Source organism: Microtus pennsylvanicus, chromosome 5 (assembly GCF_037038515.1).
Source record: "Microtus pennsylvanicus isolate mMicPen1 chromosome 5, mMicPen1.hap1, whole genome shotgun sequence".
Classification (NCBI taxonomy): domain Eukaryota; kingdom Metazoa; phylum Chordata; class Mammalia; order Rodentia; family Cricetidae; genus Microtus; species Microtus pennsylvanicus.
Genome location: NC_134583.1, coordinates 80,206,674 through 80,277,445, shown reverse-complemented (window position 1 = coordinate 80,277,445; position 70,772 = coordinate 80,206,674). Strand labels below are relative to the sequence as shown.

The window sequence follows — 70,772 nt, the reverse complement described above, 5'->3', positions numbered from 1 at the left end:
GTCTAGAATGAGGCATATAATTAAACATACAGTCAGTTTCTACCACAGAAAGCACCAGGGGCCAATGAGATGGAAGGGTGCTTGCTATCAAGCCCGACAACCTGAAGTTCACAGAGCCTCGGGGCCATATGTTTCTGGAATGTGGAAATAGTCTTTTGTATAGACTGAAACTGTACTTTGGTTTCTCGGGGGCCCAGACCTGAATAATCACACAGAAACTATATTTAATATAACACTGTCCAATGGCTCAGGAGTATTCTTAGCTAGCTCTTTCTTATATTGTAAATTAACCCATTAATATTCATTTATGTATCACTATGAGGCTGTGGCTTACTGGTAATGTTCTGGTATCTTTCTCCTTTGGCAGCTACATGGTGTCTCTTTGACTCTGCCTACTCTTTCTATACATCTGTTTGGATTTTATGCCTGGCTTTACTCTGCTAAGCCATTGGCCAAAATAGCTTTATTCATCAACCAATAAAGGCAGCACATACAGGACATCCCACAACAAGTCTTTAGTAAGACATGCTGACTCATGACTATAAGCCTAGTTTGCTTTGTCAACCTAAACAAGACTCCCATCTAGGTCTCTGGTAAAGCAACAGGTTTGTAGAACACCTGCACGGAATAAAGGAAGGGCAAAAGATACGGTGCAGTGTCTCATCCTCAGGAACTTTCCCCACTGTCCTAAAGAGAGGCCAGCAGACCAGAAATGCAAATGTCTAATGTGGCATCAAAGTAGGACTAGAGTGATTTGTAATCATGTGCTGCCCTTGGTGTTTCCTGGGAACGAGAGTGGGCAAGTCTTTCTGTCTTTCTGTCTGTCTGTCTGTCTGTCTGTCTGTCTGTCTGTCTGTCTATCTATCTATCTATCTATCTATCTATCTATCTAGTTTTGGAAATTAGGTCTTTGTAAACCTGCTTGGCCTTGAACTCACAGTACTGGGCCTAAAGGCGTACATCAAGCCCTTTGAATGGGAAGTTTTCTAACTGCCCCCTTTTTTGTGTCTCAGGCTCCTGGGTAGAACTACACTTCAGCAATGGGAACGGGAGCAGTGTTCCAGCCTCTGTCTCTATTTATAATGGGGACATGGAAAAAATACTGCTGGATGCTCAGCATGAATCTGGACGAAGTAGCTCCAAGAGTTCTCACTGTGACAGGTAGGTTTGCAGGATGTCTCTTGCAGTGTTGATGGTCTTAGTGGATGGATAATCACAGTTGTGCATGCTTTTATAGGTGGGGCTCTAGGTCTAAGGCCACATTTGGGAGTAACTCGGAAGCAGTCCTGAAAGAAGGAACCCTGGAATCTGCTGGGAGGGAGTGATCTGGGGCTCAGTCTGGCAGGACCAAATTAAACCTAGGCACAAAAAAACAAAGTCCCTTAATATATGCCCCCTTTTTTGAAACTGTTCACTTGGAATGTCAAGTCTGAATCAAGTCATGTCCCCCAGCTGACTTATGTTCCTAGGTAGCACTACTAGGGAACGAATCCAAGGTGCGTGGTTGAGAGTCAGTGATCGAAGGTCAGATGCTTCTGAGGGCTATGCAACAGATTATGTGGGAGGGTGGAGCTTCCCTCAGAACTGTCTAGCTGGTTCCTGAATACTCACTTGAAAAGACTGAGGAGTAGTTTAGCCCTGTCTGGTATTAGTGTGAAGAGGCATGCGGAGAGCCCTCCCCCTTACTGAGGCAGTAGTCTTGCTTGGGATTTATGCTTCTTATGTCAGAATTAACATGCTGCTCTGTTTTGTCCATTTCCTAATCAAGCCCACCTCGCTCCCAGACACCACAAGATACCAACAGATCTGAAATAGACACTCACAGCTTTGGAGAGAAAAACAGCACTCTGGTAAGCCATAGGCAGTAGGGGCATGCTATACGGTACAGCACATCATCAGCCTGGTGACTTTTTCATATCACTTACACACACACACACACACACACACACACACACACACACACACACACACACACCTCACGCATGCACACATGCATGCACACGCGCACCTACCTTTGCTCCCCCTTAGTTTTGAGGAAGGGTCTCTCATTGAACATGGAGCTCACCGATTTAACTAGACTAGCTGGCAAGTGAGCCCTAGTGATCCTCCTACCTCTGCCTATCAGGGTTGAGATCACAGAAGTGTTCCAGCATGCCTCTCGTTTTACATTAGTGCTGGGGACCTGTGTTCTTTTAAGTTTTTATTTATGCATATATGTGCGTCTATGAGAATGCCACATATTTGAAGGAGTTCAGAAGAGGACATTAGATCCTCTTGAGCTGAAGTTACTGGCAGTTATAAACTGCCTGGTGTGGGTGGTGGGAACCAGACTCAGGACCTCTGCATGAATAACAGCATTTTTAACCCCATTTTTTTGGGTTATTTAAAATAGAGACTCCCTATTCATCCTGGCTATCCTGGAACTTGCTATATAGATCAGCCTGATCTTAAACTCACAAATCCACCTGCCTCTGCCTTTTGAGTGCTGTGATTAAAGGTGTGTACCATGGGTGTTGGCGATCTGAATTGAGGGCCTGATGCATGTGCAGTAAGCATTTTATTCCCCTGCCCTTCAATGGAGTTATTTTGTTTGTCTCCAGGCAGAGTTTCTCTCTGTGTAGCTCTGGCTGTCCTGGAACTCACTCTGTATATCAGGTTGGCCTTAAACTAAGAGATTCCCCCTGCCACTGCCTCCTGAGTGCCGGGAGTGTGTGCCACCACTATCCAGCTTTGATAGTTTTTTTTTTTGAATTATTTAAAATTGTGTGTATCTGTGTCTGTATGGTATGTGCACATGACTGCAGGTGTCCAGAAGCCATGGGTATTGGACCCCCCCCCCCCCCCCAGAACTGGAATTATGGGCAGCAGTCAGTCACCTGGTCTGAGTGCTGGAACTGAATTTGGGTCCTTTGGAAGATCAGATTAACCATTCTTTTTTTTTTTTTTTTAATATTTATTTATTATGTATACAATGTTCTGTCTGTATGCCTGCAGGCCAGAAGAGGGCACCAGACCTCATTACAGATGGTTGTGGGCCACCATGTGGTTGCTGGGAATTGAACTCAGTACCTTTGGAAGGGCAGGCAATGCTCTTAACCACTGAGCCATCTCTCCAGCCCCAGATTAACCATTCTTGAGAGCTTGTTTGGAGGTTTAGGCAGGGGAGTGCAGCTGCTCATATACCTTACCTGAGACTGGTTCTCCTGTATTTGGGGAAGGTTTTTCTCCAACCAAGCACACAGCTTCAGGAGGGACATACATACACTGGAACACCTGCCTAGCCAGCCAGATCAGCCAAATCAAAGCTGGTGATCAATGGGGTGACAGATATCACAGCCCTCACATCCTGGGGGCCATTTTTAATCAAACTACCACACAACTGTGGTGAGACATGTAGATGGATTATTGCTTAAGTTGACTGTTATTATCCATACCATTTCTGTATAGTAGTTTGAGGCAGTAGAATCTTGTACAATTTTATCTAGTAGTGCTATACCTTGTGCATGGTATTTAATATGGTAAAGATAAATAATTTCTTCTGTAATAGTTTAGCAGCTGTCTTAGGAAGCAAGGTCTCTACTAAAAAGCGTTGTTTCCACCTGTGCCAGTTTTTATCAGTGTCCCACTCCCAAAAACTAACTGTCTTTACCTCTAGCCTTGGCTTTCTCCAGAGAACTCTGTCTGGCCCCATTTTGGGCATCAAAGACTTGCAATTCACCCAGCCTTCTATACACTTGAGTGCATGTCCACTTTTGGAGCAGTCATATTTTTTAATTTTTTATTATTTGAAATATCTCCCCATCCCCACCTAAGTATGCAGTTCTAGAATTTTAAGAATGCAAGAGAAAATTTCTTATCTCCTATTTTGGAGACCATCTTAATTAGCATTTTGTGCTGTTAATTTTAAAAGTGTAGCTGAAATTGTTTGTGGTCTGCTTTTTCTCAAAAGCACCTTTAAACTAGCTTCTTATATATAATATTCCCCTTACTTAGCCACACCTGTTCTCATTTTCTTCAGTTAGGATAGGTTCTGCTGCTGTTATCTAGGTCCTCATGGCATCAGAACAGTGTTTTGTGTTTTTGAAATAGGGTTTCTCTGTAAAACAGTCCTGGCTATCCTGGAGCTTATTCTGTAGACTAGGCCACTGAACCTTGTTAATGTGCTGTTGGGAATGGAACACCCAGGATTCTTTGTGCTATGCTAGGGAGGTGCTTTGCTAACTCAGTTATTTCTCCAGTCTCTAAACCTGCTACATTAACAGAGTTGAGTGGGACTTGGACAAAATGGATGTATCTGTAAAGGAGGAACACATGCCTTGGCTTGAGTGAAACAAGACTAGGAAACTGTACACTGGGGTAAGGAAACAATCAGACATTCTAGGATCTGTTGGATGCAGGATCAAATTGATGTTGATTCCAGGAGACCTAAAAAAACAAAACAAAAAACCCAAAAAAAACCTATGCCAGTTAAAGTAGGGGTTTATGGAGGCAATTAATTTTTGGCTGAAGTCTGACTCAGGGTAGGTTCTCTGATCCCTGAACTCATCCTGTGGTTATTTACCTAGTCCAAGAATGTTTAACTGAGATAGAAATACTTAGAAATTGGTAGAATTATTTTTTTAAGTTTTATTTATTTAGTGCACATTGGGGTTTTGCGTGCATGTATGCCTTTTTTTAAATATATGTCTTTATGTGGATATCAAATCCCCTGGAACTGGAGTTACAGCTGTAAACTGTTGGCAGAATTCTTACACTGGTTTCTTGACTTGTGATATGAGGGCTATTATGGTTGGAAAGCTAAATGAAAGCCTTTCGCCTTACCTCTGTCAGGGAAAATGGTGACTCAGTAGACAGCTGCAACATTACAACCACTTTCTGAGATAGCCCTGAAAGACACACCTGAGGACAGTCTTCATAGTGGGCAGAACTTTGGGGAGCATACATGGTCATACATTTTGTTTTGAAAGAGAAATGGCCAGATGTGCTCTTGTTCACTGAATTCATAGACTGTGGCCATTGGATTGACTGGATCAAAGGCATTACTTGAAAATTGGTGAAAAGGATATCTCAGGAAGGAGTATGCAATGTATGATCTCTGTATATGTATGGAGTATGATCTCTCCAAATGGGAAAACGAGGTGAAAATACAAGTAAATGCTTATTGAAAAGAGACTTCAACTGAAAAAGAGTTCATTAATCAAGTAGATAGGACAACCCATTCTATGGAGAGTTAGCCTAAAAATGTCTCATTACCCAATGGACCTAGGTGGCAGAGATGAGGGTTATGTGTGGACTTGACAACATGGACTACCACTTTCCAAGGATGATCCGGTTACAGCTCCTGCTGAGCGCCAGTTCTGCAAACAGCAGATACTAACACTGAGCCCCAGACATGGATGGCACTGTGACCGGGGGGGGGGGGGGCTCGGCAGCGATCTGGTGGCACGTTGGCTACATAGAACCACTTTTGGAAAGATCAGTGCTTTGTCCTTACTGGAGTAGGTATTTATTCTGGTTGTGGCTTTGCCTTTCTTGTATGTAATGCTTCTGCCAAAACCACCATCAGTGGATTTATAGAATGCCTTATCCACTGTATTCCACACAGCATTGCTTCTGACCAAAAAACTATCACCAGATGCCGGGCGGTGGTGGCGCACGCCTTTAATCCCAGCACTCGGGAGGCAGAGGCAGGCGGATCTCTGTGAGTTCGAGACCAGCCTGGTCTACAGAGCTAGTTCCAGGACAGGCTCCAAAGCCACAGAGAAACCCTGTCTCGAAAAAAAAAACCAAAAAAAAAAAAAAAAAAAAAAAAAAAAAAAAAAAAAAAAAAAAAAAAAAAACTATCACCAGAGAGTCGGCCCATGATCATGGAATCACAGGTATTACCATGTTCCCCACCATCTGAAGCAGCTGGCCTGATAGAAAGATGGACTAAGCTGTTGTCGACACAAGGCCAGTTAGGTGGCAGCAGCCTCTAGAAGGTGGTATATACCTCAAATCAATGCCCAATTAATGTACATTTTCTTCCATAACCAGGATCCATGGATCCAAGAATCAAGATGTGGAAAAGGGAATAGTTCCAGTCATGATTGCTGCTAGTGAATTTTTTGTTTCTTGTTCCTGTCCCGTGACTTTTTTTTTTTTTTGTGGTTGTTGGTGATGGGCAGTTCTGCCAGGAGACACAGCAAACATTCCAAGGAAGCTAATTTTGTGATCCCATTAAGCTAAGAAAGGCAAAATTCCAAGGCTAAGAAAGTGTTGGGAGGAGTGACTAATCCAGATTACCAGGGGAATATTGAAGTGCTTCTCCACGATAGTGGTAAGAGACATGTATGGAGTGCAGGACATCTCTTGATGCTTCCATGTCTTATGATTAAAGTCGGTGGGAAACAACAACAACCTAATCCACGCAGGATGACAGAGGGCACAAACTCTTCAGGAATGAAGTTATGGATCACTTCCCCAAGAAAAGCGTCAAGACTCACTGAAGTGCTTGCTGGGAGGTGTAAATGGAGGTTCCTCTCCTGCTGGCCAATTCCCAAATAACCACTCAGAGGCTTAAATTAATTACAAACTGCTTGGCTGATGGCTCAGGTTTATTATTAACCAGTCTTTACATTTTAAATTAATACATTTTCATTCTGTATTTTACCACGAGGATTGTGGCTTATTAACGCATATCTTGCTTCTCTGACATCTCTCTGACTCTGCCCCTTTTCTCCCTGTATCTCTATTGGATTTCCCTCCTGGCTCTAGTCTGCCTGGCTATTGGCCAATTCAGCTTCTTTATTAACCACCGATACTAAAACATTCACAGCATACAGAGAGACATCCCACATCAATGAAGATGGAGGAAATACAGAATGGGTAGTAGAGGAAGGTAGTTCTTAAATATCAGCTACTAAGGTCATGTGACCAGTTCTAGAAATGAAGATTATAATACGGGTGTTTCTGTCATATTTTGTTAAAAATGTGTTTACAGGTATTTGCTTCCATTACTTGATTTATTTATCATGTAATGTAACGGTTAAGAGAATGTTAATGATGATTGTTTTAGTTTGAGATACTAAGAATGTCCCTCAAGGACATTACTACTTAAATATTTAAATTTGCAATGCATTTGCAGTTAATACCATGTTGGGTATAATTATGGTCTAGTTACTGTTCATTTGGAAGTTAAGCATGACATAAGGAGATATGATTGTATGTTCAGCAAAAGGTATGGGCTTGTGATAGCTATTCTTGGCTGTCAACTTAACAAATCTATGCCAAATGAGTAGGCATAGCTTGGAGGGATTTTTTTTCTTAATAAAACACTTGAGGTTATAAAACCCACTTTGAGGTTGGAAGATAATAAGCTTTTAATCTGGATCTTTGGAGGTGGGAAGATGATCCACCTTTAATCTGGGCCATACCTTCTACTGACAGCCTATATAAAGGCCTCAACAAGGTCAAAGTCTATGGAGAACTGTGTTGATCTTACTTTATTTCTGATGTGGATGTAGGACACTCACTTGCTTTATCATTTACTTTTTCTTAGTCTGAGGAAGACTATATTGAGAGAAGAAGAGAGGTTGAAAGCATCTTGAAGAAAAACTCGGATTGGATATGGGATTGGTCAAGTCGGCCAGAAAATATCCCCCCCAAGTAAGTGTTTTCAGTATCATGAGCTCTTCCTTTGACAAGAGGACACACTGATTGGTAGTTTCTTTCCACCCCAGGGAGTTCCTTTTTAAACATCCAAAGCGAACAACTACTCTCAGCATGAGAAATACAAGTGTTATGAAGAAAGGGGGCATTTTCTCAGCAGACTTTCTGAAGGTTTTTCTTCCATCTCTGTTGCTGTCTCATCTGCTGGCCATTGGATTGGGGTAAGTGATTTTTTTTGTGAGTACTAGCAGGGTAGGCCTTGGTGATTCTAGGTCCCAGCAATATATGAAGGGGACACTAGGAACTGGGACTCATGTATTTTCAGCTGGCCTCACAAGGATGAAACTGGGCTTTGCTCTTCCTGTGTCTGCCTTCTGAGTGCTGGGATAATGGTGTGTGCCACTACACCCAGTTTATATGGCCCTGGAGTTGAACCTAGGGTTTCATACATGGAGGTCAAACACTCTACCAAATGAGTTACATCACTAGCCTACTTCTTTAGGCCTACCCCTATCCTCTCCTGCCCACATGGGGGTGATCTCACAAGAAGTTTTATTGTGTGTTTTATGGCTTCAATTTGTTGGAATGGCCTGGCTGCTACTGTGGGCTTCTAGGCATTGTTGTCTGCTTATCCCACCCCACCTCCCCGCCACCCAAAAAAGGTGTTCATGTGTTTCAATGCACCTGGTCTGTTTCATGTTTGAGACCTTGGGAGTTTGTGGGTCTCATAGGTACATCAATCCCAGTTTTCACTATCCTTCACTACTGCACTACAGACCTGTTTCTCTTGAGTTTGCTGAGGGGAACCCTACTTGTCTTCATCCCTTCCTTCTCCATGTGTGGTTCTGTCCTAGCGCCTGGTCTCATGGTCAGGTGAATCCCATCACCTGGGACTTTCTTCTTAGAACTAGCAAGCAGGCAGAGGCAGAGGCAGGAGATTTCTGAATTCCAGGTCAGCTAGGGTTACTTACTGAGGCCTGGTCTCAAAAAAAAAAACAGACCAGAAACACCAAGGGGAGGATCTGTGGATAGGGCCTAGTAATCTGCAAGTTCAGAACCTAAGCTGTTTCTCTTCAGGAAATTATTTCTGCATTCAGCTCTTTTTGTTTGTCCTTCATCATCCTTCCCAGTTTCAGAGCTAGATGGTGCCACCCTACCCACTCCTGGCAATCGTCCACTATTGGTACCACTGCTCTTGGCAACTGTCAGTCTTTTGAGATGAAAGCTACCCTCCTTAGTTCCACATAGCTCACTGCCCACAGTCTTTTTTCTCACTACTTCACATAGACCTGGCCAGCTGGAATTCTTCCCTGTCTCTCTTTTTTTGGTTTTTCGAGACAGGGTTTGTCTGTAGCTTGGAGCCTGTCCTGGAACTCCCTTTGTAGACCAGGCTGGCCTCGAACTCACAGAGATCCTCCTGCCTCTGCCCCCCAAGTGCTAGGATTAAAGGCGTGTGCCACCACCGCCTGGCCCTCTGTCTCTTTTCTTAGAGACTTTCAGTCCCCCTCTACTTGACTAGGGAGAAGGGAGGCTTCATTACTTATTCCTTGGTTGGGCTTTGATGTTAGTAGTAATGAACTAACTGGAGGTGAAGAAGCCACCTGTCCTGGAGTGCAGGTGTGTAGCTCATTTGGCACACTGAAGGGAATACGAAGCTCTATAGCGATAGCATTTGGGGTTTTGTACTTTTGGGGGTGGTTATGGGGTTTAAACCTGGGAACTTGTGTACGGTAGATTGATGCTCTGTCATTGAGTTTCAATCACTGCTATTAGTTTCTTCTTTTTTTTTTGTACTTTTCAGTCTTTTGTGCCATTAGAATATAATTGAAAAAACAGAAATATAATTTTAATGGCAATTAAGAAAAATTAGACCAATTTGAAATACATATCTGATGACTAAAACACTTGATAAAGATTACAGACAGTCATACTTTATTAAGTTTAAGGTGGCTAGTTCCCCTCCCTTCCACAGGCTGTAACCATAGTGGTCTGCTCTGTTTGAACTATGCAGAGTCACCTGAGAATTGTGTGAGACCTGATGGCTGTTGTTTTTTTTCTGTCTAGGATCTACATTGGAAGGCGTCTGACAACTTCCACTAGCACCTTTTGATGGAAGAATTGGATCTGACACTCATTCACACAGTGAGGATTCATGTCAGAGCTGTGACAGATAACTGAAGAGCTAGCATGATCCTTGGGTGTCTGCACTACGTGTGTTTATTTGTTCTGTAAATGCGGTGTTCCTGATTTAGTGAGACAGAATAAACTCTAATATCATGACCTATAATTAAACCTACGGGATCAATTAATAAGCATGTAAGACTGATGCCTATTGTAGCATTTATTAGTAAATTTTTTTGAATATTAGATATAAATAGTATGAATAATTTTAATATAGTAGCAATGGTGTATTTAAAAATGATCTGTAATTGTAATCCAGTTAAGACACTTTACACTTCAAAAGAATGAGTAAGTGAAATTAAAATCATTAAAGGGTTTGTCCCAAAGGAATATTGTGGCCTTATAATCCTATTACGTAGTAGAAAATGCTACATGGTTAATTAAACGGGTGTGGGTTATCTGTAAAGACCTCTTACTATGTGAATTAAGTAGCAAGTAGAAGCTAAGGTTACCCACAAACCCCACTGGGTAGTTGTTCCCTCCCCGCTTTCTTGCTTTGTAGGATGATTGCAGCCTCCTTGTTGGCCATCACTGCCTTGGGTGGTCAGTTTTGTTGCAGGCACCTTCATCATTCTGCTGATTTTTAAATCCCATTGTTTGTACTAAAAATTTGTGTGCTTTTAAAATCAGCTGTATTGTAAGCAAATCTGTCTACTTTAAAAGACTGGAAATGAAAATAAATCTTTGCCAAATCCTTTGGAGATTACTGGATTTGCATATGGGTTAATCAGTAGCCAGTGCTTCTGTTAATCCAGATATATTCCCAGTCTTCCTCTTTTCTATAGCATGTTTTTAAAGGCTGCCTCCTTGACATGCTGTATATATCCTGTTGTGTTTGTTTCATTGTCCCACACTTGACTCAGGTGAGTTAAAATAAAAGAAGCATTTTAACGGTCTTTTGTTTATATTTAAATGATTATTCAAAATAGTCCATGTCCCTGTCATCTGGAGAAAGATGGTGGGATGACATCCCATTTTCTTTCGTTTTAGAAACAGTCTTACTGTGTATCTCTGGCTGACCTGCAACTCAGAGATCTGCCTGCCTCTGCCTCCTAAATGCTGGGATTGAAGGCATGCAGCGTCATGCCTGGCTCTGGAATATTTTATTTTTATTTTAAATAGTATACTACTAGCATATGAGTGCAGTGTCCTTTGAGGCCAGAAGAGGGCATTGGATTTCCCTGGAGCTGGCGTTAATCAGTTGTGAGTCACCCTACCAGGATTCTGGAAACTGGACCATCTCTCCTGCAGCATCTTCCCACTGTTCTTTTTTGTTTTTTTAAAACCCATAGTTGTAAAAGGCCAGCTTTCACATGCTTCAGCCTTCAGGCAGAATGACAAAATATATTTCCAAATGGCTGTAGTGAAAACTTTCTTTTAGATAGGATTTCTCTGTGTATTCTAGAACTCTTTATGTGGACCAACCTGGCTTTGAATTTGAGATCTGCTTCCTGAGGGCTGTGATTAAAGGTGTGAGATACCTTGCCGCACAAGCCCTTATGCTTCTAGTCTGGGTATGCATGTTTTCTAAGACAGTTACTATGTAGTCTAGGTTGGCCTGGGGCTCTAGAATCATTCTGCCTCTGGGATCTGGCCTGTCCCACCACACCAAGCCTAACATAAAAAAATGACTGCCTGGGTGATGGACAGATGGCTCTGTGTTTGAGAGCACTGGCTGCTCTTCCTGAGAACCTGGGTTTCATTTCCAGCACCCACATGGGTTCACAGCCATGTGTAACTCCCCCTTCGAGTCCCTTCATGCACGAGACACAGAAGTGGTACATACAGATATGCATGCTGGCAAAACATTCATATATCTAAAAATAACTTACTATTGCTCAGCTATTGAATAATAACAAATTTAAAATGTAGTAAAGTCCAGTAGTTTTGAAAAACTGATTTTGGCCACAAATTAATGCAGTTCATGATGTAGAACTGCAAGGGCCTTAAGGTTTGAGCTAACGTACTGTGGAATGTGACATGGCAGACGTGCTTATGGTTTCAGCTGTGGAGAAGACCTAGAGGGCAGTACCTTAAAACAGGGCAGGCTGGAGGGATGCTCGGTGGTTATTATAAGCATTGGCATATAACTTCAGTTCTAGGAGATCTCACACCTAATCTTTATCTGATCTTCATGCATATGGCATATTTCAAAGATCTGAAAACAACAAGAACCCAACATAAGCACTTTTGTTTCTTGCGTAGCAGGCAGTCTTGGACCTCGACCCCAAATTATGACATGGAGACTTATTACTATCCTATTTTCCTGCATCCTCTGTGCCTGTCTGTCTGGCTCCTGGCGTCTCCCTCTCTCCTTGAGATGCCTCCTATTTATTATCTCTGCCAGCTCCACCTAGCCCTCTAATGTTTAGCTATCGACTGCTCAGCTTTTTATTAGACCAGTCATGTGCCTGAGGTAGACAAGATAACAGCAACACATCTTTACAAACAAACATTTACAAATACATCTTTACAAATTAAATGCAGCATAAGCAAAAGCAGGACATCTTCACATAGTTAAACAAATGCAGCATTACAAATGGAACACATCTTCACATAGTTACAGTAATATTCCACAACAGTCTGGTCTGCATAGGAAAGTGCTCTCTTAACACAGACTCAAACAAGCACAAGAATATGAAACTATTTAACCCTCAGAGGTTCCTGTGTAGGACAAAGAGGCTGGTTCATAAAGCCCTAGCACAAAGGAACATGGTGCTAAAATAGAAGGAACTGATTTATTATTCCTGGGACATAGCAAATAAAACATGAAAAATGCAAGCAAAACACGACTGTTAAAAGGGTGCTGAAGCTGAGTGATGTAGGAAGTCTGATAGTTCTAAAGCAGGTTTACTCTAGTTTCTGATGGGTGTGTATGCTCCCTCTCCTGGGCCTCTGAACAAGTTGATGGATAGGACAAGGAAGAAGTGATGTAGCCTAATTCCTTGGTCCATCAAGTTTTAATGTGGGCAGCTGCTTTCTGTTGGGGACCCCAGACTCTGCTGGGAAGAAGTAAAACTGCCCAATGGAGAGCCTTACCTGCAAGCCAATGGCTGGGAAGCATGCTGGCCAGCTCACCCTGCTGACATCCTGATGGTCTTCTAGCTCTGATGATGCCACCTGCAGTTGAGCCCACATTACTGCTCAAACCATCCTTAGGTGGAAAGAGCCAAAGACAGTTGAGCACATTTCCTCATTTGTGTCCAAATCTGAGGTGAACAAGCCAGAAGTGAATGAGATGTGATGGTAGAGGAGGAAGTGAGTGGCAGGTGGAGTAGACTGATAGGAAGGAGTAGGAGGTCGGGAAGGCAGACATAAGCAGGCAAGGGAACTTCACTGAATGAATGTAAGAGAGTAAGAAATGCATGCTGTGGGGGCTGAAAGACAAAAAGCAGGAGTTCAATAGCAGGCAAGTAGTATCTGGACTAGAGTCTACAAGGACATAATAGTAAATAGGTGTTTTCTTGCTTCAGCAAAGTTTGTTTCTTATAAGGGAATGCATTGTGAAATTAGGTTGTGTATAAATACTGAGTAAATGAGTTAAGGGTATGGGGCTTGAGAGATGGCTCAGCAGTTAAGAACATTTGTCTGATCTTCTACACAATCTAGGTTCAGTTCCCAGCATCCACATGGTGGCTCACAACTATCTAACACTTGTTCCATGAGATCTCTCTCTCTCTCTCTCTCTCTCTCTCTCTCTCTCTCTCTCTCTCTCTCTCTCTCTCTCTCTCTCTCTCTCTCACACACACACACACACACACACACACACACACACACACACACTTAAGGGTAATAAAAGCCCAGTCTTTTACTTGTTTTACAAAGAAATCAGGCTGGAGTAGGCTGCTTCAAGCCTATGGTGGGATCTAACTGGATGTCTGAAAGATGAAATGAGTCCAGCCAACTCTGCTTAGGGCACACAGACACAGTGACACTAAACAGTAGATCGTACATTTAGTGTCATAATCTAAAAAGAAAAGCCTGGCTCACTAGGGAAGTTAATAATTAGGGGAACTTGCCAGAAAGGAAGAGCTCAGATAGTAACCAATGAAGTCCGAGACACCTGTGTGCCCATCCTGAAGGGCTTGCAGCTGCCAAACTGGGACCCTGTGGGCCACGTGAGTTGTGAAATCATGACAACAATGCTTTCTTGCCCACAGCATAAAGCAGGTACCCTTTCAATTCATGCATGTTTGGTCAGATGGGATCATTCTTCCTAACAGAATTCCAAGTTAATACGAAAGGAGAGGATGATGGGAATGGAAAATTACTAAGTAAACTGCAGAACTGCTGACTTTCCAATGGCAAACAATGTTTCCTGGGATAAGAAGAGACATTCTGGGGCCGACAGGATGGTTTAGTGGATAAGGGGGCTTGGTGTTAAGCCTGATGAGTTCTATTCCTGGGCCAGGAGAACAGACACCTACAAGTTGGACTCGGGAGGCAGAGGCAGGTGGATCTCTGTGAGTTCGAGACCAGCCTGGTCTACAGAGCTAGTTCCAGGACAGGCTCCAAAGCCACAGAGAAACCCTGTCTCGAAAAACCAAAAAACCAAAAAAAAAAAAAAAAAGTTGGTCTCTGACCTCCTTGTACCCAGCACCCGTAGGATTTTTAAAAAGTTGTCTTTTTCCCATAAGTTACTCAGAATTGTAGCTTTATGTAAAGAAACTTGATGGTTTGATGCTGAGGCCACATCAAGTTTTTTGTTTTTATGGCTTTTGCCTAAAATACATAATTACAATTTAATCATTAGATAAAAATAGGTCTAAATTAAGGAGAGTTCTATGAAACAGTTGTCTGTACACTTCAAAACTCTCAAGATTGTGAGAGACAGAGACTGGAAGACAAAAAGAGAATGCGCCTAGACAAAGAACATTTAAGGCCCAGTCAAGCCAAAGCTGTGTGGTTGAGTGAGACAGCGCTGCCTGCGCTGACACCAGGGAAGCTGAGTGTCCTGACACATGTTTAATTCTTCACAGCAAAACATAGCAAGCAGTGCCTTTTACTTACGGTGGTCCTGGGCCAGCAGCGTCAGAACATTTATGGGAATGTGGATTCCGGGGTCCACGCCCTCCAGTCAGAGCTGTGTGCTTAAGCTCCTGTGGAGAGAAAGGAGAGGTTCTGTGAAGTGACAGGTGGAGCTACTCGCATATAAAACTGGCTTGTCTGAAAAACCAAAGGCACATTCGAGAAATAATTACAAGGGTCAGGAATAGGGTAAAACCTTAACATACTCCTCTGAGGGCCTCCAAAGTCTATACAGTATTGTATAAAACTTAATTAAGAAAAAGGCCCATCAGCCAGCTGGTGGTGGTACATGCTTTTAAGCCCTGCATGAGGGGTGGGGAAGAGGCAGACTGGTCTCAGAGTTTGAAGCCAGCCTGGTCTACAGAGGGAGTTCTAGGACAGCCAGGGCTACACAGAAATCCTGCTTAAAAAAACAAAAAACAAAAACAAAAACAAAGAGGAGGAAGAGTGGGGGGGGGAGAAGGAAAAAGGAAGAAAAAAAACCACCAGAATCTTTGCTGGGCGTGGTTGCGCACACCTTTAATCCAGTAATCTAGACAGAGGCAGGCGGATCTCTAAGTTTGAGGTCAGCCTGGTCTACAGTGAATTTCAGGACAGCCAGGATTATGTAGAAAGATCCTGTCTCAAAACAAAAACAAACCAAAATCAAAAACAAAAAAAAGTAAAACAAACAAAAAAACCCAAGTCGGGACTATGTAGAGAGACACCGTCTCCAAACAAAACACAACACCAAAAAAAAAAATGCATTTCTAAAACTGGGCAGTGGTGGTGGCACCTGTCTGTAATCCTACTTGGGAGAGAAAAATAATAAGGCTGGAGAATTGGCTCGGCACTTCTAAAAGAACTTGCTACTTTTGCAGAGGACATAGATTTGGTTCCCAGTATTCATGTGGTAGTTCACAACCTTATTTAACTCTAGTTCTAGGGACTGGATTTTCTCTTCTGATCTCCTCATGCACTGGGTATGTATATGCTATATAGTCACACACACTAAAATAACCAAATATTTAAAACATTTCCTGGAGATGGAAGGATCACAAGTTCAAGCCAGTTTAGGAAACAGCAAGATCAAACAAACTCTGGGGGCATGAAGCTCACTCAGCTGGCAGAGTACTCACCTGGCATTCACAAAGCCCTGGGTTTGATCTCTAGCACCACATAAACCAGCTGAGGTGACACTCTGGGGGTTCAGTCATTGTTGGTTTACACAGTGAGTTTGAGGCTGGCCTGAGATAAAGAGACAACTTTAAAAGGGTTGGTTTTGAGACTGGGTCTCTCTTTATAGCCCAGGCTGGCCTCAACCTCATAGATTTCTGCCTGCCTTTGCCTCCCAGAGCGCTGGAATTAAAGGTTTGTGCCACAATGTCCAACCTTTCTATCCCTCCTCCACAGACTCTTTGAGGCATGATTTCATCGTATATCGTGCTGGCATCAAACTGTGAGCCTTTTGCCTCCCGCTCTCAAGCACAGGCATGCTTTACAACACCCAATTCACCTAATAATCTGAGAGTATCACTGTGATGGTGGGATCTGGACAGGCCACTGAACCTCTGCTCTGACAATGCTACAACCTGTCACTCTTCACCCAATAATCTGAGAGTATCACTGTGATGGTGGGATCTGGACAGGCCACTGAACCTCTGCTCTATGACAGTGCTACAACCTGTCACTCTTCACCCAATAATCTGAGAGTATCACTGTGATGGTGGGATCTGGACAGGCCACTGAACCTCTGCTCTATGACAATGCTACAACCTGTCACTCTTCACCTAATAATCTGAGAGTATCACTGTGATGGTGGGATCTGGACAGGCCACTGAACCTCTGCTCTATGACAATGCTACACCTGTCACTCTTGGCTGTGCTCTTCCCAGGGTAGCGTTTGGTACAGGGACTGAACAGTGCCCTCCAGCCACAAGAGCCCGGAGTCATGCTGCTCACGTCTTGGCATGCAGTTTTGTGCCAGACCACAAGCTTTGCAAAAATCAAAAACTTTCAAAAGTATTTTCAAACTGCCACCAAAGTCCCACTCATTTTACTTAATCGCCATCTCAAAAGAGCCACAAAACTGGAGTCAAAAAGCTCTGACCCCATCACTTTGATAGCGCAGGGTCCTGTCTGCTAATGGGTAAATTTAGGTACTAGTCTCCATTTTTAAAATGTTTTGTTTTTTGAGGCAAGGTTTCTCTGTAGCTTTGGAGCCTGTCTTGGCACTTGCTTTGTAGACCAGGCTGACCTTGAACTCACAGAGATCCGCCCCAGTGCTGGGATTAAAGGCCTACACCACCACTACCTGGCCTAGGTAGCAAGTTCTTACAAGTGCTGCCGAGTCCCTAGAAGTGCCTGTGACTGCACCATCCGTGTCCCACTGTCACTTGGCAGACAGCTCCCCAGAATGGAACTTTTGCCCTTCCACTTCTCTAGCCAGCACCCAGCAATGCTGCATGCAGAGAATGACTGGTAGGCAACACCATTGGGTATCTCCTCTATCTGTAATGCCCAAGGACTAGCAGCTAGCAGTCACATTAGCCCACACAAGAACCTTGGCTCTAGACTTCAAAGGCATGGCAGACAGGGCATAACGGCACCGGCACAGAAGAACGCTGGCAGGCACACAGCAGGACCCAACATTCCTCCACTGGGTCTCACTATGTGCTGGCTCCTACTGCAGGCCCTTAGCTGAGGAGAGCAGTGTGTGACATCTGACTAGAAGCCAGTTGCCACACTTAGCTCTGCACAAGACTTTCCAGGTATGGCAGGTGGGACAGGGCCCCAAGAGTAAGGGCAGGCAACAGTGTCAGGCACCCCCTTTCCTCCACATTCAGTAGCTGAGAGGACTGCCCCAGGACCACTGGGATGGTTTCCACTTGGCATGTTTTACTGCGACTTCTGAATGCAACCATCACTGTCCTGTCAACTGACATGACTCATACATAACTGTGCCATAGAAGCACAGCTTTAGAAAAATTTCACTTTTTTTCAAGACAGTTTCTGTGTAGCCCTGGCTTGGCTGGCCTGGAATTTGCTTTGTAGACCAGATTGGCCTCGAAATCAGAGATGCATCTGTCTCTGCCTCCCAAGTCCAAGTGCTGGGATTAAACGTGTGAACTACCACTGCTTGGCAGAGAAAAAAATTTACAATTTTTATTTTTTTTTTGGTTTTTTTTCGAGACAGGGTTTCTCTGTGGCTTTGGAGCCTGTCCTGGAACTAGCTCTATAGACCAGGCTGGTCTTGAACTCAGAGATCCGCCTGCCTCTGCCTCCCGAGTGCTGGGATTAAAGGTGTGCGCCACCACCGCCCGGCTAAAAATTTACAATTTTTAAAGTGAGCTCTTTTATTTTCTTTGTAGGAGGGGTGAGCCTGAGTTTATGCATATGCAGGCCTGGTACTTCCAGGGCACTGAACTGCTGAATCAGTCCCCTGGAACTGGGAGACACAGCAGGTTGTGAGCCACACATGGGTGCTGGGAACTGACTCAGGGTCCTGTGCAAGAGTACCAGGTGCTCTTAACTGCTGAGTCATCTCTTTAGCCTCTTTTAATTAACTAAAAAAATTGAAATAGGGTCTATGTAATCCTGGCTGGTTGGAACTCAGAGATCCACCAGTCTCTGCCTCCTGTGTGCTGTGGTATGTGCCACCACGCTTAGGTATCCCCACCCCACCCCTCAGCGTCTCTTGTAGCCCAGGTTGACTTAACTGAACTCATTATCAGTGGATGACTTTATACTCCTGTTCCTCCTCCATGTATGTGGATTGCATTCCTTTAGTGTACAGGGTGGTTGTGGTGGTGCACTTTTGATCCCAGCACTATGGAGGCAGAGGTAGGAGGATCTCTGAGTTTAAGGTCAACTTGGACTAAACAGAGTTCTAGGCTAGCAAGGGCTAGGCAGTGAGACCCTGTCTCAAAATAAAAACAATCCCACATGTATGCCAAACACAGTGGTGCACTTGGAAGGCAGAGGCACTTAAGACTGCTGTAGTTTGATGTCTGCCTGCTCCACACAGTGATGAGTTCCAGGCCAGTGCCACACAGTAAGACCTGTCTTCACTTCCAAAACAAATCCACCTGCTTTCTCATGTTTAGCTCCTCAGCCCAGAAGCATAGCAATAAAACATTTGACAGAAACTGCTTTCTTAAAGGGAATATTCTAGAAAAATGCTAGCCATTGCAAGTTTGAATATAATAAAGAAAGACCAATTTAAATTTGAGAACTGTAGGATTCTTACCTGGGCATGGTGACATGTGCCTGGGAGACTGACGCAGAGGGATCTCAAGTTTGAGGCCAGTTAAGAATCTTGTATGGAAACAGAACCAGACTTCAGAGAGGGCCTGTATGTCAGAAGTGAGTCCTTTTAGCCAACACTAGAAACTGCATCAAAAGCACCTGATATCCTACACTAGAGCAATGCAGGGTGTCCAGAGATGGGAACAGCCTGGACTCCTTGAGAAAGAGCTTGCAGGCTCAGGCCTCTAACCCAGGGGGACAGCTAAGCTCCCAGAAAGCTGCATGCTCACCGTTCTTCTGCCTCTACAAGAGGATGACATGGAAAGTTTTCTAAATACCCAGGGTAAATTCGGGTCAACATTTAAATGTATTAAACTTTTTGGTAGAACAGATGGCGTATGAACAGTCCTGCTGTATTAGGACTGATGCTGGCATTTATCTCAGACACTCTAAGTTGCCAGTCAAGATTCAGGACAGTTATTTTGTGTGTGTGTGTGAGACTGTCTATGTAGTCATGACTGTCCTGGAACTACGTAGTCCAGGCCTGCCTCTCTAGTTCTGGGATTAAAGGCATTAAACACATAGCTTTTATCCTTTGAGGCTGGGTCTCATTATGTATCTTTGGTTGGCCTGGTACTAGATATGTACACCAGGCTGACCTGGAAACCAGAAATGTCTACTCCTGTCTCCTGCTTGCTGGGATTAGAGACATGTGCCTGTCAAAATGTGATTGCTTTTAAGATAAAGTCCCTTGGAGGTTCTCAGTCTCTAGTGCAATGCGAACGGGAGCAGCATTAACATTATTCCCATGGTGAGGCGTGCTGGCCTTGTACAAATCAGCAGTCATCAGTACACCTTACCTACTTCAGCCGGCCCCGCTGCCAGACATGCAGTAGCTCACTGATCGACTCTTACAGAAACACTACATGCTGATACTTCTTGTTTTTCTGAAAGTTTCTCTGTGTAGCTCCGGCTGTCCTAGAACTCACTCTGTAGACCAGGCTGGCCTTGAACTCAGATTCACCTGCTTCTGCCTCCTGAGTGCTGGGATTAAAGGCCTGTGTCACCACTGCCCAGTAAGAGTTTGTACTTAACTGTTACATTATTTTTTAAAACTTTTGCAACGTTTACATTTTTTTTTTAACTTTTACATTTCTTATCAGGAAATCTTGATCCTGTTTTCTAACATGTTTTAAAATGAATCATAGGTACAGGTGACATCATTTCCCAACTACAGCTGTTGAGTTCTACTGACATAGTATGAAATCCAGCAAGCACATAATCTTAGCAATATTTTAAAAGTATGCTTTCTTCAAAGTACTTAAAAGAAGTCCATAGACACTAACTGTAGTGGCTCTGGGGTCTACTTTAAACAGGGTGTTAGTCTGGTAGCAGCAACTCTGTTGCTCTCTCATCTAATTCTCTCTCTCAGGTAGACCCAACTATGGCTTTCCAAGATGAGGTTTCTACAGAAACCAAGTGGCAATTTAGGATAGTTACATTTAGAATGTGAAGTTCTGTACAAACTCAATCATTCTGCCAAAGTCAAAAAGTTCTCAATTTGTTCCAAAGTACAATATTTGAATAAATTCATTATGTGCAACTGAAACAAATAAAAAGACTGCAATGGCGTTTGGGTTTAAAAACACTTCACAGTGTGTTGTGTTTATTAAGTAGCTCCACAGAGGTGTGATGGCAGATACAGTGGGTGAGTAAAGCTGCCTGAGCCTGCTCGGGCGGATCCACGCACCAGTGGTGATGCAGTCCACTGGGGCTCCAGGGATGGATGGCAGAGACAGAGGGAAGAGCTGGACAGAGATGGGATGAGCTTTTTATCCTCTCAGATGTTAGTTTTTTGGTCTATAAGTAAGTTGGAAAGGAAGGCTCAGACTTAAATAAATACAATTGAGGAACGGCCTTTATTGAACAAAGTCCACCAATTCAGCTTCAGGTTTTCCTTTCAGCAGCGGCACTCATCTCTCCCAAGACTCCAGCTGAGACCCCTTCTTCTCCTGTGTCTATGAGGAAGTGGAAGTGCATCACTATTCTCAATGGAGAGGACAACGCCTTTTCTGTGACAGGAAAACGACTGGCTTAACTATGCAAGACAACACTTGGTCCTCCAGTCAGCTTCCTTAGTTTATTTTGTCCTGGAATATATACAAGTTATTGGTGGCAGCTACAGCAATAATGCTCTCCATGGGGTGCCAGGCTGTGTGAAGGATCTTCTTATTGAAGTCCAAACTGTCCACGCTAATCTCGTCTTTCTTTCTCTTACCCCCTGTACATACTTTCCGGGGTTTCAGGCTGGCTCGGGGTTTGCTGTTCTCTCTCGAGGCTTCCAGTGTAACATCCCTCCGCGTGTTTCTATCAAACATTCTGAAGAAGTTGTTGTAGGACCCCGTCATAATGGCACTGTTCAAGAGAGAAAAGGGGGAACACTGAGTAGCAGTGGAGCAAGGCATGAAGCACAGACCCTCCCTCCATGAGCCCCAATCTCTCCACTGTCAGGAAAGAAATGCACTGCAGATTCTGCAGTGAACTTCATCACATATTTTCATGTCCAAGTAAAGTCATGGATCCGTCATTTTAAATACAAGCTTACGATGGCCAGAAAAGAGTGTAAGATCCCCGCAGTGGGTCTTACAGGAGGTAGTGATCTGTCTGACACGGGGGCTGGGAACAGAATTCCTTCATCTCTCTTAATTAAACTAATGTACTGAAGGGGAGGGGAAGAGGGGGGGAGGATGTGGAAGAGTAGAACATAGGAAGATCAGGGTAGGGGAAGAAAACTTTGTCCAAGTCACTTTTAGTCTTAGCACTGGGGAGGCAGAGGTAGGCATATTTCTGTCAGTTTGAGGCCAGTCTGTTTACACAGTGAGTCCCAGAACACCAAGGTCTACGTAAGAGACCCGGTCTCAAAAAATCCAATTATCCCCGCTCCCCATAAAGACTCTCATGAACTGATATGATAGTTAACTATGAGCCTGGAGCATCTCATCAACAAATTTAAGTTAAAACTAGTCATATGCTGATCACGTTTCCCAGTGGAGATTAACTCAGTTATCAAACAGTGTGGCTAATTTAATTTCTAAGTTTCTTTCACAACCAGGTACAGTGCACATCTGCACCCAGACAGTTGAGGCAGGAGTCAAAGGAGCAATTTGATACATGACTTTGGAAGGGGCCATTTTTACATTTTATATTTTGGAATGTGTATTTGGTTTGCAAGTTGTTTAAACACAGGTATGTCCATGTGTGCATGTAGGCCCAAGGCTGACAGAGTTTCTTCCTTAACTGCTCTCCACTTTACTTACAGGAGGCAGGGTTTCTTGCTGAATCAGACCGCTCTGATTCTGACTAGTCTAGCTGCCAATCTTGCCCCTGAGATCCTGTGTCTGCTGTCCCTGTGGGAATTATGTTCCACTGTTGGGATGACAAGCAGCAGCCATACAGTGAGGCCTTTTCCTCCCTGTTTTAAAGATAAGATCTCACATAGCATCATGCTGTTCTCAAACTTGCTATGTAGTAGAGGATGACCACAAATTCCTGATTTTCCTGTAAATGCAGGGAACACGGCTATGTGCCAACACGCCTACTTATATAGCGAGTTAGAGGCCAGTTTGGGCTACACAATACAGAATACTGTTTCAGATAAAACAAAACAAAACAAAAACAAAATACATTTCACACTGCCCTCTGACTTCCCTGGCAAGTGAAGACCAGTCAATCTTGTCTGTCTTCTCCTTGGAAAACCTCAAGTTCTCCTACTCCCATCCGGACCGCCATGTCTTGTTCTCTTATTACTACATGCCTAGTGGTCTTTACAACGAACGTCTAAGTTCTTCAAGTTATTATATTGCTCAGGACTCTTCTCAGCAGACTGTAAATCTGGCTAACTCTGCCCCAAATTCCACACCAAACAAACTTAGAAAAACCCTACACAGCTATTCTTGTTCATACAAAACTACCGTGTAAACACAGGAATAAGTGGTAACAGAGGGGCTGGAGCTGGGAATTATGGTTTGATACACTCTCGAGAGAGCACCTGAAGTGAGTGTGCAGGATTGAGTTTGTAGAAGAGGACCCGCTGCTACAGTCCTCCCCATTTCTGCATGGAGCCAATGCTTATGAAAGGGCAGGAGTGGAGTCAACAGCAACTGCCACAAGGACAGAAAGCAGAGAGCAACCAGGTGTTCTTCAGGACTAAGTATCTTATCATCAGCATGGGTGCGAACTCTGGTGCTCAATTAGGACAGACAGAGCCTGCATTGAGGTGGGCCTCTACACAAGTTCACGCTGCTGCTGTAGTCCAATAACCGCATGCATGGCCTCTGAACATTTAAACTGGCATGCTAGTTAATCTGTGAGCAGTCCAAGAAAAGGTATGTTCAAGGATGCTCAGCTCTGCCCCCGGGTAAGCATTTAGTTCTTTGGTGTGAGGTCTTCCACATCATGCAGCTAGGACAGACCTCAAACTTCTACATGGGTGGAAATAGAGACACTCTGTAGGGATGAACATTTGGGGCTCAGACAGCAATTCTAGTGTGTGAGCTCAACTATTACTTAGAGAAGTATTTGTATCATAGCTGATGTTTCTAGGTAGTTATACTTTTTAGAATGCATCTTACTATATAGCCCAAGCTAGCCTTGAACTGGTGATTCTCCTGCCTTAGCACCTAAATGCTGTACTTAAGACTGTGTGCCACTATATTCCCAGTCATTTATGTTGAAGGGGTTTTCAGTTGTCTATTCACTTAAATTCTCAACAGAAACTCTAGAAAATGATAACCTACGAGAATCTGATTACAGAATCTGAAACATGACTTCTTTTGGGATGATTTCAAAAACCTCTCAGTAGCACTCAACAGTGTAATCTCTATACAACGTGTAGGAGATGAACGAAGCAGCCTCAGACTGCAATGAGGCAGCATATTCCAGGGAAGTGTACAGGAGTGCTGTAGCCTAAAGGCGTTTCTTAAACCTCTCTGAGGAGAGGCCTTATGGACTAATAAATGACTTCCTGCTTCCTTCCTTTCACTTATCTATGTCTTCATTCACCGAACACTCTACAACTATTATGAACCACGGTGCACTGGCAGTGAGGAAAGGTCTGCTCAAATGACTGGTTTTCTCTGACATACATCTTGAATAGAAGGAGAATACAATCCTATCCGTATTCTGGTAGCACTCAGTCTGAGGGATTTGCTAGAGATCCTGAAGGAACCAGCACTTATGGATGCCAGCCTACGACGCTGGCAGCCTTACCTGTCTGAACCGTTCCAGCAGCACTCGAACTTGTCAAAGATGCAGTCATTCTCATACAAGGAGCAGAGCTTGCTTCGTAGGTACTCATGTACCTGGTGGGTCTCGACAGGCCTGCCCTCCATGTTGAGGTCCCATACCTTCACCGACAGATAGTCTCTGGTCATCATGTACCGACCACTGTGGCTGAACTTGACGTCAGATATAGACGAGATTATTTCTGAGAAAAAGGATCTACTGCTGGGGTCTTCTGGCTCTTCAAAAACTGAAAAACAAAGTGGGCACTTTCAGCTGTGTTAATCACATGACTAATGCGCTAATCAAGCACCACTGGTGCTGCACATTTCATGGCGCCACCCTCCTGAGCGACAGTTGCTTCCCTGTACACTAAAGTGCCTCAGTCTGCGAGTGGGGAGCTCTACTGCTCAGTTGCACATGGTGAATTTCTAAGATGGTATACCAGGACAACACTGACCATGGTATGCTTTAAAGTAGGACCTTTTAAAATATATATATTTTATTTAGTTTAGGGAGAGGGCTTGCATATGTAAGAGAGAGGACAAGTTTCAGGAGTCAGTTTTCTTCTTCTTCCATGTAAGTTCATTTGCTGAGCCATCTCATTGGCCCTAAAGTTTTATTTTTAAAATTTTAGTTACGTGTGTGTTTGTGTGTACAGAAAGTGTGGGGAATCCCCTTGGAAATGGAGAGTTTTTGTTGTTAAGACAGGGTTTTACTATGTAGCCCTGGCTGAACTCCACTAACCCACCCACCCACCCACTCACAGACACAGAGTTTGCCTGGAAATCTGCCTGCCTCTGCCTCCAGAGAGCCAGGATTAAGGGCATGGCTTTGTTTTTGCGATAAAGCTGGAGTTAGAGGCAATTGTGAGCCACTTGAACTGGGTAGTAGAAACCAAAGTCAGGTCCTCTGCAAGAACAGTACATACTTAACAGGTGAGCCATCTTTTCATCCCCAGTCTCCTAAGAGTCTTAAGTCTTTTCCTGGCCCTCAAGTGATTCTGCCTCAGTTTCCTGAGTAGCTGGGACCCCAGTCACACAGCCTTTTATCTCCTGGGTCAGTTCTTTATGGCTACAGAAAACACAGGTAGAATGCACTCTTGTCATACAAAAGAGGCCATGATGATGGTGCTCCACTGGATGGACCTAGGTAAGGGGGAGCTAGGGCAGATGCTGAGCTGAATCAGAGCAGAGGAAAGCTGATGGAGCATCTCTTTATTAGCATGGTCCACGTGGAGCCTCCCCATACTCCAGGCCTGCAAAGGACATGGACGATGTCTATCAGTGCAGACAGCTAGTTTCTGGAAAGCAAGGGTATTCCTAGGAGACTTACACTTGGCATGCCTGTCACACAGGGCAGAGGAGCGCATGTCACACAGCCTGATGGTCCCCTTGCTACTGCTATAGACGAACACATTGCACTGGTGTGGGTGGAACTCAGCGGCAGTGATGACTTCTGTCAGCTCCTCCATGTTAGCTGGCTTGATGTCCACAATGTCTGGAGTGCGAAGTTAAGGCACAATACTTGGCCATCCAAGGGAAATTTGATAGACAGCTGTGCAGTGAGGGAGGAGCTGCGGGAGACTGACCATATATACTGCCACAGAGGAGCGAGCCCACAGCAAGGGGCTTCAGGTGGATGCAGGACAGTATCTGACTATGACAGAGCACACTGAATGATATCTACAAAGGCAAGCAGTGCTATCTACAAATATTTCTGTCTATAACTAATTAAAAACATGCAAACATTATCAAATCACAAATGATTTTGTTTTCCTTATTATTTGACTTTTTAAGAGCTTACTTGGGGTTGTCAGAACAATATTAACAGCAGGAAGTCAACCACAGAGATAAGCCAATGGAAACTAAGAAAAATAATACACAATGTATGAGTCTATATCTGATCATTGGCTGTCACAATTAAGAGACAAGAACCCAGAGAGACTAGAGACAGTACAAACCTCAAGGTGCCCCGTTAGTGTTGTCAGGCTGCCGAAGAGAGGGGACCCAGCCAAGAGTCTGATGATACCCTTAAGTTAAGGAGATGGGAAGCTGCTAGGGTTACAGGGTAAAATGCTAGAGAGGCAGCTAGGAGTCAAGACTCTGAGACCTCACACAAAGTGTGAGTATGACTAATCACAGGGACAGCAAGGCAGCCCGGGGCAAGATGAAGTACTGTGACCTCTATGGTGACAAGAACTACAGTACTTATAGCTACCACAAACTCCTGATGGTCCTGATGGGCAGGACCTGAATGGTTCATCTGAGTGCAAGAGGTGGGAGGCATATGACAGTATCAGGAGCCAGAGGCAAGGCCGAGGCTGATCCAAGGAGACTCAAGGTTTCTCAGGTGAACTTTCAGGCAGAGATATGTATCTTTAAGAACACTCAATCACAAAGACCTTATGTTGCCACTACTCTAAAACACCATGCATTCAAAAGGTCAGTGTTGAGGGACTGGGATATAGCTGCTCATGAGAATTGCACAATGACCACAGAACCAAGCAGAGACAGCACCTGGATAAAGGATACTGAAGCTTCTATTTGTGATTTCTAAATGCCATAGGTTAATTCTCAGATCATCTGCAGAGAGATATGTTTCATGATCACTATTTACTGAAATGGAATTAATGTGATATGTATGAGCATTTGCAAAAATTCGTCGTGGACTTGCTTCTACCATAAGGTCCATGGGCTTCAATATTGGAACCTAAAATGGAATGGAGAAAGGAATTCAAAACAAAGGTCATAGCAGCATAGCATACGGTATTTAGACAAGAAAAGGGACAGAGGTTTTCTATAGCTGTGTAACACCTCAAACCAGGAGAGCTGCTACAGAGCATAGAGTGGAAAGCTGTCTGTTCCCAGCTATATTTCTCTTTGTTCGCATTACAGAGGCAATAGGGTCTTGTTGGAAACAGACAAATCTCTGCTCTCACAGCACTGATGGTCTGCTTCATAGTGTCAACTTCTGGGCCATAGTGGTGGGGTGTATGTCTATGTAGGGATCAATAGACAGACAGCATGCAGGAGGCCCTCTGGGCTGAGAAGGCTCTACCTCCTGATGTAGGCCTAGCCAGAGTCTGAATCCTTCATGTATAGGTCTTGGTGTCACAGTCCCAGACGATACTGGGGGAAGGATGGCCTGGCCAGAGCACTTGTGCCTGATACAGGCATAAGAGTCAGTCTAAAGAACCAGCACAAGAGAGAAGAGGAAAAGGTTCCTCTCTCTATCATTCAGGGAAGGGAAGCCTAAGGTTCCAGTGAAAGCCAAATACTAGAGTAATTTCTATTGATATAACTAGACACCATAAAAACTTGATTGAAGGCTTAGAAGAATCTCTCAATTGAGTCTTCTCTCGCTAAATTCTATAAAAGTGAGCCTGCCTGGACAAATGTGTAGTGATGCTGTTCTCATTTTAACCTAGGTCAGTGCTGACCATACCCTGGGGTTCCCTAGAACAAAAACGACAGTTTCACAGTATGCAGGTCTAAGACACACTGTCATGGTTTTCTACTGTTTCCAGCTAATCAAAGCAGCAACTGCAATCCTAAATGAAAGAGCCCTTTTAACTACAGTCCTTTTTCATAGAACTAAAATAATAGAAAAAAACCAAAATCCTTAAAAGACCTCAGCTCTCACTCAGGGAAAGCCAGATGTTTTTTTTTTTTCTGAGCTCTGAGAAATAGAAACTCCAATACAGACCCAAGAATATCACAGTCGCTGGCCAATGATTCTGTCCTCACACCATGCCAGTGCAATATCACTTCTCTCATATGGTTTACTCCTATCAATCAGACAGGTTTTATTCAGGTTAACTCCATCAAAGAGGCTTAGAATAAAACCAATACTGGGCCTTGTAGGTCCTGAGTTTTCCCAATAAGCACATGCATGAGCTTATAGGATATGCAGGGGTCTGAATGAGAGGATCTCAGAGTTTGGGAAGGGCTGTGTGTGCAAAAGGTGTGGAGCTGGTGGCAGGGGAGGTAAGACCAGAGCAGGAGGTTTCCGAGAACTTGGCACTAGCACCTTACACCATGGGAGATTTAAAACAAAATGTGACCACACTAAGTCAGAGATGCAAACACAACACATTATGCCAAAACCGACCAACAGTATGGAAGAAGGCATCTATCTGGGTTCCTATGACTCAGAAATGAACAAACAATATCTCCTTTTTTCGGCCTGGTATTAGGCTAAATGGTAGAGGAGGAAGACTGTCCTTGGATAATCAGACCTGCTTTGTCCACCATCTTTGTTAAGGGACAGCTCTCACCACTCTCTAGCTTTCTCAAGTACGTGGCTGCTGGGCCTGAGGCAACCTATTAGGAAGCAGGACAGAAAAAAGGCTACCAGATAACAAAGATAGCTACTTTCAACACTACCACACCATCACTTGGTTAACAACAGAACAAAGCCTTAAACTTCACTGAAAAACCTGCTACCCACCTGTTTCTAAAACATAGTTATGCTCTGTTCCTTCCCAGGTGCCATTGTTTGCAGTGAGCCCACCATTAAAAGTATCAATGATCAGGTCCAACAATTGAAGAATTAAAAAACCACCAGTGTCCCATATTAGCTCAGGAAATTTCACCAACTCTGCTGCTAATGTCTCACTGGTTCATCAGTCATCCTACCTACATCGTGCCTCTCCATGAGCAAGTACTCTGGATTCCACCACAGAAGCCCAGCTGGCCTGGGTCCTTCTTAACACAAGCTCTGCCAGGAAAACTAAACATGAGTTTTTCCCCTTAGCACCATCGTATTTCTGAAGACTGTGACCTTGGTGACACGGATGAGTGCCATTTTCAACAAGTACACAACAAGGAGGGACACTGCTATTATTACAGATGATCCAGCAAGGCAGACCTTGTCATACTTCACTAAACAGTAGTCTCAACAACTGATATAACTGTTTTGGATTAATTTTTGAAAAGTGCTGGAAAGGTTAAAGAAAATGCAGCATATACCCGTAGTGCCGTAATTCTAAATGGGTCTCGAAGTCGTCCATCTTCATCTTTCAAGTTATAACCTTCTGCTCTTTTATCCCGTTCACTTATTTTCCATAATTTAATAGTTTTATCTGAAAATAAAAACCTTATTCTTCATATTAAAAGAAAAACCACAAATAACACGTATCACTATTATTTGACTGTTCTAGGAAACTTCTGCCTGCCTAAGTTGGTGTCTAAGCTTGGTAGGCTGGGGAGGTGGCTCACTGGTTAAGAATGGTTGCTTAGCAAGCATGAGACCCCAGGTTCAAATCCCTCACCATGTCCCTATAACCCAGCACTGTTTGGGGTTACTCAATAGAATAATGGGAGAGTAACAGTGCAGGACACCTAATGGTCTTCAGAAGCATATAAGCATTTACCACATATACGCACAAACATCATACACATACAAAAACTAAAGATGCAGACAAATATACAAAGCAACACTTTTTTTGTACAGAATTTGAATTTCCTAGCTATTGTTTTCACCTTAGCTGACAATTCATCCTCTCCAAAGTTTAAAGCAGAAACAACCCTTAGAATTATTTGAAATAAGAATCCATCCACACTAGACTTAAAGATTAAATCAAATAGCCTTTTACAATTCTCACCATTTGTAGAGAGTAGAAAATGAGCAGCATTCTGTTGTGGTAACCACCTGATTTTATTAATTTTCTCTTCAATTTCTAGACTTTTCAAATAGTCAAACTCTGGCTCATGACTCTGAAAGGTACTGTAAACATTGTACTCTCCCCTAGAGTGAGCGCGGCCTTTATTCTGCAAGGAAACATGATAGCTTCTTTAATGAACAAAGCACAATAAGGACACATTTTTGCTACTATCAACATGAGCATTAAATGATCATACATATTTTTAAGATAAAAAAGGTCTCAGTTCAAAACCTGCTGAAGTTTACTTTAATGCACTTGGAAGAAATAAAGAGCACTGTAGCCCTTCACTGCACATCCAGGTGTTCTCTGCAGTGGGCAAGTAGCTTTGTGTGGACATGATTGGCTTGTTCGTAGACCTGCTCCCCTCCTCCACCTTTGTTTGTAATTGTTAAACTGACCCCAAGTCTTGTAAGTTTACAGTGTAAGCAAAGTTTCAGGGCCCAAGTCCTACCTCTGGCAGCCCCTGCCAGCTAGCTTTGGCTACCAGTTCCAGTATGCCAGTACAAAATAAAGCTAGACAAGAAACACGAAGATTTAAATTGGCCACATCAGGGAAAGCAAAAAGGTCTAATGGCTAATGGCTCACTTATAGGGCACTGATATGAGCTTTAAATTTAAATAGAGAAAAGAAAAAAAAAAACCCAGTATCAAAACACAAGAGGTATGTGTAGCCTGGCAGTCTTGGCCAGGGTGATTTTATCTAGTGTCCACTCTGGTTCCAATTATTTGTACTGGCTCTCGGGAGATGTTAGCTTCCGCTCTGCAGTGCAGCCTTGCTCTGTGGATAATTGCTCATGTCTAGGGTGTAGTCCTGTTAGCTCTGCTATTCCTGAAATCCAAGGATAAAGACAATGACCTATCGTGATTTAATGTGCTTATGACACAAGGAAGCAGGTAACCTAAAGGAAAGTAGTCAAATACGAGTGATATGAGATACCACATTTTTATACTCTTTTCAACTGTCTTATGGACCTACATAAGATAGGCACATGTCTTTAACAAAAATGTTTTCTAAATGCCTGTTGCAATAGGATGAAGGCATCAACATCTTAGCGGTACTCACAGTGAGAAGTAGATTTCTTCCTCCTCTGCCAGGGTAGGGTTTGAAAAACTGTTCTATTCTACACAGTTACCGCAACAGGACTGAGTCCAAGAAAACCAGATACCGAAAACTACGCTTCCTTTCTGGTAAGCAGTATATGCAGAGTACAGCGATGCCATTTGATTTGTGGACTGTAAAGCACTGACCTCTTGTTCCCGCTGGAAAATAACAACTCTGCCACCTTTGTCTCCTGTTGCAAGAAGGTCTCCAGAGTAGTTAAACTCAACGGTGGAGATGATGTCGGCTGTCAACAGAAAACACAGTCAATCACAACTGATGTTTTTGTGAGGATCAAAAAACGAACACATACAACCTTCCTCTCTAAATAAAACAAAACATCCCATTATAAATTTAAACACTTCTTGGCTGCTTTTTGGATCTAAGATAAGAGTTCACCAGTACATGTGAACTCTGGAGGTCTGATTTCACTGACTCAATACCTGGTGTCCCAGCATACATAAACTTGTCTAGACTGGAATGCTTTTATTTGAAAAGTAGGATATGATCTTAAAAAATTATTATTACTATTTTGGTTTTTAGAGACAGGGTTTCTCTGTGTAGCCCTAGCTGTCCTTGAACTTGCTCTGTAGAACAGGTTGGCCTCAAACTCAGAGAGATCCACCTGCCTCTACTTCCCAAGTGCTGAGATTAAAGGAGCGTGGCACCACCACTCGGCAGGAAATTTTTATTTTTAAGATGTATGTATGTATGTAATTAATGTACATGAGTTCATGTATACCTTTCTGCCAGAAGAGGGCACCAGGTCCCATTACAGATGGTTATGAGCCACCATGTGGTTTCTGGAAGCTAAACTCAGGACCTCTAGGAGAGGAGCCAGTGCTCTTAACTGCTGAGGCATCTCTCTGGCCCTGGAAAATAACTTTTAAGGATAACAACATAAAGCACCCTGGTTGGTCTTAGAAAAATGGTACCTAATTTTAAAATACTTTATGTAAATAAATGATATTTTTTAATACACATGAACGTTTGCTTGAAGGCATGTATGTGTACCTCATGCATGTAGTACACTCAGATAGCAATAAAGGTAGCATATTCCCTGAGACTTGAGTTACAGTGGTTGTGAGCCTTCATGTGGGTGTTGGAAACTGAGTCCAGGCCCTCTGCAAGAGAAGTCAGTGCTCTTTAAACATTGCATTACCTCTCCAGCTTCCTAAATTTGATTCTTACACAATAATAACAGAAGGCATGGGTATTAAAACAGAAATAAAGAAGTGTAAGTATCAAAACAGTTAATTATATTATTCAGCTAGCCTCTGTACAAACTACAGACAGTTCATGTCAGTGTCCTGTACCATTTATTATCAGTATCATTCATATAATGCGACAGTGAGAATCCTCAAAATTTTTTAAGATATACATACACAAAAATTTTTAGTCTTGAGTAGTTTCACCAGAAGTAAAGATTATGGGTTCAAAGACCAATCAAAATAAGCACTGAAAAAGTTCTTTGGTGATTAGAGACAGTAGGTTGTAGCTGTTTTCTCTCCTCTCATTCTCTCCTTGGCTTGTTTCTAGCCAGCTTCTTATATTATCCTGTCTACCTTATGCATCTGGGTTTTACCTATCTCTATTTCTGTATTTTTCTTTCCTTCTTATTCCATGGCTGGCTGTGTGGCTGGTCCCCAGCATCCTCCTTTCCTTCTCTTCTCAGCTGTTCCCTCCTTTCTCCCCAGATTTCTTCCATTTATTCTCTCTGCCTTTTTCCTGCCTCACTACTGGCCGTTCAGCTCTTTATTAGACCAATCAGGTATTTTAGACAGGCAGAGTAACACAGCTTCACAGAGTTAGAATGCAACACACCTTTGCATCATTAAGCAAATATTCCACATCAGGTCTAGACTTATAATACATTAGGTCAAGAAATATGTTCCAGCGGTGGTGGCGCATGCCTTTAATCCCAGCACTCAGGAGGCAGAGGCAGGCGGATCTCTGTGAGTTCGAGGCCAGCCTGGTCTACAAGAGCTAGTTCCAGGACAGGAACCAAAAAGCTACGGAGAAACCCTGTCTCGAAAATTCAAAAAAAAAAAAGAAAAAAGAAAAAGAAAAAAGAAATATGTTCCATGGCCCAGTGTCTCCTCTGTGTCTTTATGGGTGTCCCTGAAGGCACTAGGTTCACTGCAAGGCCTATATCAGTCATGGGTAGCATTGCTGGCCTGGTAGTGTAGCATCACACTCAACCTTGCAGACTCCGTCCTCTGCTCTTGAAGAGAAAGTGGCCAAGATTGGGCAGCGCACATTCACTGCAGCTGCTGGTGGAGTTTGGCCTTGTCTCTTCTGTGAGAAGCAGGAAGATTCCCTGATAAGGAACTGCAGCTGTGGGCTGGGTAAGCCCAGGCACTATGGCCACCCTGTTCAAGATCAGCAAACTGAAATAGGAGCTCTTCTCCAGCTCTAAGGTGTGGCAAGAGTCTCTGGAGCGAATGAATGGCGTGTGTCCCTGTGGGGGGTGGGAAAGAAATAGGCTCCGTTCCTTGGGGGGGGGGGGGGAGGGAAGCTGTTGTATCGTCCAGAAAAGGATCTAGGGTAGATCTGGAGATATATTTGGAGGATAGTCTTACACATTTCAGCTGTGTCACCTGCTGCCTAAATGACAACAAGGCCGGACACAATCTGAGGCAGTCTGGGCATATCCTGTGGATGGGACTCTGTAGTTCATATGGCGGTAGGATAGCTGATTTACTACAGTTCTACAGTTGCCTTGAGGCCAGTCATGTTGTATATAGATCTTTGTGTTTCTGTCCCCCAAACTATACTAAAGTAGGAAGTTTGCAGAGATAAATACTCTACAGCTTTTCAGGTCAGTAACAGCTGTCAACAAAAAACTAGAATTACATGACGAGAGGGAGTTCAGCTAAGAACTGCCTCAATCGGATTGGCCTGTGGCCAGACTGTAAAGCATTTTCTTTTTTCTAGGTAGTGGTGGCAGGCAGGGTAGGGATGGCAGTTGACAGGGTCTCTTTCTGCTCCCCCGGCCCCCAAGTTTCTGCCCTGGTAACTTTCAATGATAAACTATAACCTATAGGCTGAAATAAGCCCTTTCTTCAAGTTTCTTTTGGTCATAGTGTTTGTCACAACAGAAAGGCAACTAGAACACAGCTGTAAGCACCTTCTCTACAAGTAAGAACAACCAAAGGTTGAAACCACTGCTAAGAACTCCCAAATGAATAGATGCAATTCTTAAGAATTTTAAGATGAGATCAAACTGTGTCCTGCTCTAAGTTACTCCTTACTGTGGAAAAGTGATTTTTGAGAAAGCTTGTTTTCAATAACAAAAACCAAAGACCTGGATCTTTTTAGGCTATGCCCTGTCCCAAGAGACTCCATTTTATAAGCAGTATTTGATTCCATTATGAGAATGTAGGAAAACTCTGTACTTGGGTGGACACTGTAAACAAACACCATCTGCCTGGTACCATCCACAGACTCAAGTTGAGCTGATAAAAAGTAGAAAGGGTGCCATCCTGTAAATTTATCAAAGTAAATGAGGACTACAGAAGCACAAGAGCATATTAAGTCATCACCAGGAAAGCCAAGCCTGGCATTTCCAGACTGGGGAAAAGGTGCAGCTCCCTCAAATGGAACCTATACAGAGGTAGGCAACTTACACTGTGACGCGATGGCCATACCAACCTGTCATCTGACCACCTGGGTGTGCACCAAGGCACCCAAAAGCAGAAAACTCCTGACTGCCTCAGGGATTTCAGGTCAGCCTGGTCTATGATGTAACCTGCTCCAACTGCTGCTGTCTTTCCATTCAACCCAGTACCGTCTGGACCTGCCATCAACCATCTTCCCATATATTTACCTGGATCTGGTTCTATACTTTGCGTCTCCAGCCTCCCCACACCTCACTTTTGCAGCTTAACTCTGATCCTAAGGTGATGGCAGTATCTTCAGCAGGCCCCTGTTTGAGTATGATCTGTTGCTTCTTTGCCTCTCCACCAGCTTCTGCTTCCCAGGCTTCTTTGCAACTCCCTGAATTCTGCTAGGGCCTCTTTATCCTCTGTAGCCTACATGTATGTATAGAGATATTACTAATGATGCGTATGCATGATTTGAGTGTTAATATTAGTAATTACAATGGGAACAAAAGAACCAGTTTATCTCAGCTGTCAAAGAAAACAGGATTATTTGGCAAACTGCAACCAATGAAACTACTACACCTTGTGAATTTATCGTTATTCAAAACACTCTAACACAGTGGAAAGGCAGAAATGCATCTGTCTGTTTCTGACAGAACACTCTTAACACGGCACAGTGTACTAATCAAGTAACTTCCAGTAGTTTTCCTGTAGACATCTCAGAGCTGACTTGACCATATGCTGATCCCACTGTGGGGGCTACATTCCTCAAAATGCTTCAGTTGGTTAAGGACTGGACTATATTTTTCATTTCTTTGAGAGAGGGTCTCACACAGCTCAGGCTGACCTTGAACTCCTAATCCTCATCATAATGGTCTGTCCTGTCCTACTCCCCTCAACCTCCAAGGCAGGCAGACCTGAGTCTCTTTCAGAGGTAGCTTCTGCCTCTCTCTCCTCCCCACTTCTCTCCTTCCCTTTCCCCTCCATAGACCACTAAATAAACATCCAACCTCACTTTGCATGGTGTGCCTATCCATCTGTCTCTCACCCTCCAGGGCTGCAGCTTCTCGTGGGACTGGCTGCTCCTCCGAGTACTCTCACCCACCATGTGGCTCCCTGCCTACCTGGCTGCCGTGGTCTCATGCCCGCTACCCACCACTGCTTGGGGACCTGCGGCATGTTCTCATGGCCTGTGGCCTGCTGCCCACTGCTGCCACTCGGGGATATGCAGCATTTCTGCCACTGCGCCCTTCAGAGAACCTGCAGCATTTTTACTTAAACCATAACAAGGATCGTACATAATTTGTGACTTAATAGAAATTATTTCTCAGCACTGGATAGACTTGGGAGTTCCTCTCTTAAAAGATTTGGTTTGTTTTAATTAAGCTGAAAATGACTGACAGCTAAAACATCATTAATTATGTAAGTGTCTATCCTCTGGGTATAAAAGACACAGATTTAGTCCTTTTTTAGACCAATAGAAAAAGTTTTAATTTCATTCAAGCATACTAAATTATTTTGAGACATTTAAGGGTAATAGGTTAGAGTTGTGGCTAAGTGGTAGATCACTTGTCTGCTATACACAAAACACTGGGTTCAATGCAGAAGTGAAGTGTATGCCGCTAATCAAAGTACCCCAGTCTGGTCATTGGAGGCTCATATCTGTAATCTCAGCTCTTGGGAAGCGGAGGCATGAGTGTAATGGTAAAAATAAAATGGTGCCATTCCCTGAGTGGTGGCAGCGGGCATGGGGCCAAGCGGGCCACCAAGGCAGCCAGATCCCAGGGATGGAGCCGTGTGGCTGGGCAGCCAGTTCCATGAGGACCTGCAGCCATGGCGGGTGAGGTGAGACAGCGGATAGGGACGCCATGCAAAGTGAGGTTGAATTATTTATTTAGTGAGTTATGGAGGGAAAAGGGAAGGGGAGGAGGGAGAAGAGTAGGGAGAAGAGCAGAGCAGAGACAGAGACAGAGACAGAGAGGGGGAGGGGAGAAGGGAGAGAGGTAGAGATGGAAAAGAAAGACTCCAGCTGCAGGCAGGCAGGCAGGCAGGCAGATCTGCCTGCTTAGGTGGTGGACTGGGGTGGGGGGGAAAGGGAGAAGGGGGAGGGATAATTGGGGAAAGGGTGTGGGCGGGGCTTGTCTCTTAAAGGGATAGGAAAGACCATTACAATCCTAAAGATGGAAATGCTCTTTGTAAAGATTAAATAAGCTCTAAAGCTAAAATGCACACATGAAATGTGAACAGATTGTAAAACCAGTAAAATTTAAATAATCAACCTCAATTCATTATGATGAATGCCATTTTACAATAGGAGACCAATGTTAAAATCATAAACATGGTATTAACACAGGGCACCGATCAATTTCTAAATTATATTCTTTGTTGAGGTTTATTCAATTTGCCTATTGCTCACACTGAACTGGTTGCAACTTCACTGTGGTGTCAGAGACCACTGAGGTTCTTAACTGTAAAAGTGGTGGTCCAGCTGCTACAGAAGGCCTTTCTGACCACCCACAGTACTCCACTGAGACAATTTCAGCTATTGTGCTCCAAGGCCAGATAGTCTAGTTAGAGAAGCATTCCCTGGTGCTATTCCCATTTCTTGTTCCTGAGATGCTGGGTGACCTCAATGTAGTACCCCCACCCCAGGATACTACTAAAACGCTAAAGTTCAGAATGCAGACAGCCAGTCCTCCAAGACCACTTGTTCACACTGTCTTCATAGTGGCTCTACTTTTAAAACAAAACACATACCTCAGGATCTTCAGATGTGAGAAAAGACAACCAAACAAAGAAAACATTAAGAACAGAAGTCCACTAATAAGAGACCAAAAGTGACCACCATTCACTAAAAGCACTCACCATGTTAGTGTGTCTTCCTGGGGGCACAGACAACCTGTCACACCTAGGATGAGCTCCAGGGCTGGGAGGCAGCTACTGTCACTCCTGACTGACTAGAAGGCAGTTCTACCTGAAATGTAAGCACCCTAAAAACTGCGAGGCAAAAGGAGATGGGCAACAGAAAGGAAAACACAGCTGGAGGGTGTGTTCCAGTGACTATGGCCCAGTTGACAGTTCTGAGATGAGAGAGAAAGAAGAGTATCAGAGGATCAGGACCAGAGTCTCCTAGGTGCAAAGGTCTGCAGGCTGAAGGGCTGATGAGCCCACAACAACTGAGGCACAGATGCTGGACAAGGCCATCCTCCAGAGTAGGAAACATTCCAAACACACAAGAGGAAGAAGAGTCTGACGGCCACACTTCTGTTGTGGGTAGAGGCATGAATAATAACTAGCCTCAAAACTCAATGAAAAACCAATTTCTACTTAAGATTCTATACCAAGTCATGTTTTAATTAAGGTTGAAGAAGGAATAAAAATATTTTTGAGCATATAAAGTCAAATCCATCCACCAAAAAGTGCTGGATGCTACAAACTAATTGGCCTCGAGATGGTTTGTGGGTTAAGACTGCTTGCTGCTTTTTCAGAGCACTAGAGTGTGATTCCCATGTGGGGTAGCTCACAAATTACCTGTGATTTCAGCTGCAAAGGATCTGACACTCTGAGGGCATGCTCATACATATGCACATACTCATATACACCCAAATAATAAAATCTTAAAAAGTTACAATTTGGCAAAATGAGGGCAGAAAAAAAAATTTGAGATGGGGAACTTTTTCTTTTGACTTTTTTTTTTCCCCCCAAGACAGGGTTTCTCTGTGTAACAGCCCTGGCTGTCCTGGAACTCACTCTGTAGACCAAACTGGCCTTGAATTCAAGAGATTCACCCACCTCTGCCTCCCAAGTATTGGGATTAAAGGCACGTGCCAACACTGCTCAGCTGGGATACCAGTTTTGTATAAAAGTATGAGGTAACCATTAAGTTCAGGAGAAATAAAAATATAAGAAGACATACAAATTAGTTCAATAATAACAAACATTGTAGTAAAACTGATTTTGGGAGCCCACAGGAGTTCCACCTTGACTGGTGGTCAGGGAGTGCAGGCCTACTCTTGATCCTGGAAGGCACTGACAAGGGTTTGACTAAGGTGTGACTACTATCTTGACCTAGGGTGTGGATTATTTTGGGTTTTGGTATTAAGATCATAATCACTTCTTGTGTCCTGGGTTAAAAAAAAGTCTTTTGTTGCTGGAAGGTGGCGGCACAGCAAGAACTTGACTCAAACAAACAAACAAACAAACATCTGAGGTGATAATTTAGCTCAAGACAGGGGCACACACCCATAGTTCCTGCTACTTGGGAGCCAAGAAACAAGGCTGAGGCCAATAAGACAATTCAGCAAGAGCCTTCTCAAAATAAAAACAAAAAGGTCTGAGGGTCTATGTAGCTCAGCATGGAATGTTTGTCTGGTATGTCTGAAGCCTTGGGTTCAACCTCTAGTATCTGAAAAATAAAGTAAAATAAAGTATACAGTGCTTACTTTTTCACCCATTAAAATTTTCCCCACTCGCAGTATTTTACCTAAACCATAGAAACCTGCACACAAACATTCTCATAATGTAAACTGCTTTAAAAAAAACTACTGAATTTTGAATTCCATTCTTTCTGGTACAAATACACAGTGGCACAGAATACACCATGGGGGTCAGAGTTAACAAGAGAGAAGATATATGGGTGCCTGCATTATTCCTATCACTACATCACTACTAGTGTTTTTACTGTCGAGTACATAGGGTACATCAAGATGTGACAAGCGATCAGTACTTCAGCCCAGGTTCCTATATACAAAAGAACCGAGAGATTCCATTTACAAAAGTAACTCAACTTTTTTTGTTTTTTGTTTCAAGACAGGGTCTCTTTGTGTAGCCTAGGTGTTTTGAAACTTGTTCTGTAGACCAGGCTGGCCTCTGCCTCCTAAGTGCTGGGATTAAGGGTGTGTGCTACCACCACCACCCGCCTAAATGAGCTTTTATCAACAATGAGCTTTTTAAACAGCTGTTTTATTGTTCTAGTTACCCAGCCCAGAGCAGGGTAATTAAAAGAGAAAATAAACCTTAATTTCAAACTTGAAAAAGTAGCGGCCTAGAACAATTTACAAATGCTAGTGTGCCTTGGAAAAATGGACTGTCAATCCACAAAGATCTTCACTAACAGTTCACAGGAGACCTGCCACTGCTTAGCTGCTATTTGTAAAATGAAAGGCATCTTGGTGTGCAGCAAAGTAAAAGCAAAGACCTCCTCAATGGCAACCCCCATCTTCATTCACATGTGACATATGTTAACTGCCAGTGCTCCCCTGACCTGGGTATTTACCACAGTTTATACAGGCTCACTGATTGGCAAGTGCTGTCACTCAACGTGCCGTGTTGCTCTCACCAGTTCACTGTTTCCCTGCCTTTAGGCTCTACGACTGCAATGTACTTCTTGGTGAAATGCCAGCACATTTTTGTAGGATTCCTTTACATGGAACCACGGGGTTGCATGTCTTTTATTTGTTTACTTACCTAATTATTATTGGGTTTTCTCCCTACTGAGACAGGGTCTCATTGTATAGCCCTGGTTGGCCTGGAACTCTTCTCCACTCATCAGGTTGACCTTGAACTAACTCAGTGAACTCTGACTGCTTCTGCTCCCACCAAATGCTGGGATTAAAGATGTGTGTTACCGCGCCTCGCTGGGATCTCATCTTTTTACACAGATGCCAACTGTCCTCTAAACATAAGCAAAGAGCGATTCTATAATGCAAAGCAAATGAATTCTTACCATTTCACATAGTTACTGATATGTGCCTACTTCTCAGTGGGTTGATGTCTAAAGGTACAATCTTGTATGAACAAGATATACAAGATTGTACTATGGTAAAACTTGTAAGTACCGAGTACAGTTTGATGAATGAGGTCACCTACTGTAGTAGTCTCAATGTAATTGGTCCCCATAGGAAGTGGCACTATTAGGAGGTAGGGGTAGGCTTTGAGGTTTCCTACACTGAGGATACCACCCAGAGTCTCAGTTGACTTTCTGTTGCCTGCATGATATACGACTGTTATGTCTGCCTGCATGCTGCCATACTCCCTGCCATGAAAATGGACTGAAGCTCTGAAACTATAAGCAAGTCACCCCAACTAAATGTTTTCTTTATAAGAGTTGCTGTGGTTATGGTGTCTTTTCACAATAATAGAAATGCTAACTTAGACATCTATATACAAAATACAATGCAGCTAGCTACCATGAAGAATGACTGGAGCCACAGATAAAGGTGGTCTAGCATATCTGAGCACAAACAGTGGGTAAACACATCTGGACAGATGTGTTCCTGACTGGAACACCTGCAGCTCTGCAGCAGCCAAAAGTGACCTGCCCACTCTTCCTGGGAATCAATTTCTTTACATGTGAAATGACACTAATGAAGCAATTATAGCTAAGGGCTGTGGCCAGGATTTCAGGAGTCAAACACAAAACTACCTGCCAAGGGAAACTCGAGTTACACACGAATAAGAAAGTCACAAACAGAATTTAGGAGTCCACGAGGAAGCTGCTGCTCATAAATAAATTAATCATAAAATATAAACAGATAGATAAGTACAAAGGATGGCTAAGAATATCTACACTGTTAATTACAGGTGGTGACCTAGGAGGGATTCCAAGGACAGTGGGAGGACCAAGAGAGGCTTCATTTAGCCTTTCTGCAGCTCTACCATTTGGTTTTCCATAAATAACACTGTATTTTTGTGTTTTGGAACAAAAACAATAAAATCTAGCCAGACAAGAAGATGCGATTTCTTCAAACCTGCCTTGCTCTGGTCATTCCACTGTTAATAGCTTCCTCCACGGCATTGGGACTCAAGCTTGGTCTGTGAAACCTTTAGGAACCCTTGGAGGCCCCAAGGGTCAAAGCTCTGTTGACAATTCCACAGATCTGTGATCTGCTGAACCACTGCTGTGTAGACGAGTAGAGGCCACAGGCATGCAGCCCAGCACCACGCTGCAGTAGCACTCCTCAAGCTCTGCAGGACATCCATGTGACCAAAGAAAAGGAAAGGAGCCAGTTTTCCTTAGGACTGTCCCCCATCAACACTGCAACTTCTGACTTGACTTGCTTCCCACACTGTAGCCAGCCTTTTCTGTGTTTTCACAAAGCCTGTTTGCTACTTCTTCATAAACAACTGTCTCCAGGAAAGGCACCTCATTGCCATTGTTTCCACGGAATGCTATCTTCATTTAGAACCACTTACCAATGTTGGTTATTCAGACTTTGACGTGTGGTAGATTTTTTGAAAATGAGAACTGAGCCTTTTACTTCAGAGAAAAGTATGAATAAAATCTGTCATCAGTAATAAAACCAGGTTTTCAAAAATACATTAAACTTTGGAGAGCTTCTATCTACTGCTGCTGGTCCCAAGCCCCACTTCCACAAGAGCAAGAACTATGGACCCTGACCCGACAAGAGTATAACAGTTCCCTTATGGCCAGGTGGCAGAGGCAGGAGTATCTCTGTGAGTTCAATGCTAGCCTGGTCTAGAGAGAGAGTTTCAGGACAGCAAGGGTTACACAAAGAAACCTCGACTCAAAAACAAACAAACACAAACCAAACCCTGATGGTCCAGATACCAAGGTACAGCTAAAGAACAAAACCCAAACTAAGGAGTAGAACAACCACCATTCCCTAGAAAGAGTAATCGCGTCTCCATTTGCTAACTACACTTTGAAGTCAAATTTTCTTCATGAACTTCAACAACCAACTGTGACAGACCCAACCTGGTAACAGATCTGAGGACCAGTTGTCTCTTAATAAGCATTTAAAGGAATTGCTAAGTGTAAGACAATAAATAGCATTCTTTTCATTAAACCTACTTCATAAAATTTTTTTTTCATTAACAGTAAATTTTTTTTTTAAAAAATTAAGCTGTTCTAGTTTCAGATATAGTAAATATTGACAGGTCTAATTCACACAGGCTTTTCTGGGTCTCCAGTAAGATGCCTGAGAATCAGGATTTATAGTGAAGTCAGCAAGGTAGACCTTTACCTGGGCAGCAGCAGGCCTGGTCCTTTTGATGAGCTGCAGCTACTTTCCTTCTGTAAGAAGGTTTGAGGTCAGCAAGTAAAGGTTTGTCCCCACATTGATGCACAATGCCTTTCTATGTGTCCTGCCTTTCTGTACTCTGACTGGCATCAAGCTGAAGAGACAAGTCTAACACATGACACAGGACACTGTCAAACAAAGTCAGACCAAGTGAAAGGACAGAGTGCAAAGCCTGAACTATTACCATCTGGCTCTTTGTGGAAACCTGTACAAATTCCCGAGTTTGATTTTCTCCCTAGAACTTGTGCTCCTCCACCCACAGCCAGTCTCACCTTCATATAGTTACTGTGTTATTAGCATTTCTGCTTGCCAAAGGCCCAAATCGGATTCTCTTACTTCTCAGAAAGCCATGCTTCTTATACCTCTCCACAAAACTTTTTTTTAAAAAAAAATTTATTCATTTATTAATTATGTAGACAGTGTTCTGGCATGTATTCCTACACACCAGAAGAGGGCACCAAATATCAATATAGATCATTATGAGCCACCATGTGGTTGCTGGGACTTGAACTCAGGGCCTCTGGAAGAGTAGCCTGTGCTATTAACCTCTGAGCCCACCTCCCCGCCAGCCTTTTAAAGATATTTATTTATTTATTTATTTATTTATTTATTTATTTATTTATTTATTTATTTATTTATTTATGTGTGAGTGCTCTGTCTGTATGTTCACCTGAATGCTGGAAGAGGGCTTTGGATCCCATTTTAAATGGCTGTGAGCCACCATGTGGGTGCTGGGAACTGAACTCAGTACCTCTTGAAGAGCAACCAGCACTCTTAACGACTGAGGGATCTCTCCAGCCTCTCCACAAAGCACTCTTTACCTCACATAATTTTCTTCTTCTCATGCCCTGATTTCCTCCCCTCCACCTCTACCTTCCTCTGTGCAGTGCTCACCCTCTCTGGTTCTCTACATATCCTGGATCTAGCAAGGATGCAATGCCCTACCCACTGACTAAACTTCATTTCTGCACTTCCCAGGCCAACCATGGGCAGCCCTTCAGTGCACTGTGCTGACTTCTTTAGCCTTATACCACTATTCCTTCCCTATGCCTCCCACAGCAGCACAGGGTCAGCTCCTCTATGGTAAACCCTAGGAACCTGCTTGCCAAAGTTTTCTGATTTCTCAGGAATTTCATCGACTCCGTAACGGTCATGGGTAAAGTCCCCACTTTTTGGATGGGGAAATAGAAGTATTCTGCTAAGCTGACACAGAGCTAGTAAGAGGATGGAAACAGGGTTTGTACCCACATCTATGCACAATGCCTTTCCATGCATCCTGCCTTTCTGTACTGAGTGGCATCAAGTTGAAGACATAAACCCAACATGACATCAAGTAAAAGGACAGGCCACAGTCCACAGGCAGGTTTGAAGAGCAGCTAGAGCAGGGATCTACCAACAAGGTGCAATGTGATGGACTAAGAAGGATCAGTGGCCTGTTGAGAATAGACAGGAAAAGAATAATCCTGAACAGGAAGAAGGAGGAGCAATGACGCAAGGAGGGCAACACCATAGGGTTAACAGCGAAAAAAGGTCAAGATGATAGTCCAGAAGACAGGACTCAATAGACTGCAGAGGGGAAAAGGAATCCCTGCTTAAAAACAGTTACATCCAAATATTTCAAGTTGGTTATTTAACATCCAGATTACTACTGTAACCACTAACAAAAATACTGCACTTTTCTGATGATAAATCTTTTGGTGTGGTTTCTAGACAATCAAGGCTCAGCAGGGTCCTCACAACTGGTAACTGCTGAACACACTCCGAACCCCGGATCTCCCTTTAAAAAGAAAATTTCACATCAAGGACTAAAAACAGTGTTCATTTAATGGTAAACACAGTCTTGGAAACTACACCTGATTATGTAACTGTGACCAGGCCAACTCTTTGATCATAGAGTTAACTTTGAAGATTCAAGTGGCTGACCCAGTAAGGAAGAAGAACTGCAGGGATCTTGGGGAGAGGAGGTGTCTGATTTCTTTTTCCCCCTTGCTGAGTTCCACTGCAAACTTACTACTACTGGATCACTCGCTTCACTGATGCTTTCCCTGACACACTTTCCTACAGGCAGAATGAAAACGCTGCAACAGTGTGCAGAACTCAGACAGGAAATAATTCAACTTCCCAAACACCTGTGCCACTGAAAAAGAAAGGGAAAAAGTACACAGACCATGATAACCACCAATTTCCATTTTCTGCATGCAGAATCAATCCTAATACATAAAGACTGTGATTAAATATCTCCACATTTAATTATCTATGAATTTTTTTTTTTTTTTTTGGTTTTGAGACAGGGTTTCTCTGTGTAACTTAACTGCCCTAGCTGGCTTGGAAGTCAGAGATCTACCTGCCTCTGCCTCCTGAGTGCTGGGATTAACCAGCAGCGCACAACTGCAGGGCTGAGATATTTTACATTCAATGAAACATAGTTACTTTCTGACTTTAGCCCAATTTCCCTTCATTTGTTACATTCCAGGTTTCTTTCAAAACACCACATGATCACTAAGGAGGGCCTCTCTCTCTCTCTCTTTATGCGGGATCACCCAGTTTGCCAAGTCACTTATAATCAGTCACCAGGGTTCACCCTGGAGTTAAGCACATAGACCTTTACCTTAACTTAGGTTAAAAGCAAAACAAAACAACAACAACAAAAAAGCTAACATTGAAGTTAAAGCAATACCTCATGGATTAATTAAGAAATGACAGGGCTGGTAAGATAGCTCAGTGGACAGGTACTTGCTACTAAAACTGATGAACCAAGTTTAATTCCTGGAACCCATATGAACCACTCCCCTAAATTGTCTTCTGGCATCTGCTCTCCAAATGTAAAAGTTTAAAAAGAAACAGGTTATCCAACCCCAAGTGGCCAGTCCTAAACACACCCATAAAAGCAACACTACTAAATAGATTCTATAGGTTGTATTTATTCTTCCTTATGTATGTGGGTGTGTTTGTAACAGTTATAAAGAAAGAGGTCAAGTATTTGAGAGGTAGTGGGGGATATAGGAGGAAATGGAAGAGGCTGAGGAAGGTGTAGAAATGACAAAAATGAAGAAAAATAAATTATTACAACAAAGTTATTAAACAAAGACAAGACATTTAAAATTTCAAGTTCTGAAATGAAACTAGTTGTTATCCCACTGGTTGATCTTGTCATACGAAGCTCAAAACCACCAAATTCAATGTAAGACTCTCCTCTCCATCAGTTTCTTCTGAAAAAGCAACAAACACAAAAAAGGAGAGGCCCTCAGGTTCCCTGTGAGGTGACTGAAAACTTGTTTTAAAAGGAGTAGTCAGGCACCAGGCAGTGGTGGCACACGCCTTTAATCCCAGCACTTGGGAGGTAGAGGGAGGTGGATCTTTGTGAGGCCAGCCTGGTCTACAAGAACTAGTTCTAGGACAGGCTCCAAAGCTATAGAGAAACCGTGTCTCAAAAAAACCAAAAAAGTAGTCTGTCTTATAGGGCTCCAGTTACTACTTGTCTGTAAGGCTTTTGATGTTAAGCTTGAGAAAATGAGGAGACACTTGAACTTTTTACTACTGACCTTGTTTTATCTGATAAGCATCTCCCCACCCCTCCAAGAAGAGGTTTCTCGGCGTGGTCTGGACTAACCTGGAACTCACTAGGCTGGCCTTGAATTCAGAGATCTTGCCCTCGCGTCTCACAGAGTGCTCAGATATAAGGTGTGTGCACCACACCAGGCTATAAGCATTCCTTTTTAAAGCGTGACGTTTCCCCGTGTTTTCAACTGCTAGTGGTACAATGTCTGCTAAATGGACAGTTAGATTCCACAAGGGGCTTCCCCAGGGCTAGCTAATACTGGTTCCCAGAACAGCAAGGCACTAGCTAAAACTGGTTCCCAGAACAGCAAGGCACACACAGGCTTTGGAAACAGGGAGCATAATTCCACACCCTCACTCTGTTCTGAAACTGGGAAGAGCAGCATTTCAGATGGGTAAAGGTAAAGTTAACTGGCACAGGTAGTGCCTCTGCACAATTTCTGGCACACAAACCACTCATTAATGTTAGCTATCACTGCATTTTGACTAGATCCTGTGCAAGGCCTAGGAAAGGGGAGCTAGCAGCCAGTCTCTAGTCTTGAGGACTCAGTATACCAAGTCCAAACACACAAAAGATTGTAATGTCATGTAATATTCACCATGTTTAGGGATAGAGTAGGAGCTAATTGTGAGTCACTGCACATCACAAAATCTGCCCAAATAACCAACCCCAAAGCAGTAACTAAAGCCTAGTACTTGTAAGTCCCCAGAGTTTGCCATTTTGATTCTTCCTTTCTAGTCTATTCTCCAACACGGGAAGAAAAGCCAATCACTATTGTCAGCCACGCTCCCATCTGGCCAACAGTAGGACAATTACTAATTTTCCTGCGCGCCCAGCTTGCTTCCATTTGCGGGTCTATGAAACTCACAGACCACACAATGAAACCATGACTTTGAGCAGAAATGGTGACCTGACTCACAGAAAATTCTGTTTTTTTATTGTATTTGTATTTATTTATGTATTATTAGTGCTCTGTCTGCATATATGCCCGTGTGCCAGAACAGGGAATCAGATCCCATTATAGATGGTTGTGAAACACCATTATATTTGCTGGGAACTAAACTTAGAACCTCTGGAAGGTTCTACGTGCTCTTAACCACTGAGCAATCTCTCCAGCCTGCTCTAATTCTTATACACATAAAAATAAAGTGTATGCAGTTCAATATTGTATCAGAGGTTATTAGGTTAAAAACAGAACAAAAACAAAAAGAAAGACAAGCCCTTTTTATCTTGCCCTGCCTCTCTTGCCTATTTACACCCTGCCCTCTGTCCCTCATGCTCTCTGGGTATCGCCTGCCAGGTCAGAAGACCTCAGACTTAATCTCTAGGACACATCTGACTGTCTGTGGCCAGGACCGCAGAAAGACAAGTCAGGAGCAGGGCTACATGGAATTTTGCAGAGCTGAACAAAAAGCCTCATAGGCTACAGGTTTCAACAGATAAATCTGGCCATACCTTAGGTTCTCAAATCCAGGCATCAGCACATGAAATAAACCCCTTGAAATGCCACCTTCTAATTATCTCTCACTAACATTTCTTCTTCAAGCTTGAGTTTGGATAGGACTGAGGTAGTGATTCTTGTTGCTACAAGTCCTAGTTGCCAATACCTTTGCCTTTTTAAACCATCACTGATAACTCAAGCAACACCAAAGTTCCGTCTGATAAAAACAATGATATTATAAATGATGGACTAAGAAGTATTTGGATTAAAACACAGAACATACAATTAAAAAGAAAAATACAGGTAATTACCACAGTATTATACACACATTCAAAAGACGTGCCAACTAAAATTCAAGTTTTACTTAAAATAGGGGTTAAAAAAAATACAAAACAAAACAACAACAAAAAGTCAGGCAGAGGTGGTACAAGAACACAGTCTTTAATCTGGGGAGGCGGAGGCAGGCTGATCTCTGAGCTCAAGGCCACTCAGGAACAGAGTTCCAGGACAGCAAGGGCTACAGAGAAACCCTTGTCAGGAAACAAACAAACAACAAAAAAACACAAAACTTAAAACACAACACAAAATCTAATCAGTTTTAACATAAGCAACAAAATATTTCTGCCAAGATTTCTATAGGAAAGAATGCCATTTTCTCTCCCGCTCTCTTTCTTTTTTCTTTTTCTTTTTTTTTTTTTCGTTTTTCGAGATGGGATTTCTCTGTAGCTTTGGAGCCTGTCCTGAAACTACTTCTTGTAGGCCAGGCTGGTCTTGAACTCACAGAGATCCGCCTGCCTCTGCCTCCCTCTGCTGGGATTTAAGGGTGTGTGTTACTGCCAAAGATTGCCATTTTCTATAAATTTAAACTTTCTATAAAGTCAGTATAAATTCATTTAACCTATCAGTTAAAAAAAATAAAACCACACAGAAACCAGAAATTAAGGCTGACTCACCATTATTACCACAGTTACAATAAATCACAGGAGAAAGGCTGACCTATCACCTACTTGGCACATGCAAAATGAAACACAGTAATATAGTTTATGCCAATAGAGAAGAAACAAAATCAATAAACTACTTCACATAAAAGTCATCTGGCTTCAATCTCAAACCATGTACCTCTGCAACTTTCGGAGAGCAGTTATGGGCCAAGACAACTTGGTTTGGTCTTGTCCCCTGGGACCATAGGCCTCCAGAAGTTTAAGAGTCAAGAGTCAAGCGAGACACTGAGGTAGGGAAACAAGAAGCAGGACAGGACACCCGAGTAGAGGCTGCTGGTGACAAGGAAGATGGGTGGATGAACAGACTCCTTTTAAAACAACGTGAAAGGTCCATGTTTATTAGATGGCTGAACAAGTTGCAAGGACTGACATAAAACATTAATGCTCAGGTCTCTAAGGTTTTATTCCACAACCCTCAAGCTCCCTCAGTTCAGCTCCCTCAGTTCCCTGCCTACTGACCCACAACAAAGGTTCATTAAAGTTGTGATTAGGGGAAAGATAAAGCAACTGGGTGCGCCAAAGAATTCAAGGCCAAAGCCGGGTGTGGCAGGGCACGCCTTCAATCCTAGCACTCAGGTAGCTGACACCTTCAATTTCCGGCAGAGGCAGGCAGATCTCGGTGAGTTTGAGGACAACCTGGTGTACAAACCTGGCTTCAGAACCGCCAAGGCTGTCGCACGGAGAGAGAATTCAAGGCCAGCCTCAGTTACACAGGGAGTGTGAGGCTAATTTGGGCTACTTGAAACCCTGTCTCAAAAAACAAACAAAAACAAAAAGGAAAACAAGTAAATTTGAAGGAGTAAGTGGGGAGGAGGGGATGGTATGACGGCTGAGCAGGTAAAGTCACCTGGGACTCACCTGGTTATGAATCAACTCTTGACAAGTTGTCCTTTAACCTCGACCTGTGTAGGGTCACGAACACACCCACAAACACACAATATAAACAAATAATATCGCAGAGGAGAAAAGTATGTGCTTGAGAAATCCCAGCACTTGGGCAGGATGGGGGCAGACAGGATTGCCTTGGAGTTCAAGGCCTGGGCTATAGCACCAAGAACTTTTTTCTCAACCAAACAAACTCAAACCAAACTAAAACAAAAATTAGAACGCAGTCTGGGGAAGTGACTTTGAAAGAGCAGCGGAGGAAGAGAAAACACTGAGCAGTGGAACGCCACTACTGCAGAGTTTCAGGAGACCTCATGGCCAAGTAAGTCCCTCTTGCTCAAGACCAGTGTCTATCTGGCCCGAGACAGGATCGGGCAGCCTGGCACACCTAGGCCACCGGGGAGAGCACCGGAGCAGCCAGTGTTTCAGAGTCCAGGCTCACACCAAAGGGGCCCAGAGACCAATAACCCTGCATGGATCTCCTTTTCCCTGTACAAGCGTCAAGGAGAACAGAGTCCATGGTCCCCTTTTATACTACATGGGCCCCTACATCAGTGTCTGAGACCTGATTCACTCCACAGGGCATCAAGACTAAGGACCATTACCGGCTCCCCCCCTCCCCCCAATGGGCCTCATCTCATCCTATAGTACCAGCTCCCAGCTCAATCTCAGCGTCTACAGCCCTGTCTCCCTACAGTCTCTGGGGGCCTGCAATCAAGACAGTTGTACACCCTAGACTCCAGAGACCTGTGGCCACAAGCCTACCTTACCCCGCATGCCTTGATCTGTGTCTCCCGCCTTACCTCCTCGGATTCCCCACAGCCTCCCGAGGCTGGCCTCCACGGCCATCTGCCCACTGACCCCCGAGGCCGGCGTCCACGGCCATCTCCCCAACAGACCCGCGAGGCGGGCCTCCACTGCAGTTTCTCCCCCACGCAGGCGTCCCCAGCCGGCTCCCCCACGGCCGCCCCTCCCTCTCTTCAGCCGCCGGCCGGCCGAGGGTCTCCCAGGACAGCGCCGGCCAGGCGGGCAAAGGCCGCCGCATCCGGGCCGGCGGCCGAGAGTGACCTTGCGCCCGGGTCTCGGTCGGACCTCACCTTCCGCCACGTCCTCGTCGACAGCGCCCTTCACTTGCGAGAAGCACCACTGGAAGTCGTTGCCGCCCGCCGGGCAGCCGCCTCCTCCGGCTCCTGCAACAGAGCGCGCCCGTCAGGCCGGCCCCGCCCCGTCCCACCACCGTCCGTCCACCCGCCCGCTCGCGCACGGCCCTTACCTGCCATGGAGCGGGCGGGACGCGCCCAGCCGAGCGCGGCCGACCGAGGCGCTCCGAGCGCTCAGCCCCGGCCGCCGCCGCCGCTGCCGCCGCCGCTCCCGCCGCCGCCGGGGAGGGAATTTTTTCCCTTTTCAAAATGGCGCCCAATGCCCGTCGCCCCGCTGGATGACGTCATCCCCCTCCGCCTCCTCCGACGGCCAGTGCCGCGGGGGCTGCCGGGGGCGCACCGTGCGCCGACTGCGTCTGCGCGAGCCGTCTCGAGGCTGGAACCTTGTAGCCGCTGCGGGCCGTGGAAAGAGTGTCTTGGAATAGTCCGCCGACAGGTACAGGTGGCCTTCTCGAATTGTGTTAAGGGCCAGGACGCGACACCCCTGTGTCTTTAAGGGCTTCAGACTTGGCTTCTGCGGCCGGCTGGACTCGCTGCTCGTAGGCCCGGACCCTTCCCACTGCTGAACCAACGGGAACGCAGTACCTCCGTGAATCTGCCAATAGAGAGCGCTCGGCCGTGGGCAGGCGGGGCCTCTGAGTCTTCAGCATCTGGAGCCCAGCACCTGAGTGCGTAATTTTGCCCATCTCCCACGCTCTCTTGCCCCAGGATCTTTCTTAGCTTTTGCGCACCGTTAGCATGAGAGTGCACCTTCAGAGGTTCCTTGATCTCGCAGTATAGCCCTATGGAGCCGTTGTCGTCTTTTGCTTTATTTGTGGGTGTGTTTTTCTAGCATACAGAAGGGTTATTCGCTGGTGGGCTTGACGTATTCGAAATCAATTTTCATAGATACTGTGAGGTTGGCAGTGGGCGTATTGCACCACTAGAGGGCAGTTGTTCCAAATCAGAGCATTCTCCACTTCACAAATGCTGATCTGCCTTTTTAGCAGGCTCTTCTTGCCTGTTCTCTCGGTCTTGCCTGGAATGCTGCTTGTGTAGAGTTGATTCGTCCGTCCTGGTGAAGCTTACTCCTCAGTGGAGAAGAGACAATACGAAAAACATGGGGACAGTCAGGTAGAGCACAGAGAAATACAGCAGCGAAGGAGGGAAAGGATATAGGAACAGGAGAGCTGGCGTCTTAAGAGAGCAATTGGAGGAGACAAGAGTGCTAGCCCTGCAAAGTCTTAGGCAGCTGCCAAAAGTGGGAACAGCCAGTGCACACGCAGGTCCACCCTGACCTTTTCTTCTTTCGTTCTTTGAATTTATCCTTATGCAATCTCAGTCTCTCTCCCTCCCTCCCTCCCTCCCCTCCTCCTTCTCCCGCCCTCTCACCCCCCCCCCCCATGCACATTGGTTGGGGTCTTGTCATGTAACCTGAGGCTGGCCTCCACCACACCTAGCTTCTGATATGTTTAAGGAGCAGCAAGAAACGGTAAAATGGCCGAGGAAGGCTAGTCATAGTAGTGGAGGCAAGGAGGTAGGGGCAGGGGGACAGAACAGGAAGCCATTTTCAGGAGTTGGATTCTGATGAAATGGCTGACTCTGGCTGTGAGTTAGGGAGAGTCATGATGGAACAGAGCCTACTGTCAGCAACACCTAGGGTTGCTTCTGAAAGAAACTCTGCGGTAAGTAGGAGGATGAAATGAGCTGCAGGTGTCTGGGTGTGTGAGACAATTGGAGAAGAAAGAATAAGAGGGGAGATGTGGGCATTGACGGTGTGGGAATAGTGGCAGGTGACACCCCAGAACTTCAGGATTGTTAAGAGCACACGTATAACCCTGGGAGGACATGCTGGGGAGGAGCTGACCCTGGGCAGCCAAAGGGAATGAGGAAGGAATCCCAAGCCTTGGAAGGAGACTGCTTGTGGATTTGGGGCCTAAGTTAAATGTATTCGGACTCCATGTAGAGCATGGATATTTCAAGTAACACCAGGGTTGTGAAACATTCCATTCTACCAAATTGTAGCTGCATGTTTAAAACATGCAAAAGTTAAAATGGCTCCCACTGTCAGATGTGTGTCCATGTGCCCTGGGCTGCATCTTTTGTTCTGATTTTGTTTGTTTGTTTGTTTGTTTTTTTATTTTTATTTATTTATCTTTTTTCCTGAGACAAGATTTCTCTCTTTAACAGCCCTGGCTGTCCTGGAACTCACTCTGTAGTCCAGGCTGGCCTCGAACTCTGAGATCCACCTGCCTCTACCTTCCCAGTGCTGGGATTAAAGGAATGCACCACCACTGTCGGGCCTGGCCAGCATCTTTATGAAGAATGGTAGACAGAATGTCCAGACTTGTAGGTAGCTGCCCTCATAATTAGTGATGGGCAGTGTGTATTGTGAAATGAACTCTTGAGTATAAAGAAGAGGGAGGAGAAGGCTCAAGGGGCGGGCGAGTATCAGGAGGAGATACCCATCACTACCACCCTCATTGCTACCAGCCTGACATCACTGAAGTACAGTAGGGAAGAGTGGGTGTCACTCCGTTTCTGCAGCTGGCACACACAGCTTCTGCACATTCTATCTGAAGAATCTGGAGAGCAGGCTCTTGCTGCTCTGTGCATCCCTCCCCAGCTCAAGCTCTATCTTGGATGCAGCACTGTGACAGTGAGCGGAGATTTAGATACCAGACAGACTCTGTGAAGATCACATCCCAGAACCTCAGCTTCCTCCCCTCTTAAATGGACTGTCCTTACCCAGATCTCAGAGTCCCCTCTGCATAGCTGCACTCAGAGTCCCCTCTGCATAGCTGCACTCTGACCACAGATCACTAGATGTTGAAGAGCAGATTTTAGTGCTGAACTAGCTCTTGTGGTTTGTTTTGAAGTATTGGGTCACAGTTTGACCTCTGTGTTGCTGCTGTCAATGGGGTTAGACTCCTTACAGTGATTTTGGATGGGTTTGACTTTGATCGTTTTATTTTCTTTTTTAAAAGGCAAATTAAGCCAGGCGATGGTGGCGCAGGCCTTAAATCCCAGCACTCGGGGAAGCGGAGGCAGGCGGATCTCTGTGAGTTCGAGACCAGCCTGGTCTACAGAGCTAGTTCCAGGACAGGCTCCAAAGCCACAGAGAAACCCTGTCTCGAAAAACCAAAATAAATAAATAAATAAATAAATGGCAAATTAATTGAAATTTTTTCTTTGTTTGAGACAGGGCCTTACCAGGTTGTCCTGGAACTCTCTAGACAAGGTTGGCCTCAAACTCAAGAGACTCCTCTGCCTTTGCCTCCTGGGTGTTGGGTTTAAAGACTTGAACCACTATCTTAGGGTTACTATTGCTGTGATGAAACACCATGACCAAAAGCAAGTTCGGGTGGGGTTACTTGACTTAACTTCCACATTATAGCCCATCATTAAAGGAAGTCATGGCAGAAACTCAAACATGTAGGAACTTGAAAGCAAGAGCTGATGTAGAGGTCATGGAGGGATGTTGCGCATTGACTTGCTCATCATGGCTTGCTCAGCCTGCTTCCTTGTAGAACCCAGTATCACCAACCCAGAGGTGGCCCCACCCACAACGTGCTGGACCCTTCTCCATCAATCACTAATTAAGAAAATATCCAACAGGCTTGCCTACAGCCGGATCTTCTGGAGGCATTTTCTCAGTTGAGGCTCCCTCCTCTACCCTGTGTCTCAACATAAAAGGCCAAATTTAATTATTTTTTTGTTTTTGTTTTTTGAGACAGGGCTTCTGTGTGTAACAGTCCTGACTGTCCTGAAACTGACTCTATAGACCAGGCTGGCCTCGAACTCCCAGAGATCCTCCTGCCTCTGCCTCCTGAGTGCTGGGATTAAAGGCTTGCACCAGCACCGCCCAGCCTCAAATATAATTTTTTTTTAAGATTTATGTATGTCTGTGCTAAGGCCAGAAGAGTTGGATCCTCGGTTTTGGAGTTACAGGAAGTTATGATTTGCCTGATGTGGGTGCTGGGAACCAAATCAGGAACTATGGAAGAGCAGCAAGTGCTCTTAACCCCTGAGCCATCTCTAGCCTCATCATTTTTGACTGCTTACTTTAATATGGAGTAGGATGGTACCTGCCTTTGTTCCTCACCCCCATTCTATCCCCACTTCCTTCTCTTGTCTCTGTTGTTCTCCTCTCTCAGTTGGTCCTGTCCTCATGAGAACTGTGGGTCATACCTTAGAGACTTTAAGTTACTGTGCTCTAGCCCCTGCCTTCTCTGGTCTTAATGTCTCCACAGCAGCTGTAAGTAGTGAATGGAACAAATACTTTGTTGAGTGAGACTGATGCAGTTCTGTGCACAGGAGCTCAGAGTCCATCAGGAGCAGGCCATCTTTGAGCTGTATCTGTCTCGTGTAAGGAGTGGGACAGGAGGGAGTCCGCGGGAGCTCAGCAAAGAGTGGAGATATGGGCTTTAGCCAGAAAGGTAGGTGCTGAGGCTGTGGATGGGGGGGGGGGGGGCGACACATCAGTGAGCTTGATGGGTGATAGGGGTTGAGGAAGGAATGAGAGGACAGAGGGGGTGCATGTATCTAACTTTAGGCATGGAAAGTTCCGTGTCTGAAGTAGGAGTGGAGTAGGTGTCATTCAGATGAGACTGCCTCCCTTGGGGAACAGCATGGAGACATAAGGAACTGGCTCCACCCACACACGCACACGCAGGGGAACACCCTCCAAGAGGCTTCCGCTGCAGGAAATGGAACCTGGAGGAGGAAGTTCAGGCCCCTGCAGCACACCTGTCTTGTAGAGGATGAAACACCCGGGCTGCTGCTACCTTGGTCTGAGCCCTTGTTCTGGGTAGTCAGTAGTCAGGTAGCCAGAGCAGGTCAGCAGGGAGGATCATGGTTAGCAGGAGTCTCCAGTTTCTTAAAGGGTTCTGTTTCCAAGGCTTTTTGATAACCCTGATAATAGGATTTCAGTGGGAGAAGTAGTACTGTCAATCACGGCCTAATCACGGCTGTAGAAACTTGCTTGACTCACACAGCTGTATGCCTACATCAGCTTCAGTCTAAGCTACCATCCTGATTCAGACTTTGGAGCTCATTGGGGCTGGTCAGGAACCTGGAGAAGAGAAAGGGTGAGCATAGAGAAGCCTTGGGGACAGGGAGAGGCAGGAACCCTGGGACAATTATACTCTGCTGGGGTTGTTAACCCAGTTGCCAGTCTGCTTGCCTGGAATCCCTGAGATTGCTTTTGGCCAAAGTCCAGTGACACTTCTGGAATCTCTAGGTGTCACCCAAGGAATCAGAAGCGGGTACATTACCTAATCTGTACTCATTGGATTTTCAAGATGTTCTGGTATCTATACATGTATGTCATTGGCAAGTTAGAGGCCATTGAAGACCTTGGAGTGTGAATCAGGCACTAACTGCTAACCTCTCCCCACACCCTAGCTTCCTACCTAGGAATGGAGACTCAGCACAAAGTTCCGTAAGTCCTGGTGTCAGTAGAAAGCTCTTGCCTTACCTCTTACCTGCATTAACTCAGCAACTCCCAAGGCCATGGTGTTAACCTATGGCAGTGCACCAGTCCCCTCTGCTGCCCTCCATGGTGCTGTTCCTGCCATATCTGAAAGGGAAGCAACGTGCTGAGATCTCCTGTCCTTGCTGATATAGTAGGGTGCAGCTTGGTTTGTTCACCCTGAGTTGATATACGGGTATTCAGGTACATCTCTGTTCATATTTTGGAGCAACAGAACAGGCCCTGAATTAGGAGCAGAGCTCACACTTGATGGAATCCATGCACAGCAGGTCTCTGGGAGGCTGGCCTAGAGGCTTGGGAAAACTTTTCCTCTCTAAATTTGATAGATACCTGCGTTTTTTGTTGTTGTTGTTTTTTTTTTTTTTTAAAAACTGACAGCTATTTGATGCATTTTTTTTTTCGAGACAGGGTTTTTGTGTAGCTTTGGAGCCTGTCCTGGAACTAGTTCTTGTAGACCAGGCTGGCCTCAAACTCACAGAGATCCGCTTGCCTCTGCCTCCCGAGTGCTGGGATTAAAGGCATGTGCCACCAACGCCGGTATGATGCATTTTTTTTAAAAAAAAAAATTGAATTCCGTATTTTTTTTTTTTGAATTCCGTATTTTAAAGTGAGAGGAAAACACTTGCTCATTTTAAGTGCTTTTCTGAAAAAAAAAATTCACAGACGGGGATAAGTTAATTTCAAAAATAAAAATACAGCTTCCCAATATTCTGCAATATGGCTTTGTTCTCTGAATTATAAGATCAAGGCAGCTTGAGCGCAGTGCAGACCTGGCATGGCAGCAGAAGGCATGGAGCTGAAGGCACAGACCCAGCTCAGCAACTTGCAATTTTTCTTCACTGGGAACCTATTTGAATTTAAATTATGCACAATAAATGTCAAATCTTCCCCCATTTATCTTAGTAACTTAGGAATCCTGTATATTGGGAAAAGCTCTTTGTACATCAGAGCTCCTTAACAATGTGCGTTGTCTCATCTTCTCGTGGGAGGAAATGTCAGCTTGATTGATGTGATGTGGGGAGTGAGGGCTGCTCTGAGGAGAGCCCCAGTGCACAGGCTTGTCTCTTCTGCCTCAGCTCTGATTGCTTGCTCTGTGAAAAGCCCTTTTAGGGCACCCTCTTCATATAAGCACCTGCCATCTACCCCATGAGTCACCTTGAGAAACATGCCACCATCAGGAACAGAACCCACACCAAGCCTAGTGACTCAGAGTCTTCCACCCATCCAGAACAAGGAAGAGACAGGTATGCAAGAATGTGTTCTTCAAAACTTAACCCCACGGTGGCCCCATGCCCTTTCTTCTGAGCCTTTAGAACTAACACAGTGGATGTCCAGGAGACTTGGTCTTGTGAACGTGACAGAAGCTCCTGGGATTTACCCTAATCTGACTGTCCAGCTGAAGCAGCAATCCCCACCACCACACTCCCATGCAAGAACTAGGTGAATATAGAGAGTGTCTCCCGCGTGGGCAAGGCCAGGATCCCAACAAAGTCGGGAATTGAAGCTTCTGTTCCACCAGACTCACGCTTCTCCCCCCACCCCCTTGTTACTCTCACATGGGCCAGTCTGACCTTGGACTCTGTAGTCCTGGACGCTATTGAACTCCCAACCCTTCCTGCCTTTCTCTTTCCAATGCTGGGATTGCAGGTGTGTACCACCACACAGGTATATGCTAACACACAAGTGTGTGCCACCAGTGCCTCTCTAGCATCTCTGAACTAGCTTCTCCATCATCAGTAGTTAGGAGTAACAGGTCTAGCCTAGCAGAAGGCGGTAGGAGGGCACCAGAAAGTAAACTAAAATTCTACGTAAACCTTATTTGTGGTCTCATTGGGAGATATTTTGTTATTGAGCTTCAGAGAGGTGGGAATCATTTATGGGTCCCCAGTCCATGTATGTATGTATATGTGTATGTATCTCCATAGAAGTACCAGATGCCTGATCCAGCCCTTGGAGGAGCTTCCCTAAGCACAAAGCTGGCAGCTGGTGCTTTCCTCATCAGGGAACTTCTGCCCTCTGCTGGTCGAGAGAGGGGAAACAGCTCAGTGCCACCTTGAAATCCTGGAAGAGACCAAGGTAATGGATGGGTGGATGATTGGAATTCTGTTTTCACAAAAAACATCCTGGGAACAGAAATTCCTCAAGATCAGAAACTGAGCCCTACCCCTGTAAGCTGGCAGAATCTGAACACACTAGCAAACCCACTGAAAGATCCTGGACAGAAACCTTTTATCAGCCTTTGAGGGGGCAGTGAGGTCATTAGGATGCATCTAAGCTATAGACATACCCTGACCCTGACCTTTGGCCTTGGCCCTCACCTGCTGCTGGAGATGGGGGAGGGGGAGGAGGGAAAAGGGAGAGAAAAGTGAGTGGAAGGAGGGCAGGTGTGTGTGTGTGTCATCCTTGACAGATGACCTGGCCCAGTCATCCTCACAAAGCAGAGCGTGTCTCTGCCCTTTGGGGTTCCGGGGAAAATGCCGCGACTGCCTCTGAGGCATGGCTGATTGTTCTGTGTCTGGTTCAAGGATGAGACTTTTGGGCTTAGGTCTTCACAAGGAGACCCAGCTGTCCTTGAGCCAGGCGTCTTGTTTGTGACTGGTTTTGATAAGCGTAACCCCTTGTACTCCTTGTGATTTATTACTATTTTAATGTGGAAATCAAGTCTCAACTTAGAGGGGAAGGCATAGTGTTCCCTGTACTGCTGAAGCAGGAAAATTAGGTTGGCTAAGCCTCTTGGTCTGAGCACATAGCTGTTCCTGCTCTCAGGTCTGAGCTGAGAAGCAGAAGCCAAGCCCACTGGTTCTCTGGGGAGACAGAGCCTATCTGGCAGCTTCTGCCCTAGCTTCTCTCTGAGTTAGAATGTCTGACTGACCTTTCTTTAGTGATCCCTGTCTCCCCTCAGCCTTTCTGTCAACCATCTGCAAGAGTCACTGTAAGAACCCAGCATCAAGCTGGGAAGTGGTGGCACACATCTTTCCTCCCAGCAGAGGTAGGCAGATTTCTGAGTTTGAGGCCAGCCTGGTCTACAGAGTGAGTTCCAGGACAGCCAGGTTACACTGGGAAACCAAAACAACAACAACACAACCCCAGTATCTGTCTGATACTACTGTTAGTGAAACTTCCCATGATTCCTCATGAAATGTGAGAGCACCTCTAAACCTTACCTAGACACTGAAGCCAGCCAGGGAGCCTTAGGCCCCGTTATGCCTCCTTGTGATCTGATATGCCATTTCTTCATAGGCTAATCCTTTTCCCATGCTGTCTGTTGAAGCTGATGTATCAATGCTTCCATTCCCTGAACTGTGAGTGCGACCTCATTGGCACATGAGGTTTTGGATATAATCAAGCTGAGAGATTTTTAAAAATTATTTATTTATTATGCATATGGGTATTTTGTTTGCATTATATCTGTGTATCACATCTGTCTAGTTCCTGAGCAGCCAGGGTTCAGTTAACTGCTGAGCCATCTCTCCAGTCCAAGTTGATGGTCTTGAGATGATGACCTGGTTATCTGTAACCCCGGGTACCCTGGAAAGTGATCTTATTGTAGAGGCAAAGGGAGAAAAACAGCGGAGCAGGTGAGATGGAGACTCCCGGTGCTACCACAGTGATGTAGTCTAGTTGTCTCTGTGGCTAGAAGGCCGAAGGAAGGACTTTAGAACTTCCTGGAAGAAGGCTAGCCAAGCCCACAGTGAGACTGCTTGTGAACGTCTGATATCCTGAGCTGAGGAAGAGCACACTTCTGTTGCTGAAAGTCATGAAAGTCATGGGCAATTTGTTAGAGTAGCTGAATAAGCCAGTATACCAACCACCCTCCTTTCTCTGGGCTCCTTGTGGTTGTTGACACTAACTCTTTATCAGGGATATTATTTTATTTAATTTTTGAGATTATAATTGCAACTCTTCTCCCTCAAACCCTCCCATGTACCCTTTCCCACTCTCCCTCAAGTTTATGACCTCCTTTTAAACTAATTGCTATTGTATGTATATATGTGTATAGATATATGTTCCTAATATAATATGATGCTACCTGCATATATGTTTTCAGGGCTGATGGTTTGGCGCTAGACAACCAGTTAGTGTGCCCTTCCCTAGGGAAGACAACCTCTCCCATTGCCAGCTTTCCTCAGTTGCCTCTAGTTCTTTGTGTAGGGTTGGGGCTTTGTGGGCTTTTCCCTGTCCACTTTGGCATGTCCATTGGTGCTGTCCTTTTTCAACTCATGTTTGGGAAGTCATGTTGGTGAAACGTTATGGATGTAGCTTCTGATATTGCCAGAAGACACACTCTTACAGCCAACTAACTTCCTGATCATCTGGTTCTTACAGTCTTTCTGCCCCCTCTTCTACAATGTTCTCTGAGCCTTAGGTGCAGGAGTGTTTTGTACATGTATTCACTGGGACTGGGCTCTACAACTGCATTTTGATTGGTTGTGCTTTTCTGTAGTGGACTCTGTTGCAAACAGAAGTTTCCTTGATGATGGTTGAAGACTACACTTATCTTTGGGTATAAAAACAGACAAATGTTTAGATTATTGTTAGGGATTATGGTGGTTTAGTAAATTTGTGGTTGTAGATTCTCCTCAAATATCTATAACTTCACAGGTACTTGAGTAGTTGGCTAGGTCTCCGGTACTAGGCCTCATTTCTTTCTCTTTGAATGAGTCCAGTTAGAGAGATACTGGTTACTGCCAAGGTTTGTGCGCCACTATTGTACCCATAGGGTTATTGTGACCTGCTGGTCATCGATGTGGTTCATAAGTGTCACAGCTGGGTAGGACTGTTGGTTAACTCCCTCCTTTGGAAGCTTGCACAGTGTCTTCTTGTACCATGAAAGCTAGCCCTCAACGAGGGGGCATTTAGGTCAGTTCTAGGTCAGGGATCTCTGGGCCTATTTTCTGAACAGCTATCTTCAGTGCATGGTAACTTTATCAATAGGGGCTTACCTTCCCCTCCTGGGGAGTGGTGATAATCACGGACAATGGCAATACACTGTATATTTTGTCTCTTGGACAGCCTGACCATTTCTTTCTGTCTTTGACAGGTTTTCACATAGTGGAAGCTTTACATTTTAGAGAACTCCAGCTTAGTTTTCTTCCACAATTGTGGTTTTGGTATTGTGTCTAAAAAACTCATTGCCAAACCTGAGGTCACAAAGGTCTTGTCTATTTTTTTTTTTAAATATTCTGTGTTTATTATGCCTGGCCTTTAGGTCTGTAATCTGTTTGATCTACTTTTGTGAGAAGAGTCCATATTTGGCTGAGTTACTTGTTTTGGTCTATGGACATCTGGGGATTTCAGCACCTTTTGTGAAATAGGCTTTCTTTGTACCATTGCTATGTCTTAGCTCCTTCATCAAAGGATCTTGTATGATCCTAATTCTGGACTAGCTATTCTATCCCATTGTTTTTATTCACTTAGTATAATGCTGTCTTACCTTTTGTCACTATATAGCCTTATTTGAAGTTAGGTAGTGTCGATCCTCTGATTTTGCTCTGTCTTTATGATTCTGGAATTCTGTTGTTAACCCTTTTGGTGCTTTGCACTCTTGTAGGACTGGGACACAGGAAGGCATGGGATTTTGTGTGGTGACTCATGCAGCCTGGCTGGGATCACTTATATCTATATCTTCCAGGAGGTGTTTCTGTTGTCCATTCGTTGCAACTTTCCACACAGACAGCTGAATAATTGGAATAGAGACTGTTTCCTTTGTTCATCTCCCTACATTTTCTTTCCCTTCAGTATTCTTTTAGCTCCTATCAGCTGGGACTTCTATGATGCCAAGTAGGAGTGGTGACATTGGCTCCCAGTCTTGTACTTCCTGATCGCAAGTGGAAATAATTTACTGTCTCACCAGTCAGGAAGAAGCCAACATTAGTTTTTTTGTAAATGTTCTTCTTTCTTAATTTGGGGATTTCCACTCTACTAGAATTTTACTAGGTTACGTCTTTAAAATCAGTTTACAAGACTATTTTCCAGAATTAAGAGTGGAGACATTTCTAGAACCATCTCTCTCCATACCTGCTCTGTAGATGTTGTCCTTACCCCATTCCCTACAGCCTGGCCCCTCCTTTCTCTGTCCCAGCCATCCAGTCTCCACCACTTGAGCCTTTCCCAGGCCTTTTCTTCATTTTGAAAAAGTAGCCAGACAACTAAAGGTTCAAAATGGGATCTAACCAACCAGTTGTTTTGTTTTGTTTTGTTTTGTTTTGTTTAGGACAAAGTTTCCTTTATGAAGCAGATTTAAGCGTCAGCTTGCTCAGGTCGTTTCTCCATTGCCTGTCTCTTCGGATTCATCGCCACCATGCGTCATGCTTCAGGTTTAGGTCCTGCTGGGAGAATGTCAGATGAATTTTTGTTGGCATATGTGAGCAACATAAAAGCTGGCCCTGCTCCTCAAGGCTGGCTAGGCTCTGGCCCTCGGAGTAACCTAAGTGCTCCACCAGCTGTGCTGTCTGGACTCCCACTAAGTGCAGCACCCTCTGCTTTGCCTTTTCGACCAGCACCAACAGGAATATATCCCTCCATTCCTCCAACTGGACCACCACCAGGAACCCCAGCATCCTTTCTTCCTCCTGGACCCTCATGTCCCCAACCTTATCCAGCCCCTGCTATACGGGGCCCTGGTCCCACAGGGCCATATGCTACACCAAATATGCCCTTTCCAGAGCTACCTAAGCCATATGGTGCACCCCCAGATCCAGCTGCAGCTGGTTCTTTAGGTCCACGGGGATCTGTGTCTTCTGGACTTTGGGCATCAGGAATGGGAGGGCAGCATCCCACAGCTCTTCCTCCAGTGTCAGGAGCACTGCCTGTTCCATGGGGTACTGTGCCACCGGAAGCCTGGGGACCACCAGCACCATATACTGCCCCTGCAGGATCATATCCCACACCAGGACCCTGTTCTACTCCAAATATTCCATACCAAGTACCTTCAGGACCTTCTGATACTCCGCCAGTGCCTGGTGGCCCCGATAAAACGAGCGAAGTGCCAGGCGGCTCTTCGCGTCCTGAGGCATCCAACCAGGAGAGCACCCCAGAGACCACTGGACAAACGAAGCAACCGAAGGTAGATGACAAACTCATCAAGAGGAGGCGTCCTAAGAAGAAGAGTAAGCCAGTAACTTGGGGAGACATCAAGACTTTAACTCATGAAGCTGAGACCTTGGGGAAACAACAAGGGCACAATACTACTGACCCCAAAATGATGCTGTTATGTTTAATGACTATATTACATGTTAATTCTCAGCGTAGCAATGCAGAATCAAAGTGATTTTTGTCAGTGGGGATAAAAGGCACACCTGTAATACCTGTAATAAACAGTATGATGTTGTTTTGCCAAAACAAAAAGACCAAAAAAAAAAAACCCACTACCACCAGTCAACTTTTTTGTTCTGGACTTTGTCCATCTTTGTGGGCTTGGTTGTTAGTGGGGTGGGTACCTTCGAGGGACAGCTAGGCACTCAGGTTTCACCAGTATATCAACCAGCATCAAGTTCTGGCCTGCTCTATTGCAGAGGACACAGAAGCAGCAAGAGCTCAGGGCTTCCCAGTAGCCCTTGCTCTCCATTAGAATCTGTCCCTATTCTTCCAGGTCAGTGACCAGCGATCAGGGCCACAGCATTTCCAGGGTTCCTGGTGAAGACCAGGCCTAAACCAGGAAGAAGCTGTCCCTGAAGCTTGGCACCTGCCTCTTCTGAGGACTGTGTGTGGGATCACCCTCTCTGAGACCCCTTACCCTGGACCTTCCAGTTAGGCACCCCTCCACCTTCACCAAGTTTCCTTGGTTGGGGTGTCAGGATTGCCTCAGAGAGGCTCCCCTTTTCAGATGTCACATGCACTTTCTGGATGTGCTGCCACAGGTGTTCATACATGTGACCTTGTTAGAAGGAAAATACTGACCGTGGTGGGAAACATAGACAGAGATGATGAAAGAGAATCACCACAGGGTGGCGCTCTTGTATCTCATTTTAAGAGGATTTTTTTTTTTCCCAAGGTAACTTTTTTTTATTTAAACTAATTTATCTGCAAGATGAACAGGAGGAGGCCGGAAGTGAGATGCAGTACTGCTGTGACTTCGGGCTTGCCTTCATATTCCTCCTCCTTAGCATCCGTTGTTTCAGGTGTGGGTCATTTGGCTGTCCCCTGCAAGAAAAAAAGGAATAAGATGCTCACTGTTTATTGGATTTGTTGGATTCTGAGGCGTCTGATGAGCTGGGGAAAGGGCACACAGTTCTGCACTGGGAACTGGACTGGGGATCCTGAGCACTGAGCTACATGTCCCCACTGCTGTGGCCTCTAAAGAAACACTAAAATATTCCATCTGGGTTTCATTTGCTAAGAGGAATCTGGTTTCCTCTAGAATTCCTAGATAGACAGAAATGTGCCATTAGTGAGTTTTCCAAAAGGCTCTGTAACAAAAGGTTTAGAAGTTTTCTTTCGCCTTGACACTAGAGAATCTGTCAAAGAGGAAAGAAGCTGTGGGCCGCTCACAGTGCCCTGAAACTCCAGCTCCGGGGGACCTAATGCCTCTGACTTCCACGGACATCTGGACTCATGTGCGTATTCACACACAGAGACTTGCGCATATACACATGAGTATAAATAATAAACACTTAAAAAGAAACTATGGGCTAGGCTCTAGCTCAGTTAGTAATATGCTTGTTTGGCATGCATGAGGCCCTTTGATCTCCACATCACATAAACCGGGCATGATGTTGCACATCTGTAATCCCAGCACTTAGGTGGAAGCAGGAGGATCAGGAGCTCAAAACTACCCTCGTTGCATAGTGAGTTTGAGGCCCTTGGGTTACACCAGACTGTCTCAAAGCTGATTTACCAAATTGCAGGTGAAATTGATAGAATTATAGTTCTCAAGGCCCCACCTGTGCAGAGCTGCAGTGCAGGATTGGATCCTTCACTAAGGCCAAGGCCAAGCATGAGGAGTCCTGAAGATGGGACATCTTGTGGTCTGAGGTAGCACGAGATGACCAATTCCAGGGCAAGGCCACAGTGAGCAAGCACTATCTAGATTGTAGCAACCAAGAGACACTGAAGGAACATCTTCCTTTTGGGTAGGGTGGTGGGGACCCTCTGCTCCCTGCAGGATTGGATTGTGCCCTGGGTCTCCTAGCACTGAGCCTGGGTTCCTGGATTTTCCAGCCATGCTCCTGGCCTCTAGGAAGCTCTGCTTGGATAACAGGCTTCTTGCCTCTGGCCTCAGACTGAGTGTTTCCAAACCTTGAACAATCTCCTACTTCATAGTGGACATTGGGGGTATAGGAGCCCTGAGTACCAGCCTTAATACCCCCTCAGGGCTCAGAATTGAATGTCTATGGCAGGCGAGGATCTGAGGGTTCTTTTTGCTTAACTCAAATATGTTACCTCTGTGTTCCTTATTTTTTATGCGAGGGGAGAAAGTGAAGTGAAAGGGCGTGGAGAAGAATAAGAAGAAAGAAGAGTAAGGGCTAATCTCCACGAGGTTTCTAGTTTTTTACATACTTAGTTGGAAAATTCCATAGGCAAGGACAATGACAGTATCAAAATCACAAAGAGGGCCGGTAGAACCTGACAAAGTTGTACCCCAGAACAGGAACAGGTGACCCAACCCAGGAAAAGCCAGAGTTCAAGAGGAAGCATCTGGCAATCCAAACAACTAGATAAAGTTACTAAATACCCACGGATCCTGGCTTCACCCATTCTCCTCATCTAATCTCTTTGGTGATAACCAGCTTTGGGGACGCCCAGATTTGTTTGTTAGCAAAGGTGGGGCATGCTGTCTTCCCACTCAGTGCAAGTCTTCAGTTTTATGGGATTGACTCTATGTAAATTTTACTGCTAGAACAAAGAGTGACCGTCTAGTGGTAGAGGGGAAACGGAGCAAGGTCACTCTGTACAGAAGTCAACTCCCCTTTCAAAGGGAAGAATCACGGCTTCGCAAGGTTTCCACAGAGATGGCGGTGACTTTTCCAAGAGAAGTGTTCCCGCAGCTCTGCAAAACGAGTTATTCCTTGTGGACGTGTACGTATACACTTCCCGTGGATCTGCCTGCTGGTCTGTCAGCTGTTCATTCCCTGTATACTCTGGTGGACCAACTTTAGGGGAGTGCCTGCGGAGTGTAGACAAGGAGACGGTGTGGCTGCAGCACAATATGTTACCCTTGGTTCAGAATGAGTCCCAGTCCCTTAGGGATCTGTTCAGTACTGACAGGGACCTGGGCTGGATGGTGCTGGAGCAAAGTCATTGCTCAGAGTCCTGCAGCACTAGACTCCTGTTGTCTGTCTGCCGTGTGTAACACCATCATTTGCTTGGGAAATTATTTTGAGAAAGCCTTGTATGAGGGAGCCTTGAGGGGACCTGAACACATCAGGGACTGGCCAGTGGCCCTGACTGCTTGGAAAAGCCACACATATTCTGTCCCTCAGGGCAACAGGACCAACTTGGGTTAGTTCCACACATTCTTGGCTAAGACCGAATGCCATGTTCTTAAGCCCAGAACTGAAAAGCCCCAGACCACCTTTTGTTTTAGTGCCTGGTCACTCTCTTGGCTGTGGACTGCTTCATTTGTTTAGATTTCTTTCCAGCATGCTTCTGGGGACCCGCTACACTCGCAGGCAGGCCAGCTGTCCCCTGGTGTGCACTCAGTCTCCTGCCCAGTAGGGACTCTCTCTCCAGGGCTACACATGTCCTAGAACATAGGAGCAGGCCTTCTGGGAATCGTGAGCCAGAGGCTGCCCTGGGAACTGAGCAAGACCTTTTTGAGTGACTGGCCAGGCACCTGAGTTACCCCTGGTTAGATGTGACCAGTGAACAGTTTGAAAGCCTGTAGTTAGAAATAGGCAGTGTTCATGATGTGGGCATGCAAGGCTCTCCTCCCTGGGGGTTTTACAGTCTGAGTAGCCTTTCTGTGGCAGAAACTATTTTAAAGAACATGAGGCTGTAACTCATTAAATTCCACTAACCCTTTCTATTATTTGACATTTTAAATACGCAGACTTCAAATGGCTTTCTGGACATTTCTATCCCCACATCTGAAGACTCACATCTCTAATTCGGAACTCATTTTGTGTTGAATGTTGCAACGCTTGTCATTTCAAACTCATATATTAGAGTCAGGAGAGAATAATGTACTTGGAAAATCGAGACTCCATAAATACAATAAATAACAATGCATAAGCAATTTGAGTACATTTACAGAATTCTGAAGGGGAATGTCAGCCTAGAGTTATGCATGCTGTCATTGTTAGACAACACAGGACTGACTGTTGACCTGTGCTGAAGGTAGAGGATTTCTAGGGGCCCCACATCTCCCTCTCCCTCCCCTGTAGCTCTTGGGTCCTGGAGTTGATGGCAAAGGTCTTTGCCTCTGATCTTAGGAGGGGTGAGAGATCCAGTACTGGTATGGAAGCTTCCTGGACCTTGTTAATGGCATCTTACCACTGCTGTGAAATAGTTGCTGGAAAAAAAAAATGCGCTTGACTTTAACTCCCCCTGCTGGGCAGAGCTTAGTCACACCTCTCAGAGTGGATCCTCTGTCTTACTGTCTCAGAAACGGTCCTTGTCCTGGAGAAAAGTGGTGAACTTCTCAGAACACTGCTTTTACACCACAGGAACTTGCTCACATACTGTTTTATGTATTAAAATGAAGGAGATTCACATGGTGGTTCATACTGTTATCCCAGCTCTTGAGAGACTGAGGCAGGAGGATGGTGAGTATAAGGCCAGCCTGGGTTACATATTCTTGAAACTGTTTCAAAATAAAACTAAACAAAGACCCCATTAACCAGTGGCAGAGTTAAAGACTATGTTATATATCTCAAAATACTGACATTTACAAAGAAACAACTAAGCTGTTTTTTTCCCTATGAGTGTCTTCTGGGGGGGAGGGGGCGGATGGGACACATGCCTGTTACAGTGTATCCAGTTGTCCCTCTGTCCAGAAGCTCCACAGCTCCGGCCTGTATCAAGCATGCAGTGTCCTCTGTGTCCTCCCTCCTGTTCACCTCCCACCACATCCCCCCAACCTCCATCCTCTTACGCAAGTTACTCAGAGTTGGAGATCCTCACCAGATGAGAGTATGGGACCCACCCCATGGGCAGGCCTGTGTCTGGTATCCCTTCCCCACAGCCTGGAGCCAGCCACTCTGCTTTATTTAGTTTTTCCTTGGTGTTGGAGATTGAACCTAGCGCCAGACTTTGTAGTAAAGGGAATCTCCCAGGGTTTTTCAAGTGCCAGGTTAGCACTCTCGCCCTGAGCTCCCACACCCTGGACCTGACTCTGTCCTTTTGTGCTGTGTTGGGGCTGAAACCCAGGGTCTTGTACATGCTAGTTGTTCTTGGTTACTTTCCTCATTGCTATGATAAAATGTCCGAATAAAGCAGCTTAAGGAAGGCAGGCTTTATTTTTACTCAGTTTGGATGTGTAGTTCACCATAACAGAAGGCAGGGCAGCAGAAATGAGGCAGCTGGTCACACTGCTCCTGTTGTTGGGGAGAGGAGAGATAAGTGCTATTGCTCAGATTTCTTTCTCTCCCTCCTCCTCCTGCTCCTCCCCCTGTTCCCCCTGCTCCTCCTGCTCCTCCCCCTGCTCCTCCTGCTCCTCCTGCTCTTCCTACTCCTCTTCCTGCTCCTTCTCTTCCTCCTCCTCTTCCTCCTGCTCCTCTCTCTGCTCCTCCTGCTCCTACCCCCGCTCCTCTTCCTCCTGCTCTTTCTCTTCCTTCTGCTTCTCCTGCTTTCTCTGTTCCTCCTCCTGCATACATACCTTGAATTGTGTTTTCTAGATAATTCTAAATCCAGTTGAGTTGACAATGAAGATTAACTGCCACACTAGGCAAGCTCTCTGCCACTGGGATACTTATCCAGTCTCTGACTATGCCCCACCCCCGTGTGTGTTTGATGTATATCTATGTATGTACCCAGGTACCTGCCCATTTGTGTGTGCAAATATAGAGGCCAGAGGTTCACACTGTCTTTATCTATTACTCTCTGCCTTATTTTTTTTTTAAAGATAGCTGTTCACTGAACCCAGAGGTCACCATTTTAGCTACACTAGACAGTAAGCTTCAGGGTCCTCCTGTCTTTGCCTGTCCTGCACAGGGTTTTAGGGTTATATATACATAACCATGCCCAGCTTTGACATGGGTGCTGGCAATCTGAACTCAGTCCTCATGTTTGCACAGCAAGCTTTGTACCCATTATGAAATCTCTCCAGCTCCTCAACTTTGGCCTGTTGAGCTCTGTATTAAAGATGTGGCAGGCCAAGTATGTTAGCCATTTGGTCTGGGAGTCCATTTGGATTTTACTCTCAGGGCACATTCCTACCGTGTTAGTGGGAAGAGAGAGGAGACGGTCGAGAATGAGTTGAGCTTCTTAAAGTGCTGGCAGAACGTGTCCAGAGCTGCATGGCTCCCATGGAAACCCCTGCCAGGGGCTTTTATTTATTATTGTTGTTATTGTGTGTAAGCATGGTATTTATATGTGTGGTGTATGTGTACAAGTATGTGTGTGCATGGGTGTGCCCTGCATCTGTGTGCACATGCCTGCAGAGGCCAGAGAAGGATGTCAGGCGTCCTGTTTTATCATTCTCTGCCATATCCCTTTGATTGAATCCTAGGCTGGCTGTCAGTAAGCCCCAGTGCTCTTCCTATTTCTGCCACCCCCGACCCCCCACCAAGTGCTGGAGTTACAGGCTGCACACCTGGCTGCGCTTGTCTTTTGTGCAGTCCATGGAATCCAAACTCATGTCTTCATGTTGGTGCTGCAGGCTTTCTTATCTGCTGAACCATCTCGCCAGCTCTCGCCAGGGGCTTTAAAGATGCTGCTTCTCAGGTTAGTGTGGTGGTGCAGGACTGTCCTTCCAGCACTCTGGTAGCAGGCATAGGAGGAGCAGGCGTTCAAGGTCATCTTTGGCTACAGAGCAAACTCAAGACTAGCCTGGGTTGCAGGAGGCACCCCTCTCCACCCTACACACAGACACACGAAAGAGGGGTTTCTCATCTGAATTTGGAGTGTAATTAAGGAGACACCATGGACCAGGAACCCAGGAAGCTCCAAGAAGCCTCTGCCAAATGCATTTTGCTGGCTGCTCCTGCCTTCTGGTGCTTCTTCCCCCCAGGGCTCTGCAGGGACTGGCCTCCTGTTTGTCACCGTAAATTAAGCATGCTAATTTTGGACAGCATTAACATGTTCATCAGCTCTGACTTTTAAAATATTTAAGTTCACAGCAGTTCACTTTTCCCCCTTAAATGGACTAAGAGCAGTGTTGATTTATTCAGCCTATTCAACATAATTGTGAGGTAAGGCCTTAAATGTAGCTTATTAACACTTTTAATAGGGTGCAAAAAAGAAACGCTCAACTGAGATAAAATTCTGGCATAACAATAAAAGCAATTATGAAGGCGTTAGGAGGCCAAAGGTCAGTGCTAGGCCTTATGTGGATGAGACTGGAGTTTTAATCACTAAACATGGATTTCTGTCA

At 44.8% G+C, this 70,772-nt stretch overlaps 3 protein-coding genes across 17 annotated transcripts in view; 2 read left to right on the top strand and 1 right to left on the bottom strand.

Annotated features, from left to right (window-relative positions):
* The window catches only part of Bnip3 (BCL2 interacting protein 3), a 19,412-nt gene extending 8,686 nt beyond the window's left edge, over window positions 1-10,726 (top strand). The window contains exons 2-6 of the mRNA XM_075972610.1: window positions 1,014-1,161; window positions 1,769-1,850; window positions 7,541-7,647; window positions 7,722-7,871; window positions 9,715-10,726. Coding sequence (XP_075828725.1) covers window positions 1,014-1,161; window positions 1,769-1,850; window positions 7,541-7,647; window positions 7,722-7,871; window positions 9,715-9,760 — 533 coding nt within the window. The 3' untranslated portion in view covers window positions 9,761-10,726. The remainder of the gene's footprint in view (window positions 1-1,013; window positions 1,162-1,768; window positions 1,851-7,540; window positions 7,648-7,721; window positions 7,872-9,714) is intronic.
* A 9,992-nt stretch (window positions 10,727-20,718) lies between these two features.
* Window positions 20,719-51,087, bottom strand: Ppp2r2d (protein phosphatase 2 regulatory subunit Bdelta). Of its 2 annotated transcripts, XM_075972611.1 has the most exons (9): window positions 50,940-51,087; window positions 50,764-50,856; window positions 31,283-31,380; window positions 29,975-30,140; window positions 29,340-29,452; window positions 26,901-27,078; window positions 25,702-25,866; window positions 24,355-24,616; window positions 20,719-21,501 (listed from the first exon to the last, which is right to left on the bottom strand). In XM_075972611.1, the coding sequence occupies exons 1-9, from the start codon at window positions 50,944-50,946 to the stop codon at window positions 21,222-21,224; spliced, it is 1,362 nt and encodes a 453-aa protein (XP_075828726.1). In that variant the 5' UTR covers window positions 50,947-51,087; the 3' UTR covers window positions 20,719-21,221. The 2 variants fall into 2 exon arrangements, with proteins under 2 accessions (XP_075828726.1, XP_075828728.1); XM_075972613.1 differs by lacking the exons at window positions 50,764-50,856; window positions 50,940-51,087 and adding an exon at window positions 50,470-50,744.
* On the top strand, window positions 49,794-63,669 carry LOC142849854 (MAPK-interacting and spindle-stabilizing protein-like). 14 transcript variants are annotated; one of them, XM_075972615.1, is made up of 5 exons: window positions 51,183-51,494; window positions 57,376-57,543; window positions 58,225-58,375; window positions 59,540-59,601; window positions 62,514-63,669. In XM_075972615.1, exon 5 carries the CDS (start codon window positions 62,601-62,603, stop codon window positions 63,567-63,569), a length of 969 nt encoding a protein of 322 aa, XP_075828730.1. In that variant the 5' UTR covers window positions 51,183-51,494; window positions 57,376-57,543; window positions 58,225-58,375; window positions 59,540-59,601; window positions 62,514-62,600; the 3' UTR covers window positions 63,570-63,669. The 14 variants fall into 14 exon arrangements, with proteins under 14 accessions (XP_075828736.1, XP_075828740.1, XP_075828738.1 ...); XM_075972617.1 differs by lacking the exon at window positions 59,540-59,601 and adding an exon at window positions 55,062-55,244 and having other exon boundaries at window positions 51,184-51,494; XM_075972616.1 differs by lacking the exon at window positions 59,540-59,601 and adding an exon at window positions 55,059-55,244 and having other exon boundaries at window positions 51,184-51,494.
* The last annotated feature ends 7,103 nt before the right edge of the window (window positions 63,670-70,772 follow it).

What these genes read in the sequence shown, in the direction of transcription:
- Ppp2r2d (XM_075972611.1), bottom strand. An exon ending in TTAGAATTACGGCACTACGG is followed by an intron (nt 27,079 to 29,339) that starts GTATATGCTGCA and finishes ATTCCATTTTAG; the next exon opens with GTTCCAATATTGAAGCCCAT. An exon ending in AATCACAAATAGAAGCTTCA is followed by an intron (nt 25,867 to 26,900) that starts GTATCCTTTATC and finishes TTCGCACTCCAG; the next exon opens with ACATTGTGGACATCAAGCCA.
- LOC142849854 (XM_075972625.1), top strand. Translation starts at nt 62,601, where the DNA reads ATGCGTCATGCTTCAGGTTTAGGTCCTGCTGGGAGAATGTCAGATGAA.